At 40.0% G+C, this 60,948-nt stretch overlaps 5 non-coding genes and 3 pseudogenes across 5 annotated transcripts; all 8 read left to right on the forward strand.

Moving 5' to 3' along the window:
* Window positions 1-34,573: 34,573 nt before the first annotated feature.
* On the forward strand, window positions 34,574-34,692 carry LOC142171142 (5S ribosomal RNA). The gene has a single exon (XR_012700755.1). It is a non-coding gene; the product is annotated as a 5S ribosomal RNA (ribosomal RNA).
* Window positions 34,693-35,203: 511 nt separating this feature from the next.
* Window positions 35,204-35,321, forward strand: LOC142171285 (5S ribosomal RNA; annotated as a pseudogene).
* A 517-nt stretch (window positions 35,322-35,838) lies between these two features.
* LOC142171073 (5S ribosomal RNA) lies at window positions 35,839-35,957 on the forward strand. The gene has a single exon (XR_012700686.1). It is a non-coding gene; the product is annotated as a 5S ribosomal RNA (ribosomal RNA).
* Window positions 35,958-36,435: 478 nt separating this feature from the next.
* LOC142171245 (5S ribosomal RNA) lies at window positions 36,436-36,554 on the forward strand. Its single transcript, XR_012700858.1, has one exon. It is a non-coding gene; the product is annotated as a 5S ribosomal RNA (ribosomal RNA).
* A 509-nt stretch (window positions 36,555-37,063) lies between these two features.
* LOC142171261 (5S ribosomal RNA) lies at window positions 37,064-37,180 on the forward strand (annotated as a pseudogene).
* Window positions 37,181-37,695: 515 nt separating this feature from the next.
* Window positions 37,696-37,814, forward strand: LOC142171228 (5S ribosomal RNA). Its single transcript, XR_012700841.1, has one exon. It is a non-coding gene; the product is annotated as a 5S ribosomal RNA (ribosomal RNA).
* An 18,375-nt stretch (window positions 37,815-56,189) lies between these two features.
* LOC142171273 (5S ribosomal RNA) lies at window positions 56,190-56,308 on the forward strand (annotated as a pseudogene).
* Window positions 56,309-56,822: 514 nt separating this feature from the next.
* On the forward strand, window positions 56,823-56,941 carry LOC142171236 (5S ribosomal RNA). Its single transcript, XR_012700849.1, has one exon. It is a non-coding gene; the product is annotated as a 5S ribosomal RNA (ribosomal RNA).
* Window positions 56,942-60,948: the final 4,007 nt, after the last annotated feature.

The following is a 60,948-nucleotide window of genomic DNA, read 5'->3' on the forward strand; positions in this document are numbered from 1 at the left end:
TGGATTATGAAATTATCAAACATACTATACACCCATGGAACAAACATTATTCAGGAATATAACTCTCAGAACCGTTGCACCTAACAATATTCGCTATCCGCACACAGCAGTGATATTCCGCATATAACAATGTCCCGAGCAATCACAATGTCACGATCTGCTATCAGCTAAGAAAGCTCTACTACCATTTGCCATTTTATTTCTTGTATAAGGCTACCATTATGCCTTTCGAGACTAAACGATGTCTCCATCTGCATTTTGCATTGCATAAGGCTACCATTCTGCCTTCCGAGACTAAACATTGTCTCCATCTACATTTTTGCATTGCATAAGGCTACCATTCTGCCTTCCGAGACTAAACATTGTCTCCATCTACATTTTTGCATTGCATAAGGCTACCGTTCTGCCTTTCGAGGTTAAACTCTACCTCCATCTACATTTGCATTACATAAGGCTACCATTTTGTGTTCCGAGGTTAAGTACTACCTCCATCTGCCTTCATCCTTGAATAAGGCTAAGCACTACCTCATACTGCATCTGCATGGCTGAAAGATTGCCTCATACTTCAAATTACGGCTGAAAGATCGCCTCATACTGCATCTTACGACTCAAAGATCGCCTCATACTACATATGCATGGCTGAAAGATCGCCTCATACTGCATCTTACGGTTGAAAGATCGCCTCATACTACATCTGCATGGCTAAAAGATCGCCTTATACTACATCTACATAGCTGAAAGATCGCCTTATCCTACATTTGCATTGTACTACATCTGCATGGCTGAAAGATCGCCTCATACTACATCTGCATGATTGAAAGATCGCCTCATACTACATCTGAATGGCTGAAAAATTGCCACATACTACGTCTCATGGCTGAAAGATCGCCTCAATACTACATCTGTATGGCTGGAAGGTCTCCACATACTGCATCTGCATGGCTAAAAGATCGCCACATACTACATTTGCATGGCTGAAAAATCGCCACATACTGCATCTCATGGGCTGAAAGATCGCCACATACTGCATCTCATGGGCTGAAAGATCGCCAGATTATCCAAAGGCGTCATCATTCGAAGGCACCATCTTCATAGCCCGAGAACACCATGTCATGGCCTGAGGATCCCTTTTAATCTTTTGCATAGCATTATTCAAAGGCATCATTCTTCGGAGGCACCATCCTCATAGCCCGAGAGAATTATTTCATGGCCTGCGAATCATTTATTGTACGATTCATGGCCCAGGACGTCATGGTCAAAGGACGTCAACCTAACCGTCCGAAGACAACATTCATGGTCCGATGTGAATCTGCATCATGTTTAAATTTATGCATGGTATACACTTGTGTTGTTTCTAATTGTAGGTACATAGGCGAGCAACAACGATCCTGGCAGGAGCAAGCGTGCTCCAGTTCCCGCAGCCATATCAAACCTTAAACATTCTCATAAGCCGCCCACTCACCCCGCCTTGGATATTGCGTCCATTCTTGGAAATTCTCCATCGGCATACTCCGCCGACGGATTCTGAACTACATATGGCCTGATTCCTGTAAAACCAGGGATATGTAGGTAGCTCAGAAGCCAGGGCGCAGCCTAACTTCTTTGAACCGTTTCGTTCGGTCAAAATTGGTCATCATATCTTTACCCGACATCTCTTTCATCATTCCCACGTAAAGAGGTGCAGTTGTTGATACCCAATTTTTTTCCTATATTTTCAATATGAGAAATACCCTTCAAAACGGCATATATATGCATATGTAAGCATATCCAAATGTTTTATTATTTTTTCATAATTTTTAAAGGTTTTAAAATCAATTTATTTTCCTTTTTTATCATTAAAACCCCAATAATTATTTCCAAAATTATTATTTTGGTAATTCCTTTATTTGACTTTTATACTTATGTTAAAATATAGCTAAGGTAATTTTTTGCATAATTTCACAAAAGTATTTAGTATTTTAAGCTAAATTGCATATAATTGTAATATTAGCCTCTTTTAGGATTTAATCACGTTTATATTCATGAAAATTAAGTCCAATATTTTTTAATTGATAATATATGTCATAAATCATTTTAGTACTTTTAATTTATATTTAGAAATTAATTTACTATTTTTATAATTTTAAATGGTGACAATGGCTATTTAAATGATAACCCAATTTCATTTCAATTATAGCCTAGTTTGACCCCAATTTGAGCACAATTTTCCCGGACCAATTCCCACTTAAACCCGACCCCTAACCCAACTAAACCTACCCAAACCCGATCTCCCACCCCACCCCTTTAATCCTTGCCGTTGATCATTTAAATCAACGGACACCATTCTCCTTTCCCCTTTTAACCCTAAACGACCCCAAAACCTATCTCATTTCTCACCTACCGCCGCCCTTGAATCCCCCTTCCCTCTCAACTCTCTCTGAAACTCTCATAAACCCTAGCCGCCGCCCTCTCACCCCAACCGAATACATTCCTAATCCATGGCTCCTTGCGGTCATTTGAGACATGTATCAGCCTCCTATGGCTCTTGGGTGTTGGTCTCTGTGGTTTCATGGCTAGTCCTCGAAGGAATCCGGTCCAGTCCTTGCTCGACTTTTGTTCATGGCTTTTCTTCAGCCATCCACGACCTTTTCTCCGGCCATTCATGGACTTTCAAGGCAGATACTTGACTTTCCTGGTTAGATCGGAAACTTTTAAGGTCTTTCTCACAATTTCTAGATTTTTTGAAACCCTAATCTTTAAGATCTTTTAATATTTTTTTCAGATCTGCTTTAGATCTGTACTTGCTATGAGTGTTTTAGGTGTTTTCTCAAAAGTTTTTCAACTTTCTTTCAAAACGACCCTTCATCTTCTCCTATTAGGGTTTTCCTTTAGGTTTTGCCTTTCAAAGATCTCTGATTTTAACGTGTTTGTGATTTTGCTAAGTTTTGCTCATGTCGTTCTTCTATCTGTTTCAGCATGTTAAAACTTTAGTTCCTTTTGTAGTCTCATTCGAGTTCTGAAACGGTTTGTTAGATGTGTACTTGTTTGATTTAGTTCCTCGTTCTTATTTGACTAATTTGTTTTATCGTCTTTTAAAATAGATTATTGTTGAAAAACCCTAGGTCTTCTTGGTCTGAAGCTGTTTGTTTGAGTATGCACTTGATTCGATTAAAGTTCTTTGTTTCTGACTCTCTCTTCTTTACGTGACTTATCTGATTTCGAGTTTTACTATCTCTTCAACTCAACCCTTGTTGAAACCCTGATTTCTCAAAAGGGTTTCATCACTTGTTACTGTGAGACCTTTATTTATTGTGACTCTCTTCTCCACTTTGGCTATATGTATGTGCTCTGACTATGTAACTTTGTTCACTACTGAATCCTATGCTTATTTCTGTTACTATTGTATGATATTTCTTTTGCCAAACTGCTTGGCCTCGCATGTCTGATGTTTTTGTTCACTCTATTTATATACTGAAGTACAAAAGCATGTTTCTTCCTTGATTGACCTTGATTTTGTGACTGATTTCAAAAGCTTTTCTTATGTGAGCCCTGATTTCACTCGCCTGTTTAAAATTAATTGATTCCTTTCCCTTTGCTGTGATACTTTTTTTTTGCTGAATCCTTTCTAATATAAGCATATTTTTGTACTCAGACGTGATTGTTCACTACATGCTTTTACTATCCCTTTTATGGCAATAATCAAACTGATTCTTTCATTATTTGAACTTGTTACTACCCGTTAATCAATGATCCCTTAATTAAAGGGAATCACTTGTGTAATTAATTCTGACTTGTCATTGTTTCTATATTTGTGTTAAGTCTTTACTTATTATCTTATTCTTAACCTGTTTTCAGAACTATAAATACCCGCTTTCTTTTATTTCAAAAGCATGAACGAACCATCTGAGTTCAGAACACACACTTTACTCAAAACTCTCTCTCTTTTCTCTGTTATTACTTGTGCTACTGCCTTGTCTAGCCGGCTGAAAGTCAAGGCTAGGCTGTGGAAATTTGCTTACTTTTCCTTTCTGCACTTTGCTTCTTACTGGTATGTCCTAGTTAATCTTCAAGCATCAACAACAACATGTTTCTTTACTTTTTCCTTCACTCTTGCCTGTTTCTGCTTATGTCTATGCAATCAAGTTTCATTACTAAGCATGCTGTAAATTAATGTGTTCCCTTATGTATAAACTCTTTCAGTCACTTGATTATGTGATTTGTTGACTTATGAATCCCAAACCCCATATTCCCTTATGTGTTTGTGTTCTCTGGCTGGTTTGTGGGCATACTAGCATCATCTATTGCTGTACATGTCCAAACCTGACCCCCTACTATGGTCATATGCTTCAAGCAATGTATTCCCAAACCCTGGCCCCTTTGTGCAACTGTTGATTCTGTGTAGTTTAAGCTTTATTGCTACTGTTTTCAAATTACCCCTACCCCTTAATATTCTCAACCGAGTTTTAAATAAATCTCTGTTTCTGCACTTCCACTATACTCTTAGAACTTAGGATCTGTCCCTCTTTTGTGAGCCTTGCCTTGGGACCCATGAGCTCCCTCTGAACTGGGACACATAAGGGTTGTCCCTTCCACACTGCACTAATCTCTATCTAGTTATGCAAACCTGGGTGTAAGCATTGCCCGGAGTCCTTTGAGACCCTTAGGGAACTTTGACACACCCAGGTCTGAGAAAGGCTTTGAAACAAGTGGTGCTTGAGGTGGTTTATTCTATAACTCAGAAAGGAAGTCAAGAATCAGGCTTCTTCTAGTTTTAACTTCTTCTTTTACACTTTTTCTAATGTAATTCAGTATTTGGTCTGCAATATATTTGTAATAAACATTGGGGTTGACTAGTGAAAAGGGGATGAGTAATTATGCATGTTTAGCAATTAAAAGGGTAGAGAGCATGTCTATAGGATCTATTTCTTTAAATTCTGCATGTTTAACTCTACATTTAGATAACATGCCTATAGGACCTATTTTAAATTATGCATGTTTTAATTCTACATTTAGATAACATGCCTATAGAACCTATTTTAAATTCTACATATTTATTACCATACCTAGACACCATGCCTATAGGATCTAAGCGGCTATAATCAGACATCATGTTCATAAGGTTAAAAATCAGTATTTCTCTTAGACACCATGCCTATAGGAATTTCAAGTAAATCATGCCTGCTTCGTTTGACGTTCAACTAGATATCATGTCTATAGGAATAAAAAAAATTAGCCATAATAGATATCATGCCTATAGGATCTGAAACCAGTCTAGTTTAGAATCAACTTAACTCATACTGTTCTGAACTAGTTTTAAACAACCTGCTCTCTTTTTATTAATACTATTTAGAAATCATGCCTATAGAATCTCAAATCATTCGTTTTAAAACTGTTACTACTTTGCTAGGTTCTAAATCAGTAATAGACATCATGCTTATAGGATATCACCAACACACTTAGGCAAGCCTTAGGTGACAACAATAAAAACTGAATCCGCCTTTGCTAATTAGTAACTGCTACAACCAGTAGGCAGGCCTGATTCGGACTTTTTATCTGAGTTATATAATAAACCAGTTTGCTTCAACAATTAAAATTCCCCTTGCCTTAGTACTTTAAATTCAGACCTTAAATGTGTTTGAGCCGTGCTATTTATGTGCTTTACTTGAGGAGGTATATATGAGCCTCTTAGTTGCTTACATGTTTCCCCTAATATGCAGTCCTACTTATTTTGAATGTCGCCTCAGTTTTTTAACACTTTAAAAACCTAAGAGTAAGCTTTAAATCCTCCCCCTTATAGGAATAGTAGTCCTAAATTCTCCGGGACTGATAGGAATGAGACGAGTAATAGCATGCAATAGAGGTCGAGACCAATCCACGCTTTAATACCCTAACGGGGTGGGAAGGGTAGATATGGATATGATGACCGGTGCTCTAATACCACATGTATCCCCTCTTCTGAGGAGTGTCATACCGGGTATCGCATTGATGTGATCCATATTATAAATAAACCTAGGACTCCTCTCTCCTTTTATATTTTCAAGTATTTGTAAAAATGTAGCTCCCTTTCAAAATTCACCTTTTGATTGTTTTCAGACCCTTATGTGTTTAAACCTAAATCCCTTACTACTTGAGTCTATGCTCGTCTATTTGCTAATTCTACAAATTCACAAAATTGTTTGGCCGGGAATCACACTAGTGGATCCTGAGGGGTGCCTAACACCTTCCCCTTAGGATAATTTCAAGCCCTTACCCTATCTTTTGTTATCAAACAAACTTAGAAATGAACTTTATAGGTGTCCTAATGCACCTTGACTCATTAGGTGGCGACTCTTCAAATGCAAAACCCAGTTCCCAAAAGGAATGAGTTGTCCTACACCCCAAAAATGTCATAAACCATATTTTCCGATGCAAAGAGGGAAAATGGGGGCGCGACACCAACCAGTCCCAAAACACACTACAGACTTGATCGAGGCCTCAAACCATATCCAACAACGCTAAAATCATGAATCGACCTCCAATCCAAGCTTAATGAACTTTAGAATTTCAAACTTCAACATTCGATGCCGAAACTTATCAAATCACATCCGATTGACCTTAAACTTTGCGCACAAGTCATATTTGATGTTATGGACCTACTCCTACTTCCATAATCATATTCCGACCCCGATATCAAAAAGTCCACTTCCGGTCAAACTTCTCAAAAACCTTCAAAATTCTATCTTTAGACAAATGACTCCAAAATGGCCCACGGACCTCAGAATTCACTTCCGATCGCGCTCCCAACACCAGAATCACAATACGAAGCTATTCCTAGACTCTGAATCCCAAACGGACATTGATAACACTGAAATGCACTTCAACCCAAACTTATGAAATTCTTCCAAAATGCTAACTTCCACAATAGGTGCCGAAACATTTCCGGGTCTTCCAAAACCCGGTCCGGACATACGCCCAAGTTCGAAATCATCATACGAATCCTATGGAACCTTCAAATCCCAATTCCGAGATCGTTTGCTCAAAAATCCAATCTTAGTTAATTCTTTCAACTTAAAAATTCCGAAATGAAAATTTTCTTTCCAAATCAACTCCGATTTCCCCGAAAATCAATTCCGATCATGCGTACAAGTCATAATACCTGAAGTGAAACTGCTCATAGCCTCAAGCTGCTGAACAATGTGCTAGAGTTCAAAACGACCGATTGGGTTGATGTAGCATAACCCATCATGTAGAAATATTAAGCGTTCACCATTTGATATCCCTATTTACAAGAGGTTCAACTTTAATTATTGGGATACCATTGTGCTTGGGGGTTGAGAAATATATAGCTCTAGCTTTGAATTATTAGTTTTTCAAGTAATTTACTAGAATTCTTTTTAGATATCGTTAAGTGTTCATAGCTAAACCATTAGTTTGTTCATATATGTAGATTTCTTACCAAGGGCTCTTTTTCATATACGTTGAAGCACGGGTTCTGCTGAACCCACGACCCCATTGCTGGATCCGTCCCTAGTGTTTTTGTGTATGTATTTAAGTATTTTCTTTTGATATTTTAGATAACCAATTAGCTGAGATTTACTACATTGATTTGTTCCCTTTTATCCTTGTAGTAGATGACACTCAAAGGATCAGTATGCAGTTTTGATAAAAGGAGTAATAGATTATAATGATTCTATTAAAACTAAGCTCAACGGTTGTAGCAATTAAAAGAAGGTTCTTTTTTATGATACTCCCTCCGTTTCAATTTATGTGAACTCATTTGACTGGGCACGGAGTTTAAGAAAAGAGAGAAGACTTTTGAACTTGTGGTATAAAATAAGATACATATATTTTGTGTGGCTATAAATCATTGCATAAAGGTAAATTGTTTCCAAATAAGGAAAGGGGTCATTCTTTTTGGCACGGACCAAAAAGGAAATAGGTTCACGTAAATTGAAACGGAGAGAGTACTTGATTTGTAAAAGGAAAAAAAAAGATACAGATTTTTTTTCCATATTTGGTTGATAAAGTTTCTATAGATATTATTCATCCATTTAATTTTATATATTGAGCTACTAGATAGTCTCCTAGATTGATCAATCAAGAATTGTTTTTTATTATTCCTATATCACCTTCAAGCATTCTTATTTCAGGGAAGTGGGTAGTGCAAAAACACAATAGTAGGTCCAAAATATTGTCTTTACTAGCTTTTTGTGCCACGATCCTTTATCAATACTTGCACCACTTTACATAGGGTTGTTGACTCAGAGAAGGTAAGTCTTGCTCTTAGCATTCACGGCAGAATCTTTCTTGTTAAGTATCGTTGAAAGAATTTTGGCAAAAGTTTCTTTAATAGCTGTACATGAGATCAGTCTAGCTAGGAATGTTAAGACAGAGCTAAAAAACTCCAAAGCACTTTATATTCCATCAAACCTCTGGTGTTAGTATTGAAACTGGTTGAAGTAGCATTTGACTTTCGTTGCACCCCTTGTAATCTAGCCTCATCAACTCATTGACTTTTCATGTTCAGGCACAACAATCTCTTATTATCGAAGTTCATTTCTCATTGCTGGCTAATCCTTGATATATCGTAAGTTGTCTCATCAGTTTGGTGTTTCATGTTTGTTTCTTGTGTATTACCTTGTTCTATTTATGTTTTATAAATTTAGCTCTTCTTATTACTTAGGCGTGGCTTTCTAGTGGCTTGATGTTGTATGGCTCTCTTCTGTTATGTAGATCTTCTATGCATATCTCAAACTTGAAATTTCTGTCAATTTGAATAGCTATAACTATAAATATTTTTTTAGATAACAATCAAGTTTGTTTCATATATTGTAGTTAGCATCTTCATCGAATATTCTATTGCATAATTGCTTAAATAGCTAGATTTGAAACATTTAAAAATAAAATTACTTTGACAAATTATAATCCTAACTTATGAATTTGATTCTAGCAAGTTGTTTGAGGGATTTCACCTGTGTGTTGTTCTTTATAGTATTTCTCAAGTGTAGTTTATTTTCTTATGGTATTTCTCACAAGCATGGTTGAGTTACTTTTAATGTCTAAACTGATAATTAGTTGTTAATGTCAACTTTAACTTTGGGTCTTCTCTTGAAATGCAACCAAATCTGCACTTCGTATCACCTCTATTCATGAGTTTCAAATTCGCTAGGTAACTGATGATTGTATTTCCAACTAGGACTTGACTGTTAATAATTTTTATTTATCATCTTTTGTAGGCGGAGCAAATGAATAAAGGGTAGATGAAACCAGTATAAACTTTACATGCGAGTATTGGTTGATTGTTGCTGAAATTTAAAATGTTCTAGAAATCTTTTATTTTCATATATATTATACAAAGTTATGTGCTAAATCTTGAATCGGAGAACAATATTGTATATTTTGATTTAATGGTACTATAATTTTGATATTTTGGATCATTATTTTGTTTATGAATAATTCTCTTTTGAGATTTATAATGATTTTCTTGTATTACGCTTTATTATATAATATAACAAGTATTTTTAGCCAAATAAAAGGGTGTATTGTTGCAATATGTTCCATGAATCGTTGCAAAAGCATTTTGGACTGTTGCTACAGCCTAATAAAACCGTTGCAATAGAAACAAAACTGTTACTATAGCATCCTAAAACCGTTGCAATAGCCATACTAACTGTTGTATCAAATGCTATTTCAACGGTTAATAACCGTCCCATTTGGCTAAAATAAGCATTACAATAGATAAGTGGAAAATCGTTACAATAGACCTATCTAATGCAACAATTGTGTGACCGTTGCAAATAACCGTTGCAGTAGTTCTATTGGCACAAGAGCGGATGTGACGGTCACTGTATCGTTGCAATAGAGCAATGGCAACGGTTTCCTTATCTATTGGAACGGGGTACAATCACTATGACATTTGCAACCTATCTTGAGGTCATGGTCATTCGCCAACTGCACTAGTCCGTTCTCTTCCTATGGACATCCACTAAGTACACGACATTATCTTCTAATTCAAAGTCATGTTGTATCCTTCTTCACATCAAGCAACTCCTTTCCGTTGTATCAAATTTCATGCCGTATAATGGCAGATATTTCAAGTCAAGTCCAAAAACCCAGTCACTCTCCACCCTGAATCCCAATTCACTTCAGACTTTTTGTAATGACCCAAAAGGTCATCATTTGTTTTAAAAGTAAATTTTACGTTCCAAGGCTTTAAAAACCTCTTTCAACATCACCTCAATTTGCGTGCGCAGTCCGGGCACGTAATGGAAAGCCATTTTGTGAAAATCTGTGAAAAATGATGAATTTTCCATTTAAAATGAGTTTGAGTTGACTTCGGTCAACATTTTGGGTAAACGGATTCGGACCCGTGATTTGACGGTCCCATAGGGTCCATAAAATAATATGAGACTTGGATGTATGCCTGGAATCAAATTTCGAGGTCCCAATCTCAAGAAATAAATTTTAAAAGAAAGTGTTTTTTCGGGAATATTTATGAGTGTTTGAAAATGAAACATGTGTAAAACATGATGGTATCGGGCCCGTATTTTGGTTCTGTGGCTCGGTACAAGTCTTATATATAATTTAAGATAAGTCTGTGAAATTTGGTAAGAAACGAACTTGAAACGACGTGAATCAGACCGTTTTTGAGAAAATTGGAAAAAATTGAAGTTCTTAAGAAATTTCATGATTTTGATGCTAAATTCATAGTTGTTGTTATTTTAGTGATTTGAATGCACGAGGGAGTCCGCATGATTTTTTAGGTTGGTGTGCATATTTGGTTTGAAGACTGGAGGACTCGGGTGAGTTTTGGATAGACCACGGGGTGGATTTTGGACTTGAGGAATTGCAGAATTTCAGTTGTTGCATTGCAGGACTGCAAGCTTTGCATTTGCGAAGCCTGGCTCGCAAATGCGAGTTCGCTAATGCGAAGGCTATGTCACAAATGCGAACAATAGCCCAGGCCAGCTTGCCTAGCAAATGCGAGGGGTTGATCGCAAATGCGACCCCCCCCAGTTTTAGCCAGACGTCGCAAATGCGACACATTGTTCGCAATTCCCACTTTCCAAATGCGAAAACTGCTTCGCAAATGCGAACTTAGCAGAAGTCTGGGATTCACAATTGCGAACCCTGATCGCAATTGCGACGTCTACAAGTTTACAACTTACCCAAAAATTATTCATTTTTCACACTCTTTCAAAACCAAAACACTCTTGGGCAATTTTTCAAAGACAACTCTTCTTTCAAATCGATTGTAAGTCATTTTAACTTGTTTCCTTCAATCATTAACATCTTTTCGCATGATTTTAACTCAAAATCAATGATTTTCATAGGGGAAATTGGGTGTTTTGGGTAGAACCTAGGTTTTTTCAAAAATTGAGGATTTGGACCTTGATTTGGGATCCGATTTCAAAAAAAAAATTATATATTTGAGTTCATGGGGAATGGGTGATCGGGTTTGGGTTCGAACCTCCGGTTTTGACCATGTGGGCCCGGGAACGATTTTTGACTTTCTGGGTAAAACTTTAGAAAACTCATTTTCATGCATTAGAATTGATTCATTTAGCATTTATTGATGTAATTAAGTAACTTGTGGCTAGATACAAGCGAATTGGTGGTGAAATCAAGAGGTAAAGCGATAGTAGAGGCTTGAATTGTGTTCGTGACATCGAGGTAAGTGTTTGGTGTAACCTTAGCTTGAGGGATTAGGAGTCGAGTCCTATTTGCTATGTGGTAATTGTCGAGTACGACATATGGGCATGGTGATGAGTACTATATGTTGGTGTCAAGCAAGCATGCCCGTGAGTCTTATACTATGATTATTATGACTTCGTTGTATTATTCATCCCTTGATGATGCTTTCTATTGTTGGCAAAGTTTGTGGAAGTAATTGTGACATTTGAACATTGAGGAGCATTGGCTCAAATTATACAATGATATGTAAAAGTATACGTGGTAATTCTTTTGGAGCATTGGCTCAAGTTGTGAAGTAAAAGTGAGAAAAAGAAGAGAATTATTACGTGGCCTCCCTTACCAGGATTTTGTTGCTTTTGATGTTATCTCCCTCGCCGTGATGTTTATGTTTCTTTTGATGTTGATCCCTTGCCGAGACTTGATTGTTGAACTATTGTTTCCTTGCTGGGATTCTTATTATAATTTCATTTATTTCCTTGCCCTATTGTTTGTGATTGTTGTTTGAGTGAGGAAGAGTGTTAAAGCACGAAGGGTGATATCGTGTATTGTTTTGGTGAGAGTGTTAAAGCACGAAGGGTGATGCCACGTATGATTTGTGAGGAAAGAGTGTAAAGCACGAAGGGTGATGTTGTTCCGCATGATGTACCATTCCGTGCCGATTATATTGATTATATGGTGAGGAAGAGAGTAAAAGCAAGAAGGGTGATTCCCTACACATTTTCATTACTTGATTGCTTTGGTGAGGACGAGAGTAAAAGCACGAAGGGTGATGCCGTGCACTGGTTGATTTTTGATTCCTTGTTGATATTTGAGAGATGTTGTTTCTTTCAGTTACCTATTGTCTTTCTATTCTAAATTGATAGTTCCCCCGCAGCATGTTACCCCTCCCATACTTGACTGTATATTACTGTTCTTCTTTTCCGCTGTATATAGTTAAATTGCACAGATTTATTTGGTAGTCTGGTCCTAGCATCGTCACTACATCGCCGAGGTTAGGCTAGGCACTTACCAGCACATGGGATCAGTTGTGCTGATACTACACCCTACACGGTGTGCATATCCCGGAGCAGCAGCTTTTGGACCGTAGATTGGGTGGCTGCCTTCAGTCCACGCAGAGATCCAAGGTAGTCCTACGGTCATCCGCAAGCCCGGGAGTCTCCCTCTATCCTTTTACTCCTGTTTCATTTACTTAGTTCATAAATAATGTATCATCTAATTTTAGACTTTGTATGTAGTATTCTTAGATCGTCTGTGAAGCTGTGACTCCAGTTCTGGGCAGTCTTATTTAAACAGTTGTATTGGTTATACTTAGTAATTTTATTATTTTTCTTCCGCTTGATATAAATTTCGTTGTCTTTAAGTTGTTGATAATAATTTCTTGTAAAGCATTTAAATGGGAAAAAGGTAATTTGTTCAAATAGCCGACTTGCCTAGCTCACACTAGTAGGCGCCATCATGACTCCCGAGGGTGGGAAATCCAGGTCGTGATAAGTTGGTATCAGAGCTCTAAGTTACATGGGTGTCACAGTTCATTGACAAGCTTAGTAAGTCTGAGGGATCGGTACAGAGACGTCTGTATTTATCCCAGAGGCTACATGGTTAGGAAAAACTTCACATTTAATCTTTTCTTTCGTACGGTTTGGTTTCTCAATGCTAATTGAATTTCTAGTCTGTTCTTTTGTAGATGGCAAGAACACGTGCTTCCTCATCCACTGACCAGCAGCCTGAGCCCCTAGTAGCAGCTCCCACAAGGGGCAGAGGCAGAGGCCGAGGTCTTGCTAGAGGCCGAGGTAGGGGTAGAGCTCAGCCCAGAGAAGCAGCACTAGCGGTACAGCCTCAGGTTGACTTTGATGATGAGGTTCTGGCCCAACAGTTCTGGTGGGGCCAGCTCAGGGCCAAGAGGAGTTTATTGCTATCCTAATACTCCAGGATGCTCTGGTCCGTCTAGTGGGCCTTATGGAGAGTGTCACCCGAGTAGGCTTTCTTACTGTAGCCCCAACCGTCTCTTAGGCTAGAGAAGGAGCTCAGCCTCCTGCTACTCGCACTCTGGAGCAGGTAGCTCCCTAGTTCCAAACTCTAGCAGTTCAGCCAGCTGGAGCAGTTCAGTCGAATATAGTAGCTCAGACCGGTGATGAGCATCTATGTCTGTCGATGCTTTGTGGAGGTTGGACAGGTTCACCAAGCTCTTCACTACTACTTTCAGCGGTGCATCTTGTGACGATCCCCAGGATTTTCTAGACAGTTGTCATGAGGTTCTCAGAAACATGGGGATAGTGGAGATCAATGCGGTCAATTTAGCTACTTTTTGCTTGTATGGAACTGCCAAGACTTGGTGGAGATATTATTTCTTGGCTAGACTAGCCGGATCACTAGCTTTTACTTGGGAGCAGTTTACTCAGCTATTTCTGGAGAAGTTTCTCTCTATTACTCAGAGAGGGATCTATAGGAGGCAGTTTGAGTGTCTCCGACAGGGTTCTATGACTGTTACTCAGAATGAGACTAAATTCATCGACTTGGCTCGTCATGCTCTTCTCATACTTCCCACCGAGAGAGAGAGAGAGAGAGAGAGAGAGGGGGTAAGGAGGTTCATTGAGGGACTTATTCAGCCGATTTGACTTCAGATTGCCAAGGAGACAAGGAGTGAGATTTCTTTCTAGGAGACGACCAATATGGCCAGGAGAGTTAAGATGGTTCTATCGCAGGAAGTTGGCCAGGGGTCTGACAAGAGGCCTCATAATTTAGGCCGATTTAGTGGTACCTCATTTGGAGGCATAGATTCATATGGTAGAGGCCATACTCCCAGGCCTTTTCAGTCGGCACTCCAGGTTTCTCACGGTGCTTCAGGTGGTCGTTGTTCCTATATGCAGTATTCTGATTAGCAGTCCTACAGTGCACCACCAGCTCATATCAGTGCACTGCCGCTTCAGAGTTTTCGAGGTGGTCATTCAGGTCGTCAAGGTCAGCAGCCGAGGGCTTGTTACACTTGTGGTGATATGGGACACATTGCTAGGTTTTGCCCTCGAGCACCGAGTAGCTCTCAGCATCAGGGTTCCCGTGCCATGGTTCTGGCACCGAGTGTTCCACATCCCGCCCATCCAGTTAGAGGTGGGGGTAGAGGTGCTAGAGGTGGAGGTAAAGGTATTAGAGGTGGAGCTCAGGCTGCTAGAGGTGGAGGCCAACGAGCATCAGGCCGTCTTAAAGATGTAGTTTAGGGTGGTGGGGCCCAGCCCAATGTTATGCTCTTCCAGCCAAGCCCGGGGCTAAGGTTTCCGATGCAGTTATCACAGGTACTGTTCTGGTTTGTAGCAAAGCTACTTCAGTTTTATTTGATCCAGGATCTACGAACTCCTATGTGTCATCTTATTTTGCACCGTATCTGGTCATGCCTAGTAATTCTTTGAGTGCTCCTCTTTTTGTGTCTATACCCATGGGTAATTCTATTGTGGTAGATCAAGTCCATCGTTCATGTATAGTTGTGATTGGAGGTCTTAATACTCGTGTAGATTTGCTTCTTCTGGACATGGTTGATTTTGATGTCATATTAGGGATGGACTGGTTATCACCTTATCACGCTACCTTGGACTGTCATGCCAAGACATGACCTTAGCCTTGGCGGTTTACCCCGTTTAGAGTGGAGAGGGACTACTAGTCAATCTACCCGTAGTGTTATCTCTTATATGTAGGCTCGGAGTATGGTCGAGAAGGGGTATTTGGCCTATGTTCGTGATCCTAGTGCTGAGGTTTCTTCTATTGATTCTGTGCCTGTTGTTCGTGAGTTTCCTGAGGTATTTCCTGCAAACCTGCTGGGTATGCCACCCGATAGGGATATTGACTTTTTCAATGATTTGGCTTCAGGCACTCAGCCCATTTTTATCCCACCGTATCGTATAGTCCCGCCTGAGTTGAAAGAGTTGAAGGAGCAGTTACAAGACTTTCTTGGAAAAGGTTTCATTACACCTGGTGTTTCGCCTTGGGGTGCGCTAGTGTTGTTTGTTATGAAGAAGGACGGATCGATGAGAATGTGAATTGATTACCAGTAGTTGAACAAGGTTACAATCAAGAATAAGTATCCACTGCGGGGAATTGATGATTTGTTTGATCAGCTTTAGGGTTCCAAGGTATTTTCGAAGATTAGCTTGAGATCTGGCTACCATCAGTTGAGGATTAGGGCATTCGATGTCCCTAAGACAGCTTTCCGCACTCGATACGAGCATTATGAGTTCTTGGTGATGTCATTCGGGTTGACAAATGCCCCAATAACTTTTATAATTTGATGAATTGAGTGTTTAGGCCTTACTTGGATTTTTTTGTGATAGTCTTCATTGATGATATTTTGATCTATTTCCGTAGCCGGGAGGAGCACGAACAACATCTTAGAGTGGTTCTTCAGACTTTGAGGGATAGTCGGTTGTATGCTAAGTTTTTGAAGTGCGAGTTCTGGTTGAGTTCAGTTGCATTCCTGGGTCATGTTGTGTCAGCATAGGGTATTCAAGTCGATCCGAAGAAGATTGATGCAGTCAAGAACTGGCCCAGACCAGCAGCAGCTACAGAGACCCGGAGTTTCTTGGGATTGACAGGATATTATCGTTGGTTTGTGGAGGGGTTTTCATCTTTTGTAGCCCCGATGGCCAGATTGACCCAGAAGGGTGCCCAGTTCAGATGGTCAGACGAGTGTGAGGCGAGCTTTCAGAAGCTCAAGAGAGCTCTGACTACGACACCGGTGTTGGTTTTGCCCATAGGTTTAGGGCCTTATACAGTTTATTGTGATGCATCTTGTATTGGTCTATGCTTCACGACAGTTGAAGATTTATGAGAAGAACTATCCGGTTCATGATTTGGAGTTGGCAGCCATTGTTCACGCGTTGAAGATTTGGAGGCATTATCTGTATGGTGTGGCATGTGAGGTGTTCACGGATCACAAGAGTCTACAGTATTTGTTCAAGCAGAAGGAGCTAAATTTGAGGCAGAGAAGGTAGTTAGATCTATTAAAGGACTATGATATCACCATCATATATCATACGGGAAAGGCCAATGTGGTGGCCGACGCTTTGAGTAGGAAGTCAGCCAGTATGGGTAGTCTTGCTTATATTCTGGTCGGTGAGAGACCGCTTACTTTGGATGTTCAGGCTTTGGCCAATCAGTTCGTGAGGTTGGATGTTTCTGAGCCCAACCATGTGTTAGCTTGCACAATCGCTCATTCTTCTTTATTGGAGCGTATCCGAGATCAGTAGTATGATGATTACTCATTTGTGTGTCCTTAGATACGTAGTGCAGCACAGAGGTGCCAAGCAGGTTACCTTAGGAGATGATGGAGTTTTGAGATTGTAGGGTTGAGTTTGTGTGCCTAATGTGGATGGGCTTCGAGAGTTGATTTTAGAGGAGGCCCATAGTTCCCGGTACTCTATTCATCCGGGCGCCACGAAGATGTATCAGGATTTGTAGCAGCATTATTGGTGGAGGAGAATGAAGAAGGATATCGTTGCATATGTGGCTTGGTGTTTGAATTGTCACCAGGTTAAGTACGAGCATCAGAGACTTGGTGGTTTGTTCCAGAAGATTGAGATTCCTGAGTGGAAGTGGGAGCGTATCACTATGGACTTCATTGTTGGACTCCCACAGACTCAGATGAAGTTCGATGCAGTGTGGGTTATTGTTGACAGGCTAACCAAGTCAGCACATTTCATTCTTGTGGCAGTCTCCTACTCTTCCGAGAGGTTAGCTGAGATCTATATCCGGGAGATTGTTTGTCTTTATAGTGTGCCCAAGTGTATCTTTTTGGATCGAGGTACATAGTTTACCTCCCATTTTTGGAGAGCAGTTCAGCGAGAGTTCGACACACGAGTTGAGTTGAGCATAGCATATCATCCTTAGATGGACGGGAAGTCCGAGCGAACTATTCAGATTTTGGAGGATATGCTCCGAGCATGTGTCATTTACTTTGGAGGCTTGTGAGATCAGTTTTTGCCTTTAGTAGAGTTTGCTTATTACAACAACTACCAGTCGAGTATCTAGATGGCTCCGTATGAGGCTTTGTATGGTAGGCGGTGTCGGTCGCCGGTTTGATGGTTTGAGCTGGGGGAGGCTCGGTTGTTGGGTACGAATTTGGTTTAGGATGCCTTAGACAAGGTCAGGATCATCCACGATAGGCTTGGTACATCTCAGTCCAGGCAAAAAAGTTATGTCGACCGTAAGGTTCGTGATTTGGCATTCATGGTCAGTGAGCAGGTATTGCATCGAGTGTCGCCTATGAAGGGCGTGAAGAGATTTTGGAAGAAGGGCAAGCTTAGCCCTAGGTTCATTGGCCCGTTTGAGATTCTTGATCGAGTGGGAGAGGTGGATTACAGACTTGTGTTGCCACCGAGCTTATCAGCCGTGCATCCAGTGTTTCATGTGTCCATGCTTCAAAAATATGACGGCGATCCATCCCACGTGTTAGATTTCAGCACTGTCCAGTTGGACAAGGACTTGCCTTATGAGGAGGAACCGGTAGCTATTCTAGACCGGTAGGTTCGTCAGTTGACATCGATGACCTTTCCTTCTGTTCGTATTAAGTGGAGAGGTCAGCCCGTTGAGGCATCGGCCTGGGAGTCCATGTCCGATATGCGGAGCCGTTATCCCCATCTTTTCCCCGACTCAGGTACTTCCTTCTTCTGTCTGTTCGAGGACGAACGGTTATTTTAGAGGTGGAGGATGTGATGACCCAAAAGGTCATCACTTGTTTTAAAAGTAAATTCTGTATTTAGAGGCCTTAAAATCCTCTTTCAGCATCACCTCAATTTGTGTGCGCAGTCCGGGCGCTTAGCCGGAGAGCCATTTTGTGAAAATATGTGAAAAATGATGAATTTTGCATTTAAAATGAGTTTGAGTTGATTTTGGTCAACATTTTGGGTAAACGGACCAGGAACCGTGATTTGACGATCCCCGAGGGTCCGTAGGAAAATATGGGACTTCGGCATATGCCTAGAATCGAATTCCGAGGTCCCAAGCCCGAGAAATGAATTTTTAAAGAAAATTATTTTCTGGAATATTTATGAATTTTTGAAAATAAAATGTGGGTAAAACTCGATGGTATCGGGCCCGTATTTTGATTCCGGAGCCCAGTACAGGTCTTAAGATAAGTCTGTAAAATTTTGTAAGAAACGGACTTGAAACGACGTGAATCTGATCGTTTTTGAGAAAATTGGAAAAATTTGAAGTTCTTAAGAAATTTGATGCTAAATTCATAGTTATTGATGTTATTTTAGTGATTTGAATGCACGGGCAAGTCCGTATGATGTTTTCAGGTTGGTTTGCATATTTTGTTTGGAGCCCCGAGGGCTTAGGTGAGTTTTGGATAGGCCAGAGGTGGATTTTGGACTTGAGGAATTGCAGATTTCAGCTGTTGCATGGTAGGCCTGCAAGCTTCGCATTGCGAGTTCGCAAATGCGAAGGCTATGTCACAAATGCGAACAATAGCCCAGGCCAACTTACTTCGCAAATGCGAGGGATCGATCACAAATGCGATCCCCCAGTTTTAGCCAGATGTCGCAAATGCGATACATTGTTCGCAATTCCCATTTCGCAAATGCAAAAACTGCTTCACAAATGTGAACTTAGCAGAATTCTGGGTTCGCAATTGCGACATCTACAAGCTGCAATTTTACAACTTAGCCGAAAATCTTTCATTTTTCACACTCTTTCAAAACCAAAACACTCTTGGGCGATTTTTCAAAGGCAACTCTTCTTCCAAATCAATTGTAAGTCAATTTTAACTCGTTTCCTTCAATCATTAACATCTTTTCACATGATTTCAACTCAAAATTAATGATTTTCATGGGGGAAATTCGGTGTTTTGAGTAGAACCTAGGTTTTTTAAAAATTGGGGATTTGGACCTCGATTTGGGGTCCGATTTCAAAACAAATTATATATTTGAGTTCATGGGGGAATGTGTGATCGGGTTTTGGTTCGAACCTCGGGTTTTGACCATGTGGGCCCGGGAGAGATTTTTGACTTTTTGGGTAAAACTTTAGAAAACTCATTTTCATGCATTAGAATTGATTCATTTAGCATTTATTGATGTAATTAAGTAACTTGTGGCTAGATACGAGCGAATTAGTGGTGGAATCAAGAGTTAAAGCGATAGTAGAGGCTTGAATTGTGTTCGTGGCATCGAGGTAAGTGTTTGGTCTAACTTTATCTTTAGGGATTAGGAGTCGAGTCCTATTTGCTATGTGGTAATTGTTGAGTACGACTTATAGGCATTGTGACGAGTATCTATACGTTTGTGCCAAGCATGCCCGTGAGTCTTATATTGTGATTATTATGACTTCGTTGTATTATTCATGCCTTGAGGATGATTTCTATTGTTGGGAAAGTTTGTGATAGTAATTGTGATATTTGAACATTGAGGAGCGTTGGCTCAAATTGTACAATGAAATGTGAAAGTATACATGGTAATTAAATCTTCTGATGCATTGGATCAAGTTGTGAAGTGATTTGTGAAGTAAAAGTGAGAAAAATAAGAGATTTATTACGTGGCCTCCCTTGCCGAGATATTGTTGCTTTTGATGTTATCTCCCTTGCCGGGATGTTGATGTTTCTTTTGATGTTGTTCCCTTGCCGGGACTTGATTGTTGAACTATTGTTCCCTTGCTGGGATTCTTATTGTAATTTCATTTATTTCCTTGCCCTATTGTTTGTGATTGTTGTTTGGGCAAGGAAGAGTGTTAAAGCACGAAGGGTGATGCCGTGTATTGTTTTGGTGAGAGAGTGTTAAAGCACGAAGGGTAATGCCAGGTATGATTTGTGAGGAAAGAGTGTAAAGCACGAAGGGTGATGTTGTGCCACATGATGTACCATTCCGTGCCAATTATATTGATTATATGGTGAGGACGAGAGTAAAATCACGAAGGGTGATGTCGTGCACATTTTCATTACTTGATTGCTTTGGTGAGGACGAGAGTAAAAGCATGAAGGGTGATGTCGTGCACTGGTTGATTTCTGATTCCTTGTTGATATCTGAGAAATGTTGTTTCTTTCAGTTACCTGTTGTCTTTCTATTCTAAATTGATAGTTCTCCCACAGCATGTTACCCATCCCATACTTAACTGTATATTATTATTCTTCTTTTCCGTTGTATATAGTTAAATTGCACAGGTTTATTTGGTAGTCTGGTCCTAGCCTCGTCACTACTTCGCCAAGGTTAGGCTAGGCACTTACCATCACATGGGGTCGGTTGTGCTGATACTACACTCTGTACTATGTGCAGATCCTGGAGCAGCAGCTTTTGGACTGTAGATTGGAAGGCTACCTTCAGGCGTCCGGAGGCCCTGGCTTCTCTCTCTATCCCTTTACTCCTGTTTCATTTACTTAGTTCAGAAACAATGTATCTTGTATTTTTCAGACTTTGTATGTAGTATTCTTAGATCGTCTGTGAAGCTGTGACTCCAGTTCTGGGTAGTCTTATTTAAATAGTTGTATTGGTTATACTCAGTAATTTTATTATTTTTCTTCCGCTTGATATAAATTCCATTGTCTTTAAGTTATTGCTCATAATTTCTTGTAAAGGATTAAAATGGGAAAAAGGTAATTTGTTCAAATAGTCGGCTTGCCTAGCTCACACTAGTAGGTGCCATCACGACTCCCGAGGGTGGGAAATCCGGGCCGTTACACTTTTTCTCTGGGTGTGGTTATCCTGCCACTGATCCCATACGCTACTTTGCCACACTCCCACTTTGGTCAAACTCACTCCTCTATGCAACAGCTCGGCTCTTGTCGTCCACACTAGGCTTTCTAGGAGTTTAATCACCACAAGACACTTCCCACATGTCTTTCCTCGTCCTCTATCGCCCAGTTGTTCCCTTAAATCAACATTTATCTCGGTAGCACTTGCACGAACATATCACTTCTACTCTAAACCTTTCCGAAGATCATCTTTCTTAAGCCGTCAACATTAGAAATACCGATTAGATCCTGAACCTCCGCACACCGCGATCTTTGACAGCTGTTCCATGACACCATCTCACAATACACGACCTAAAGGCGAATTGAAGAATATCATAGCACTGGCAAACTTAACACATTCAATCAAGGACGACGACACTGTGTCGTAGATGAAAATTCTACCACACTTGATAATACCAAGGCTCGTTATTCTATCAACCCAAACCTGATCAGTTTTAGTCCGATTTCCTTTCCTTCGTTGGAAATAAATACCGAATCTTTGAATCATGCACTGAGTAGACCTCCTTTCAAGTCGTTCCCTGCCCTAACACATAGTCAAGTGTAACGACCCGATCGGTCATTTTGAGCTTCTGAACCTTGATTGCCAGTTCTCAGGCATTACTAGCCCCGTGTGACGTGTTATGACTTATGTAAATCGTCGGTTTTGGTTTTCAGGGTAATCGGAATGAATTTTGAAGAACAGTTCTCATTTTGAAGCTCAAAATTTGAAAGGTTTGACCAAATTTTAACTTGTTAGTATATGATCCTGTATTGTAATTTTTATAATTTTGTTAGTTTTGTTGAGTGAATTGGGACTTAGGAGAGTGATCGTAATGTATTTTAAAGGTTCGGAGTAGATTTAGGCTTGAATTGGCGAAATTGGAATTTTTGGCATTTTTCTTTTGATAGGCGAGATTTTATTATGGTGGACGGAATGGAATTTCAGAAATTGGAGTAGGTCCATTGTGACATTTGTGACATGTGTTGAAAATTTCAAGTTATTCGGATGAGGTTTGATAGTCTTTTTGAACGAAAGAGGAATTTGGAAGTCTTTGAATCCTTAGGCTTGAATTTAATGTGATTTTGGTGGTTTGATGTTGTTTTGAGTGTTCCGAAGGTTGGAACAAGTTTGAATGATGTTATGAGGTATGTTGGCATATTTGGTTGAGTCCCGAGGGCCTCGAGTGAGTTTCGGGTGGTTAAACGGATCAAATTGCATGTTAAAAAGTTGCAGGTTTTAGCTCCAGTTCTGTTGCAGGGTTTTTCTTCATTGCGATCGCGTGAGGAGGCTCGCGATCGTGTATACCTATCTCACGGGAATCATTTGGAGGTAATATTATTGACTTCATAACTCGTTTATATGTGATTAAAGGTCTAATTAGTGGTGAGAATTTGGAGAAATCAGTGCAATAATGGGTAATTACGGCTTGAGATTAAGAGACCTTAAAATGGTAATTTGAGGGGTCATTTGGACTCCGATTTCAGTATTCTTTGTATGTATTGACTCGTGGGAGGATTAGGATCCTTATGGTGTAAATTTTATCGGATCCCGAGACATGGGCCCGGGGGCGGGTTTGGCCAATTTCGGGATTTTTGAGTTAATTCGATTATTTTCGCTTGGGCTTTGTTCCTTTAGCGGTATTAATGATGTGGAACTAATTTTGGTTAGATTTGGAGCAATTGGAGACTGATTCGAGAGGCAAAGGAACCACAGGCTAGAGTTGGGACCGGATAGAGACAAGTAATGATTGTAAATGTTGTCCTGAGGGTTTGAAACCCCAGATTTCACATCGTTGTGCTATTTTGAGGTGACGCACATGCTAGATGACGAGCGTGGGGTCGTACAACATTGGGGATTGTGACTTAGTCCGTCCTGTATGACTGTTTAACTGCCTATTTGAATGAAAACTTTTTGTTATCATCATGTTTTGGGCTAAATACTATGTTTGGGCCTCGTGCCAACCGCCTTGGACTCTTATGGAACTTTTATTACTTTTCCTTACTGTTTTGACTTAATAATTGTACTCAGTCATGCTGCATTTTTAAAATTTTCTGACTCAGCCTTATTTACTAAATTTTGGCAGTATAAATGATATTTGAGCTGAACGCCCTATTTTACTGATAGTCCAAGTGAATTGTGAGGTTGATGGCTGAGAGAGGCCGAAGGCCTGATTGTGAGATTGATGACTGAGAAAGACCGAGGGTCTAATTGTGAGGTTAATGACTGAGAGAGATGAGAGATCGAGGGCCTGGTTGTAAGGAATATATATTTATGGATCGAGCTGCACGTCGCAGCAATATGTGTGTGTGTGTGTGTGTATATATATATTTATATGTATGTATGTATGTATGTATGTATGTATGTATATATGTATATGGATCGGGCTGCACGCCACAACGATATGTTGGATCGGACACCCCCGTGAGCGTAGTCGACTATATATATGGATCGGGCTGCACGCCGCAAAGGTTATTATATGGTACCTATTGAGTGTTAGTGCTAAGTGTGAGCGCTGATTGATAAGAGTTGAGTCATGAGTGACTGAGAGGCTTGTCCGAGGGGCTATATATACATGTATACGAGTGATGCTTTGCCTGAGGGGCCTGTTTATGAACATACTGGTTCCACTCCTCCTTAAAGTGAGTTTCTATTGAATGTGTTGATTTAATTACTACTTTCACTCATCTTTAGATCGAGCCTCTATTGAAAATGTTAAACAAAATGTTTTTAAGCAACCTTCCTTTAAACTGAAGTTTTTACAAGGCATTCGGAATTTAGTCACTGATTTTGCTTTTTTACTTCCACTGAGATTTTTAAGTTACGAAAAGGTTATGAATTTCTATTTGCCCAAGGGTTGTATGCAAATTATGTTATGGCTGAGGGGGCGATTAAGATTTTCATCACTTTCACTATAAATTTCACTAAACTTCTACTGAAAACTGTTAGAAAGGCATTTTTAAAGGATTATTCCGAAATGGGAGTTGAACGAGATGATTTGATTTGTATCTTGTTTTGGAAACGTCCGGTATCCTCTGTGGTGCCATGATGTGGTTTACGTGATTTCTTGCTGCTCAAACCTTATTTATTTTTATTACTTATTGAGTTGGAGTACTCACATTACTCCTACACCTCCTGTGCAAATTCAGGTATTTCTGAACCCGGTAGCGAGTATTGATCACTCAGAGGCAGAGTCATCGGAGTTTAGCAAGGTAGCTGTCCGGCGTTCGCATCATAGCTTTTCTCCCCCTTGTTTTTATTAGATTGTATTTAGTACATTTTTTAACTTTTCATTGTATTCGGATTTTTTGTAGATGCTCATGACAAGTGATACCCCGATGTCTGGCTTGTGTAATTATTTCGCGCTATTCGTTTAAATTTACATCATGAGATTACTAATAAATAAATGGTATAAAAATGACTTTTATTGAATAATGGTTGATTCGGGAGTTGTGCCGGCTGGCCTAGTTTTACGATAGGCGCCATCAGTACCGGGTCAGTTATTGGGTCGTGACAAGTTAGTATCAGAGCCTAGGTTATATAGGTGTCACGAGTCATGAGCAGGTTTAGTAGAGTCTCGCAGATCGGTACGAAGATGTTTGTACTTATCCTCGGGAGGTTACAGAACCTTTAGGAAAAACTTTAGATTCTTGAACTCTTATCGTGCATCCGTGATTCATCTTGAAATGTAACACTTTGAATTCCTTTCACGCATTTGTATGCGCACATGAGTGCTTAGTATCAGATGTGCATTAACGGTTTGTGACTCCCTGATCGAGGGGCGATATGTGATCTCTGTGTGTTGATGTTGGGTCGGTCTAGAAGACTTGAGGCCGGATTTTTGCCTATAGCTTAAGCACTGAGGGGGTGATTGTGTGAGCACATGCTTTTGAATTTGTATGTCCGATAGTGTCCCTATTAGTGGGAGTGATGACTGGATAGCTATGTGATGAGAATGATGTGACTATGAGATGTGTGCGTATGATTTGAATGAGACAAGAAGGGTCTACTTGGGGGTAGGAAGAACTATCTGGTGCTTGATTTCCATCATGATTTGATGTATTGCCCGAGTCGTAGGCGGGTTGAAGGACCTTCTCATGTTGCCTAGGTGGGAAGTGAAGTAAATTTCACGTTGTGATATGAGTTCAGATTCAGGAAGATTAAGTGTCTGTGTAATGTTTCTGTCGGTGGAAAGGTATGAAGAGATGCTAGTTTTAGGCGAAGCAGGTGGATTATCTCCTGCGGATTATTCTGAAGTTTGCGTGATCCTTATGTCGTTTATTGGAAAATCTCTGTTACTAGTAAAAGATATATGTTACAATTTGAATTTGAGTTGTTTAAGAGAGTGGGCTTGACTGTTATGAGGGTGAATGCGAGTTTTGCAGAAGATTTAAAGTACTAAATGGTCTGTATTTCACGAGCTTATGAAGGATTGAGTTTAATCTCACTATGGTATTTGGTAGTAATAGAGTATATGCATTAGGAGTTATTATGTGTTTTGATTTATGGATTTAAGCCAAGTGGGGGAGTCTACTATTGATTAATTAGTTGCACGGTTATGTGCTATGCTAGTTCCAGTTTGAGGCATATGGGTGAACCAGTTATGACTTACGGAGGTTGAGGCCGAGGATGGTTCGAGTGAAGAAAATTTCAATAAATGTTATGTTATGCTTTATGGGTGTATGAGAATCATGGAATGACTTGAATTGTTATTGGCAATGATGTATGCTGCCTAGAGCCGAAAGTTGCTTGGTTGTATTAAGGTGAGGTTACATTCTGCTGTGTCAGAGTGCTAAAGGAGCACAAGTCATCTGGTTCATTCAATCGGTCTAATTGCAGTTTGGGTAGAGTGGATGACTCTCTAGAATGGTCCTAATGGGTTGTAGATGTTACATGTAACAATTGGAGACTTTCAAGTTATATATTTAGCTAGATCTGAGGTTCGCATTGGAGGGTGTCAAGACTCGTGGTATTTCTATATTATTATGGATTCTATTCATTAGTATCAGGAAGGTGAAGGTAATTCGGAAGGAACTCAGAGAATTAGGACAGGCTGGTAGTAGGTTGGATCGGCAAGGTAACGAATATGATCGGTTTTTGGGTGCTTATGATGCACCGGATTTCTACAGGTGTTTCGTGTCAATGCTCTTTGGTTTTTATGGCATGCGTAGCTGGGTTAAGTTAGAGGAATTTAGTTCTGATAGTTTGGTCTTATGCGAATAGAATTCGGAGAGTTCTTAATGGTTTCTACCATGGTTATAGATGTGTATTTTCTACTGGCGTGAGGAGCATGGGATGTATAATGATTTTCCCCTAGATGGGATCAAATGGAAAATTTCTTGGCTGGCTGAGTACATAGTTTCTTGTAGCTTGGAGTGGATTATAAAGTTTTTATATTTATCGTAGGATGATATGGTATATGCGGTATGTTGTGTGGGGTTGAGATTTGCATGTGTAAGGTCACAGTTCAGTTTTGAAAGGAAGTCAAAAATTCTTAGGCAGCATGGACAGCTTAAGATGACTAGATAAATGAAATCACTGATTGGTATGGCTTGATGAAGGTATACATTTCAGAAAGGGCGATGTGTTTGAGTTATGGATGCTTTATTGGTATTGTGACACTATCTTGTCTAATCAACTATTGATATTCAAGGTTTGCTTGGTGGCACAGGAGAATTTTTAGAAATACCCCTTGTGGGTGATCGAGTAGTAGGGATGTGTCAGATATTCGGGCGGTGGAGTTGGGATCAGATATGGTGATTCGTGTGCTTTATGGATTTGGAGACTGGGAGTTCTTATGAACAGGTTATTTTGTGGTTGTGGACTGTGAAGGATGTGGGTAAGATAGTCAGATGATAGTATGTGCTATGATTCAGTCATTGTGAACCTTCAGGGGGTTATTTATCTATTGTGGGTGACCAGAGTTGATGTGTGGTTCATTGGTATGCCCAATAGGGATGTGTGTTCTGCACCGGGTCGAAATTGTTGACTCCGAACTGTTATTGTTGAGAGATGTGTCATTCCATTATTGTTGAGCTTATTTGTGTTCTAGAACAATCTATGAGTTACTCTTCTGTGTTACGAGGAGTTGTGGTTTGTTGGTTATATGCGCATATGGTGCGATTCAATTTGAGCTTTATAGCAGAATTTGAGCGAGACGGGTAATTGGGCATTGCATGATTTGTCACGCATTGGGTATGTTCTTTCGGACTGATATGGCATTACATCATTTGCTTCTCCATGGTTATGGTGATTTACTTTTGGGTGCTAGGCACCAAATTGCACGTGGTTGTTGATTTTGAGCATAGTGACTTGAGGCTTAAAAATTTACTATGGTTCTTGCCAAAGGAGAGGGAGCTTCATGAATGGTTGATCTAAGAAATGGTTATGAATCTATGTGTTTCTTTTATCATTGGCAGTATACAGAAGTGTTGGAATGAGGCTTTGTTTGATCAGAGGCTTATTATCGAAATTCGCATGTTCTGAGCAACAGTTGTGATCAAAAGTTATCACTACGAGAGTTTGAGCTATGTGGTATATCATGTAATTGCATCTGAGGTTGGTAGGTATGGCTTGTCATAGCTTGTTTGGTCTTGTTCAAAGTATAGATGTGAGATTCTTATCTTGTGGATGATTTCAGAAGTGAAAATATGGTTCTAAGGTTTATGAGCTAGGTTGGATTGTGAAATTTCAGTTACATTGTTTTATCAAATCTATATGAGATAGGGTGACATGGGATCACCCCCGGGTATGTGCATGTAAGGTTACACAACGATTTTATGATTTTCGGAACAACTCTGGACACGTTCGAGGACAAACGTATGTTTAAGTGGCGGAGGATGTAACGACCCGACCGGTCGTTTTGAGCTATTACTCTTCGCTCGCCAGTTCTCGGGCATGACTAGCCCCGTGTGATGTTGTATGACTTATTTAAATCGCCGGTTGTGTTTTTTAGGGTAATTGGAATGAATTTTGAAGAACAGTTCTCAGTTTGAAGCTTAAAATTTACAAGGTTTGACCAAGGTTTTACTTGTTAGTATATGATCCCGTATTGGAATTTTTCTGATTTGATTAGCTCCGTTAGGTGATTTGGGACTTAGGAGCATGATCAAAATGTGTTTTGGATGTCTGGAGTAGATTTAGGCTTTAATTGGCGAAATTGGAAATTTTGGCATTTTCTGCTTGATAGGCGAGATATTTATATGGGGATCGGAATGGAATTCCGGAAGTTGGATTAGGTCCGTTGTGTCATTTTTGACGTGTGTGCAAAATTTCAGGTTATTCGGACGAGGTTTGATAGACTTTTTGATCGAAAGCGGAATTTGGAAGTCTTTGGAATCATTAGGCTTGAATCCGATGTGATTTTGGTGTTTTGATATTGTTTTGAGCATTTTGAAGGTTGGAACAAGTTTGAATGATGTTATGGGGTATATTGGCATATTTGGTTGAGGTCTCGAGGGCCTCGGGTGAGTTTTGGGTGGTTAAACGAATCAAATTGCATGTTAAAAAGTTGCAGGTTTTAGCTTATGTTCTGTTGCAGGTATTTTCTTCATCGCGATCCCGTGAGGAGGCTCGGATCGCACAGAGCTGTCTCAGGGGAATCATTTGGAGGTAATATTCTTGACTTCATACCTCGTTTATATGTAATTAAAGGTCTAATTAGTGGTAAGAATTTGGAGAAATCAGTGCAATAATGGGTAGTTAGGGCTTGAGATTAAGAGACCTTAAAATTAGAATTTGAGGGGTCATTTGAACTACGATATCAGTATTCTTGGTATGTACAGACTCGTGGGAGGATGAGTATCCTTATGGTGTAAATTTTATCAGATTTCGAGATGTGGGCTCGGGGGCCGGGTTTTGCTAATTTCAGGATTTTTGAGTTAATTCGATTATTTTCGCTTGGGCTTTGTTCCTTTAGCGTGTATTAATCATGTGGAACTGATTTTGGTTAGATTTGGAGCAATTGGAGAGTGATTCGAGAGGCAAAGGCACCGCAGGCTAGAGTTGGGACCAGATAGAGGTAAGTAATGATTGGGACCGGATTTCACATTGTTGTGTTATTTTGAGGTGATGCACACGCCAGATGACAAGCCTGTGGTCGTACAGCATTGGTGATTATGACTTAGTCCGTACCGTATGACTGTTTAACTGCGTATTTGAATGAAAATATTTTGTATCATCATGTTTTGGGCTAAATGCTATGTGTGGGCCTATGCCAACTATTTTTGATCCTTATGGGACTTTTACTACTTTTCCTCACTATTTTGACTTAATAATTATACTCAGTCATGTTGTATTTTTTTAAAATTTCCTAACTCAGCCTTATTTACTAAATCTTGGCACTATAAATGATATTTGAGCTGAACGCCCTATTTTACTGATAGTCCGAGTGACTTGTGAGGTTGATGGCTGAGAGAGGCCGAAGGCCTGATTGTGAGATTGATGACTGAGATAGACCGAGGGTCTGATTGTGAGGTTAATGACTAAGAGAGGCCGAGGGCTTGGTTGTGACGATTATATATTTATGGATCGGACTGCATGCCCAGCAATATATATATATATATATATATATATATATATATATATATATATATATGGATCGGGTTGCACGCCGCAACAATATAGCGCTTGGGCTGAAGGAGCCCCTCCGGAGTCTGCACACCCCCAGTGAGCGCAGTCGACTATATATATGGATCGGGCTGCACACCGCAGCGATATATGGATAAGCTGCACGCCGCATCGATATATGGATAAAGTTGCATGCCGCAACGGTTATTATATGGTACCTATTGAGCATCATTGCTGAGTGTGAGAGTTGATTGATATGAGTTGAGTCATGAGTGACTGAGAGGCTTGCCCGAGGGGCTATATATACATGTATACGAGTGATGCTTTGCCTAAGGGGCATGTTTATGAACTTAATGGTTCCACTCCTCCTTAAAGTGAGTTTCTATTGAATGTGTTGATTTAATTACTGCTTTCACTCATCTTTAGACCGAGCCTCTATTGAAAATGTTCAACAAAATAATTTTAAGCAACCTTCCTTTAAACTGAAGTTTTTACAAAGAATTCGGAATTTAGTCACTGATTTGGCTTTGTTACTTCCACTAAGATTTTTAAGTTACGAAACGGTTATGAATTTCTGTTTTCCCTGAGGGGCTGTATACAAATTATGTTATGGCCGAGGGGCAGATTATGATTTTCATCACTTTCACTATAAATTTCACTAAACTTCTACTGAAAATTGTTAGAAAGTCATTTTTAAAGGATTTTTCCGAAATGGGAGTTGAACGAGATGATTTGTTTTGTATCTTGTTTTGAAAACGTGCAATATTCTCAGCGGTGCCATGATGTGGTTTGTGTGATTTCCTGCTGCTCAGACCTTATTTACTTTTATTACTTACTGAGTTGGAGTACTCACATTACTCCCTACACCTTAATAAATCGTATAAAAATCACTTTTATTAAATAATGGTTGATTCGGGATTTGTGTCGGCTGGCCTAGTTTCACGATAGGCGCCATCACGACCAAGTTGGTTTTTGGGTCGTGACAACAAATATCCTACCATCACATCAATAATGCGCGATAACCGTTCATGAGCATCATAGCAACATGTGCATAGCCTCAAAGCTCTCAGAAGTGCAGCTACCGAGCTATAGTGACCAAATATCCTTCCACAAGGCGACGACAATAGCTCAAACAACCAATTAGGGAGAAACATCCTGCACCACATTCGTAGTACAATAACAATTACTCATCGTCGATTCACGACCACGCTTCGCGTCGCATAAGATCAAATGGAAGGGAAATGAAGGCATATGACTCAAAGGGAATCAAATCGCACGATGAGGAAATCAAGAAGGGAAGTGCTTCTAATAGCCATGTAGCCTCTCGAAGATAAGTACAGACGTCTCCATACTAATTCGCGAGACTCTACCAGACTTGCTCGTGACTCATGAGACCTAAGGGAACCTAGTGCTCTGATACCACATTGCCACGACCCAAAATTCATCAAAAGTCGTGACATTGAGTAATTAATTAAACTCTCATTTTAATATTTTAGGAACCATAATTTTCTTTAATTTAACTAGTAAAAATGTATTCATCATCGAATAAATAAAAATGTTTATAACGTTTAATACTAAATATCCCATAATCATCCCAGAACCCTGTGTCACAAGTGCATGAGCAATCCCTAGGAAATCAAATGAAGTACAATAATTGTCCGGAATACAGATTTGGATAGAAAGTAAATACAATACACTGAAAGAGACTATGCTGGCTGCGGGTTGCCTCGAGAGATGCAGCTCGCCTAAGTCTCCGTATCATCCATGCTGCTATACCCATTAGGCCGTTAGAGGTACATGTGCCTGTGCAACAAAAATGCACAGCAAGTGTAGCATGAGTACAAAAACAATGTGTACTCAGTAAGTATCCCGTCTAATCTCGAAGAAGCAGAGATGAGAGGTCGACATTGACACTTACTATTGGTCCAATGATAGTATACCAAATATTTAATAAATCGAGGATTTTCATAAAAATGACGGTAACTCAATTAGCATGAGGCAAGTAAAAAAATTCTTTCGTTTATAGGAAATTCCCAAATCCATTTTCATCATTTATACATTTATCTCAGGCTAGGGAGAAACAAATATCAACATCTATGAATTTTAAGGCAAGCACTACAAACATGCGAAAATCATTTCGAGGTCGTACGACCCGATCCAATAAATATTTAAACTGTACACTGCCAGAGGGTCGAATGATGCGAGCCATAGATGCATCTATTTAATCTATTAAGGCGTTCGGCCCGTTTCACAATATATAAACACATTCAAACAGTCAAATCAAGAATTCATCAAGGAGAAATTATCCTAAAAAAGGCAAGTTTCTCTTTTAAAAGTCAAGAAATGATGTCTAGCCTTTTAGAAATTTATTTATACGTTCGATATGTTTTAAGCATTTTTAAGTTGACAACAAGATTTCAAATATTACAAGTAAAGCATGCTTTTAGGCCCTAAACTAGCCGGACTTAAGCATAATAGTAGCTATGCACGGACTCTCGTCACCTCGTGTGTACGTAACCCCCACAAATAGGAGCACATATCTAATTAATTCACCTATGGGGACAATTCCCTCTTACAAGGTTAGAAAGGAGACTCACCTTGCTCCAAAGTTCTATAACCGGCATTCCACGCCATTCTGAAGACTCAAATTGATGCACAACGTTCTAAATCTAGCCAATAATTATGTAAACACATCAATACATGTTCAATTACTCATAATAATCTGATTTATAACAATCCCTACCCCGATTGAAAAGTTGACGAAAATGCCCTCAGGCCCACGTGCCCGAATTCAGAATTTTTTTGAAGATAAAGTTTACCCATAACCTCACGAACTCAAATATGTAATTTAATCTTAAATTGATGTCCAAAATCGTGGTGAATATCCGAAAATACCAACCTTCTAGGTTTTCCCCTCAACCCCAAGTTTGTACCAATTTTCATGCTAAAATCTATACAAAATCAATGTATTTAACACAAAACTAACATAAACCACTTACCTCATGCTTGATGGTGAAAATGGCACCTCAAAGTTGCTCTAAAATCGTCTCTAATGGAAGAAATAGAGTTGAAATGAACCCAACCCTCGATTTAAGAGAACCTCATTGCCTCCAGCATTTCCGCACCTGCGGTCACTTGACCGCTTATGTGGTTCCGCAGGTGCTACCCACAATCCACTTCAGTGGTCCTCCTCCAGGCCCTTAACTTCCACATCAGCGGCAAGATGACTGCATTTGTAGTCCCATCCTATTCCAGCCACTCCCGCTTCTGCGGCTCCGCACCTGCGGCCAAGACCTTGCAGGTGTAGTTACATAGATGACATCAGGTTTCAGCGCTTCCTTCCAACTCCAATTCGATCTGTTAACCATCGGAATCCACCCAAGTCCCCCAAGACCCCGTCCAATCACACCAACCAGTCCTATGACATAATGCGGACCTGCTCGAGGCCTCAAATCACATTAAACAACGCCGAAATCATGAATCACACCCCAATTCGAGCTTTGTGAACTATAGAACTTATAACTTCTACATCCACCGTCGGATCCTATCAAATCACGTCCGATTGACCTCAAATTTTGCACACAAGTCATATTTGACATTACGGACCTACTCCAACTTCCGAAATCGGAATCTGACCCTGATTCAAAAAGTCCACTTCCGGTTAAATTTCCCAAAACCTTCAAATTTCTAACTTTGGCCAAATGACCTACGGACCTCCAAATCCACTTCCGATTGCGCTTCCAATACTTGATTCACCATACAGAGCTATTCCCAGACTTGAAATCCCAAACGGACATAGATAACACTGAAATGCACTTCAACCCAAACTTATGAAATTCTTCCAAAATGTTAACTTCCACATTAGGTGCCAAAATGCTCCCGGGCCGTCCAACTCCCGATCTGGACATACGCCCAAGTCCAAAATCACCATACAAATCTGCGGGAATGTGCAAATCCCGATTCCGAGATCGTTTACTCAAAAATCAAATCTTAGTCTATTCTTACAACATAAAGCTTCCGAAATGAGAATTCTCTTTCCAAATCAACTCCGAACGTCCCATAATTCAATTCCGACCATGCGTACAATTCATACTACATAAAGTGAAGCTTCTCTTGGACTCAAACTACCGAACGACACACTAGAGCTCAAAATGATCGGTCGGGTCATTAAATTTTAATATATCAACGGTAGATATAATAATTCATCAATGAGTTTTAAGTAATATAAACAATGTTTTTTTACATGAAATAGTAATTTTTTTAAAAGAAACTAATTAGGGAAAAAAATGAGGAAAATATTTAAAGGTAGATATTGTAAATCACGACCTTACGGGCTTAACATCGTTGCACTTGACATATCACTACGCCTTGGCCTCGAAGGCAGCATCCATATGACGTCTAGTTGCGATGTCATCATTCCATGCGGCCTAGTGTGATAGGCATGTTGGACCCTCTAATTGTGATATTATCATCGAGCGCGGCTTGTTGTTATTTGTCAGCGCTTTTGTCTGCAAAAAATACGTAAGTTTGAAAGAGGAATCGCGCAAAACGGATAAATGAGCGTAAATGTACGACGTTTTAAGGTTTTACACTATGGGACCTAAAGCTGGAGGAGGAAAGGTAATAAAGGAATTTAGAGTGCAAGGAATGTTGGATGCGATCATATCAACACTAACGCACCGGATCCCATCAGAACTCCGAAGTGAATGGTGCTTGGGCGAGAGTAGTACTAGGATGGGTGACCCTCTAGGAATTCCTCGTGTTGCATCCCTCTTTTTGGCAAAATTTATATCTTTCATCTTTTAATATATCGGCGGTAGATATAATAAATTCATAAATGAGTTTTAAGCAATGTAAACGATGTTTTTTTACATGAAATAATAATTTTTTAAAAAGAAAATAATTAGGGGAAAAAATAAGGAAAATACTTAAAAGTTAGGTATTGTAACTCATGACCTTACGGGCTTAACAATGTTGCACTTGACATGTCACTACGCCTTGGCCTTGAAGGCGGCATCCGTAAGATGTCTAGTTGCGATATCGTCATTCCATGCGGCCTAGTGTGATTGGCATGCCATGCCCTCTAATTGTGATCTTATCGTCGAGCGCGGCTTGTTGTTATTCGTCAACGCTTTTGCCCGCAAAAACTACATAAGATCAAAAGAGGAATCTCGTAAAACAGATAAATGAGCGTAAATGTACGTCGTTTTAAGGTTTTATACTTTGGGACCTAAAACGGAAGGAGGAAAGGTAATAAGGAAATTTTGAGTGCAACGAATGTCGGATGCGATCATACCAATAAAACTCACCAGATCCCATCAGAACTCTCAAGTTAAACGCGCTTGGATGAGAGTAGTACTAGTATGGGTGACACCCTGGGAAGTCCTCGTGTTGCATCCCTCTTTTGGCAAAATTTATATCTTACTTCTTTTAATATATCGACGGTAGATATAATAAATTCATAAATTACTTTTAAGCAATGTAAACGATGTCTTTTTTTTTAAATCAAATAATATGTTTTTTAAAAGAGAATAATTACGGAAAAATAAAAATAAGGAAAACATTTAAAAGGTAGATATTGTAAATCACGACCTTACATGCTTAACAACGTTGCACTTTACATGTAATTACGCCTTGGCCTCGAAGGCCGCATCCGTAAGACGTCTAGTTGCGATGTCGTCGTTCCATGCGACCTAGTGTGATAGGCATACCGGGCCCTCTAATTATGATATTATCGTCGAGCACGGTTTTTGTTATTGGTCAATGCTTTTGCCCATGAAAAATACATAAGATCAAAAGAGGAATCGCGTAAAACAGATAAATGAGCGTAAACGTACGCTGTTTTAATGTTTTAAACTTTGGGACCTAAAGCGGAAGGAGGAAAGATAATAAGGGAATTTAGAGTGCAAGGAATGTAGGATGCGATCATACTAGCACTAACGCACCGGATCCCATCAGAACTCTGAAGTGAAGCGTGCTTGGATGAGAGTAGTACTAGGATGGGTGACCCCCTGGGAAGTCCTCGTGTTGCATCCCTCTCTTTGGAAAAATTTATATATTACTTCTTTTAATATATCGATGGTAGATATAATAAATTTATAAATGAGTTTTAAGCAATGTAAACAATGTCTTCTTTTACATGAAATAATAATTTTTTTTAAAAGAAAATAATTAGGGAGAAATAAAGATAAGGAAAATATTCAAAAAGTAGATATTGTAATTCACGAAATTACGGGCTTAACACCATTGCACTTGACATGTCACTACGCCTTGGCCTCGAAGGCAGCATCCATAAGATGTCTAGTTGTGATGTCTTCGTTCCATGCGTCCTAGTGTGATAGGCATGCCGTGCCCTCTAATTTTGATATTATCATCGGGTAATACATAAGATCAAAAGAGGGATCGCGTAAAATTGATAAATGAGTGCAAATGTACGTCATTTAAGGTTTTACACTTTGGGACCTAAAACGAAAGGAGGAAAGGTAATAAGGGAATTTAGAGTGCAAGGAATGTCGGATGTGATCATACCAACACTAACGCACTGAATCACATCAGAACTCCAAAGGTAAGAGTTCTTGGTCGAGAGTAGTACTAGGATGGGTGACCCCATGAGAAGTCCCCGTGTTGCATCCCTCTTTTGGCAAAATTTATTTTACTTCTTTTAATATATTAACGATAGATATAATAAATTCATAAATGAGTATAAGCAATGAAAATGATATTTTTTTAAATGAAATAATAATTATTTTAAAATAAAATAATTATGTTAAAATAAAAATAAGGTAAATATTTAAAAATAGATATTGTAAATCATGACCTTACGGGCTTAGCACCGTTTCACTCGATATGTCACTATGCCTTGTCCTCGAAGGCGGCATCCGTAAGACATCTAGTTGCGATGTCGTCATTCCATGCGGCCTAGTGTGATAGGCATGACAGGCCCTCTTATTGTGATATTATCGTCAAGTGCGGTTTGTTGTTATTGGTCAGTGCTTTTGTCCGTAAAAAAACGTAAGTTTAAAAGAGGAATCGCGTAAAACGGATAAATGAGCGTAAATGTACGTTGTTTTAAGGTTTTATACTTTGGGACCTAAAGCGGAAGGAGGAAAGGTAATAAGGGAATTTAGAGTGCAAGGAATGTCAAATGCGATCATACAAGCACTAACGCACCGGATCTCATCAGAACTCCGAAGTTAAGCGTGCTTGGTCGAGAGTAGTACTAAGATGGTGAACCTTGGGAAGTCCTCGTGTTGCATCCCTCTTTTTGGCAAAATTTATAACTTACTTCTTTTAATATATCGACGATAGATATAATAAATTCATAAATGAGTTTTTTGCAATGTAAACGATGTTTTTTTACATGAAATAATAAATTTTTTTAAAAGAAAATAATTAGGGAAAAATAAAAATTAGGAAACTATTTAAAAGGTAGATATTGTAAATCACGACCATACGGGCTTAACTCTGTTGCACTTGAGATGTCACTACGCCTTGGCCTCGAACGCGGCATCTGTAAGATGTCTAGTTGCGATGATGTCGTTCCATGCGGCCTAGTGTGATAGGCATGCCGGCTCTCTAATTATGATATTATCATCGGACGCGGTTTGTTGTTATTGGTCAACACTATTGCCCGAAAAAACTACATAAGATTAAAAGAGGAATCGTGTAAAACGGATAAATGAGCGTAAATGTACGTCGTTTTAAGGTTTTACACATTGGGACATAAAGCAGGAGGAGGAAAGGTAATAAGGGAATTAAAAGTGCAAGGAATGTCGGATGCGACCATACGGGCACTAACGCACCGAATCCTATTATAACTCCGAAGTTAAGCGTGTTTGGGCGAGAATAGTACTAGGATGGGTGACCCCCTGGGAAGTCCTCGTGTTGCATCCCTCTTTTTGGAAAAATTTATATCTTACTTATTTTAATATATCGACGGTATATATAATAAATTCATAAATGAGTTTTAAGCAATGTAAACGTGTGATGACCAAAAAGGTCATCTCTTATTTTAGAAATCAAATCTGTGTTCCGAGGCCTTAAAAATCTCGTTTTGTCTCACCTCAATTTACGTGCGGAGTCCAGGCGCATTTCTGGAAAACTTTTATGTGAAATTTAAAAGAAATATTGAATTTACCCTTTAAAATTGATTAAAGTTGACTTCGGTCAATATTTTTGTTAAACGGACCCGGACCCGGACCCGGACCCCTGATGTAACGGTCCCGTAGGGTCCGTAGGAAATATGGAACTTGGGCGTATGCCCGAAATCAAATTCCGAGGTCCCTAACCCGAGAAATATTTTTTTAAAGAGAATTATTTGCTTGAAAATATAAAGACTTTTGGAAGTGAAATGGTGTGTTATCTTGATGGTACCAGGATGGTATTTTGGTTCCGGGGCCCGGTACGAGTTTTAAATAATATTTATGTTGAATCTGTGAAATTTGGTAAGACTCAGAGTTGATTTGATATAAATCGGACCTTAGGTTGAGAAAATGGAAAATTTGAACTATCTTATGAATTTGAGGTCAAATTCGTAGTTGTTGATATTATTTTGATGATTGATTGCACGAGCAAGTTCGTATGATAATTTTAGACTTGCGTGCATGTTTGGTTTAGAGCACCGTAGGCTCGAGTGAGTTTTGGATAGGCCACAGAGTGATTAGTACTTAGGAAACTCAGTTGTGCATAAGGTATTTTTGCATAGGCGTCTGACCTCGCAATTGCGAGATCAGGCTTCGCAATTGCGATGTGAGCAGGCCTAGGAAATGCGACAATTATGTCGAAAATGCGAACCAGGCCTGGGCAGGCCACCATCGTAAATACGAACATCTGGCCGGAAGGCCCTTCTGTCACAAATGCGAAATTTTCATAGCAAAGGCTAAGACAACAATATTTTAAAGAGTTCGCAATTGTAGACCCCTGATCGCAATTGCGATAACTGCGACCTATTAAGTGGGATTTCAGACGGGATTTTCATCATTTTGCAATTTTCTCAAACCCTAAACATCCCTAGGGGATTTTTCAAAGATCCAAACTTCTCCAAATCATAGGTAAGTGATTTCTAACTCATCTTCTTCAATCTAATTCATCTTTTTACATTATTTCACTTCAAAATCAAGGATATTTTATGGAAAATTGGGTGTTTTTGGGTAGGAATTAGGATTTTCAATTTTTGGGGATTTGGACCTTTAATTTGAGGTCAGATTTCTAAACCAATTGAATATTTGAGTTTGTGGGTGATTGGGCAATTGGGTTTTGGTTCGAACTTCGAGTTTTGACCAAGCGGGCCCAGGGTCGATTTTTGACTTTTGGGAAAAACATAGAGAAATCTATATTCATGCATTAGAATTGGTTTATTTTGCATTTATTGATGTTATTAAGTAAATTATGACTAGATACAAGCAGATTAGAAGTGGAACTGAGAGGTAAAGCGGTAATTGAGGCTTGATTTTGTCCTTGGAATTGAGGTAAGTGTTTGGTCTAACCTTAGCTTGAGGGAATAGGAGTTGTGGTCTTATTTGCTACGTGTTAGTGTTGAGTACGACATATAGGTGTGGTGACGAGTATCTATACATTGGTGTCAAGCCTGCCCGTGAGTCTTATACCATGATTGTTGTGACTCTAATATGTACCGTCCATGCTTAAATTGATGATTATCAATGTTGAACAAGACTTATAAAAGTTTCTTGGTAATCGATCATTGTTGAGTATTGGCTCAAGTTGAGATTTATTTTGTGAAATAACTGTTGAAACCAGATTAGTTATAGCTTATTCCCTTGCCGGGATTGTGAGCACGTGATTTTTGCCTCACATGAATTACTCCTACATAATTTCAAAATTTAGGTTTTCCTTTTAATTATTTGTTATTTTAGGAATTATTGTAGAATTTTTCTAATTATTTTGCATTCTTTGCGTGCATGTTTAATTTTGTTTAATTCATAAAAAACACAAAAAATATAATACATTGCATTTGCATCTAGGATTTAATTTTATATTTTTATATCAATTAGTAAGTTACTGTTTTACAAAAAGGGAAAAATCACAAAAAATAACTTATTTTGGCATTTTGAATTTTTGAGCTTAGAATTTTGTTAGTTTTTCTTTTAATTTGGTTTTAAATAGTTGTGGTAATTACTATTTAGGGTTAACTAATTTAATTTGGCAGGTTATTTTGGTATAGGGATTAATTTAGGCTTTATTTTTAATTTTCAAAAAGAAAAAGAGGTTTGAAATTGGAAGAAAATGAAAGAAATGGAAAAGACTCGAATTTTTGGGCCAAATTCATAATTTTTCCCAAGCCCAATTGTTTCTATACCAATACCCGTCCAAAAACTAGCCCAGATCCACCCCCAGCCTGGTCCAGTCCCCATACAATCCCAAACGACACCGTTTTGATCCCCAAATCCCACCCTTTGATCTCCCCTAATTCATCCTTAACTTGAATTAGAGATAATAATATCTCCATTCCTTACATCACCAACCTGAATCGCACTCACCTTGAGTGACCCCATTCCACGAGACCACCCTGTCTCCAAACCTATGAATCATTTCACACACCCCTTGCACGCACATTTGCATCTTAAACTGATACACCCGTTCTGATAACTACCTTACAAATCCAAAGTTTTTTTCTCTTTTTCCTCCCAATACTACACTGCAAGTCAAAAACATCATAGAACATTCTCTTATCATAAGCTGCTACAAAAGCTTGATTCTTAACCATACTTATAGGCTCGAAATCATTAGGCACCACACTTTAACTTTTGAATCCACTAAGACCGTCTCGTGAAGACAAGGCCAACCGACACATCCCATATGTAATGATTAATAGTTAAACCATAAGAAATAAATCTAAAGCATGATAAGATAATCCAAAGTTAACAGATAATAGCATAATTCACGGAAAATAACCCAACACAACCCTATAACGGGGTGTCACTAGTCAGGAGCATCTAAACAATCTGAAATATTCCAACTTAGTCTATAGAGTTTAATACAGAAGACCAAGAACATGAAGAAGTAAGATAGGGAAGAGCTATTAGCTGCGATCGCCTACATCTACCTAGAGACTCCTCGGATCCGCCTGAGCCAGATTGATCAGCAATCGGGAGCGGGACCAGATACTCCTGAATCTGCACACAGGGTGCAAAGAGTAAAGTGAGTACTCCAACTCAGTGAGTAATAATCATAAATAAATACTGAAAGTAGGAAGCCACGTAAGGCACAAAAGCATGCTCTAATGAAGCAGTAAAACCATTAAAATAGTAAACTAGTGAAAGATAGGTAAAAGTCGTTTAACTCAAATTTAACTTTATGAAAAGCCTTTTTCAACAATTAAGCATGGTAATTGACAGAAAATTAAGAAAAAGATAAACACATAAAGGTTCGCCCCTCGGGCACCGTGTCAACAAATAAGCCCCTCGGGCAACATCTCAGAACAGTACTAGCCCCTCGGGCAACATCTCAGAACAATACCAGCCCCTTGGGATCAATCACACATCACAATGGGTACCCGCGCTCACTGGGGGTGTACAGACTTATGGAGGGGGGCCTTATAGCCCAAGCGCAATATCAAGCCATCTCGTGGCATCATCACTAGGCCCTCGGCCTCATATCAATCAAGCCACCTCGTGGCGTACATATCTCAGGCCCGCAACCTCATAATCAGTATCAAATGTTTCCTCAAAACATAGGCCCTCGGCCTTACTCAGTCAAAATCCTCACAAGCCCCTCGGGCAACAGTAAAACAGTGATTCTCACCCCAATTATCATTTAAAAGATCATTTAAGTATTTAAAACATAGTAAACATGGTTGAGTACGAAAATAGTGAAATATATGGCATTCAGCCCAAATCATGATGATAGCAAACAGATTTCAGTCAAATACGCGGTAAAATAGTGATCCGGGACAGACTAACTCACAATCCCCAACAGTGGACGACCTCACGCTCGTCATCAAGCATATGCATCACCTCAATATAGAACTACGATGTGCAGTCCGGGGTTTCAAACCCTCAAAGCATTATTTACAATCATTACTCACCTCGAACCGGTCAAATCTCTAGCTCGCGATGCCTTTGCCCCTCGAATCAGCCTCCATTCGCGTCGAATCTATCTAAAATCAGAACGAGGACGTCAAAATATGCTAAGGGAATGATGCCCAAGCGAAAATAATCAAAATATGACACAAATCCCGAAATTACCAAAACCCGACCCCGGGCTCATGTCTCGAAATTTGATAATTTTTACATCAATAAATTCCTTATCTCCCCACGAGTTCATACATATCAAAAGTTCTAAAATCCGACCTCAAATGGTCCTTCAAATCCTCAATCAAAAGTCTAAATTTCCAAGCCCTAGTTCTTCAATTTTTGGCTTAATTTCCGTGATTATTTAGGTGGAATTCACATTAGAATCGAGTTTTAAGTCCAAGAATCTTACCTCCAAGTGATTCCCCTTGAATCCCTATTCAATCCTCTTCAAAAAGCTCCTAAACGACCAACAATGGAAGAAATAATTCCCAAAATCGAGGACAAGATGACCTTTTAAACCTTTTGCCCAGGCCAGAAATCCTTCTTCGCGAACGCGGTCAACGCCTCGCGTTCGCGAAGCATAATAATGACTTTAACCAAAATCCTCTATGCGAACGCGACATGCCCATCGCGAATGCGATGGTTCATCATACTTACTCTTCGCAAATGCACTCCCTCTCTTGCGAACGCGATGAACAACTCGACCTCAAACCCAGCTGGCCAATTTCCTTTACGCGAACACGCTCCCCTTCTCGCGAACACAAAGCACAAACATCCAGCCCTTCGCAAATGCGTAGCCTTCCTCGCGAACGCGAAGGCTTAAATCCCAGCCTTCATCAACTGACACTTCTCGAACGTGAGGACCCACTCGCGAACGCGAAGGTCTAAATCTTCTGCAACACACAATAGTTTTCTGCAAATTTTAAACATCATGAAATGGTCGGATTGAACACCCGAAACTCACCCGAGTCCCTCGGGACCTCAACAAAACATGCTAACATATCCAATAACCTCATTCAAACTTGTTACAACCTTTGAAACGCTAAAAACAACACCGAAGCACCAAATTCGCATCGAATTCAAGCCTAAGAATTCCAAAATCTTCTAAATTATGCTTTTGAAAAAAACCCAACCAAACCACGTCCGAATGACCTAAAATTTTACACACACATCCCAAATTACACAATGGAACTACTGCAACTCTCAGAATTCTATTCTGACCCCTATATCAGCCTACCAACCAGAAATTTCCAAAATATCAACTTCGCCAGTTCAAGCCTAAATCTACTCCGAACCTCCAAAACTCATTCCGATCGCGCTCCTAAGTCCCAAATCAACTCCCAAAGCTATCCGAATCATCGAAATTCACATCCGACCCCTCTAAAACATAAGTCAACATCCGGTTGACTTTTCCAACTTAAGCTTCCTTAAAAGAGACTAAGTGTTTCAAACCCTCTCAAAACCTTCCAAACCCGAGCCAACCAACCCGATCACTCATAGAACCGATACACAAAGCAATAAGTAGCAGAAATGGGGGAAATGGAGCGGTAACTCATGAGATGACTGGCCGGGTCGTCACATCCTCCCCAACTTAAACAAACGTTCATCCTCGAACGAGTCAAGAAACATACCCGAAGCCTCAAACAGGTGAGGATATCTGCTTCGCATCTCCAGCTCGGCCTCCTACATGGGCTGACCTCTCCACTGCACTTTAACTAAAGCTATATCCTTTGACCTTAACTTTTGAACCTGACGACCCAAAATAGCTACTCGCTCCACGTCATAAGTCAAATCATCATCCAACTGAACCGTGCTGAAATCCAATATACTTCCGGAGCATAGAAACATGAAATACTCGATGCACACTCGATAAGATGGGTAGCAAAGCAAGCTCATAAGCCACCTCCCCAATCCTCCAAAGCACCTCAAAAGGCCTAACGAATCGAGGACTCAATTTCCCTTTCTTCCCAAATCTCATAAAACCCTTCATGGGAGAAACCTTCAACAAAACCTTCTCACCAACCATGTAGGACACATCCCGAACCTTCCTATCGGCATAACTCTTTTACCTCGACTGCGCGGTACGAAGCCTCTCCTGAATCACCTTCACCATTTCTAAAGCATCATGCACCAAGTCTGTCCCCAATAGCATAGCCTCACCGGGCTCGAATCAACCAACTGGAGACCTATAACGCCTCCCATACAAAGCCTTATATAGAGCCATCTGAATACTCGACTGGTAGTTGTTGTTATAAGCAAACTCTGCAAGCAGTAGAAATAGATCCCATGACCCTCCAAAATTAATGACACAAGCACGCAACATGTCCTCCAATATCTAAATAGTGCGCTCGGGCTGCCCGTCCGTCTGAGGGTGAAAAGTTGTGCTCAACTCAATCTGAGTACCCAACTCTCGCTGCACAGACCTCCAAAACTGCAATGTAAACTAAGTTCCCCTATCTGAAATTATAGAAACTTGGACACCATGCAAACGAACAATCTCCCAGATATAGATCTCTGCCAACCGCTCTGGAAAATAGGTAGTACACACAGGAATGAAGTGCGCGGACTTGGTCAGCCAATCCATAATCACCCAAATAGCATCGAACTTCCTCAAAGTCCGTGGAAGTCCAAATACAAAAACCATAGTGATCCTCTCCCACTTCCACTCTGGAATATGTATTCGCTAAAGCAAGACACCTGGTCTCTGATGCTCATATTTCACCTGCTGACAATTGAGATACCGAGCTACAAATCCCACAATGTCTTTACTCATTCTCCTCCACTAATATTGTTGTCTGAAATCCTGATACATCTTCGCAGAACCCAGATGAATAGAATATCGTGAGCTATAGGCCTCTACCAGAATCAACTCCCGAAGCCCATCCACATTGGGCACACAAATCCGGCCCAACATCCACAACACCCCATCATCACCAATGGTCACATCTCTGGCATCATCGTGCTGAACTCTATACTTAAGGACAAGCAAATGCGGATCATCATACTGGCGCTCTCTGATGCGATCATATAAAGAAGACCGAGAAACCACACAAGCCAATAACCGACTGGGCTCCGAAATGTCTAACCTCACGAACCGATTGGCCAAGGCCTGAACATCAACTGCAAGAGGTCTCTCCCCAACTGGAATATATGCCAAACTCCCCATACTCTCCGCCTTTCGGCTAAATGCATCGGCCACCACATTGGCCTTCCCCAGATGGTACAATATAGTAATATCATAATCCTTTAGGAACTCCAACCATCTCCATTGCCTTAAATTAAGATCTTTCTTCTTGAACAAGTGCTGGAGGCTATGATGATCAGTAAACACCTCACAAGACACACCATACAAGTAATGCCTCCAAATCTTCAACGCGTGAATTATGGCAGCCAACTCCAAATCATGAACGGGGTAGTTCTTCTCATGGGGCTTCAGTTGACGAGAATCATAAGCAATAACTCTACCCTCTTACATCAATACACAACCAATACCAACTCTCGAAGCATCACAATACACGGTATATGAACCTGAAGCTGATGGTAAAACTAATACTAGAGCTGTGATCAAAGCTATCTTGAGCTTCTAAAAGATCTTCTCACACTCGTCCGACCACACAAATGAAGCAACCTTCTGAGTTAACTTGGTCAAGGGCGATGAGATAGATGAGAATCCCTGAACAAACCGGTGATAATAACCCGCCAAACCAATAAAGCTACAAATCTCTATGGCTGAAGATGGTCTGGGCCAACTCTAAACTGCCTTTATCTTCTTCGGATCAACCTGTATATTCTCGTTGGACACCACATGCCCCAAGAAAGCCACTAAACTGAGCCAAAATTCACATTTGGAGAATTTTGTATAAAGCTTCTCTTTCTCAATCTCTGCAACACAACTCTCAAATGCTCTGCATGCTTTTCCTGACTACACGAATATACCAAAATATTATCAATGAAGACTATGACAAACGAGTCAAGATAAGGCCGGAACACACTGTTCATCAAATACATAAACGCTGATGGGGCATTGGCTAACCCAAAAGACATTACCAAGAACTCATAATGACCATACCGGGTCCTGAAAGCTCTCTTAAGAATATTCGAGTCCCTGATCTTTAACTTGTGATAACCTGAACGGAGATCAATCTTGGAGAACACTCTCGCTCCCTGAAGCTGGTCCAATAAATCATCAATGCGAGGCAAAGGATACTTGTTCTTAATTGTTACATTGTTCAATTGCCTATAATAAATGCACATCCTCATAGTTCCATTATTATTCTTCACAAATAGAACCGGTGCACCCCAAGGTGACACACTAGGCTGAATGAACCCTTTATCAAGGAGTTCCTAAAGCTGATCCTTTAATTCCTTCAACTTTACTGGTGCCATACGATATAGCTAAATAGAAATGGACTGAGTGCCCGACACCAGGTCAATACCAAAATCAATATCCCTATCTAGTGGCATGCCCGACAGGTCTGCAGGAAACATATTAGGAAAATTGCTCATAACTGAAACAGAATCAATACTGGGAGTCTTAGCACCGACATCTCTCACAAAGGATAGATACGAAGGAAAACCCTTACCAACCATATGTTGGGCTTTCAAGAATAAGATCACTCTACTAGGAACATAATCAGTCACACCTCGCCACTCGATCCGTGGAACACCCACTATAGCCAATGTAACTGTCTTAGCATGGCAGTCCAGAATAGCACGACACAGAGATAGCCAATCCATGCCCAAAATGACATCGAAATCCACCATACGCAATAATAAAAGATCCACATGGGTCTCCAAACCCCCCCAATAGTCACCACACACGCCGGTACACATGGTCTACAATAATAGTATCGCCCACTGGGGTAGATTCATGAACACGTAAAGCAAAAAACTCACGGGCCGTACCCAAATAACGAGCAAAGTATGATGACACATACGAAAAGGTGGAACCGGGATCAAATAATACAGAGGCATCTCTGTGGCAGACTAAAACAATACCTATAATAACAACATCTAAAGCAATGGCATCAGGTCTGCCTGGAAGTGCATAGATGACTGACCCCTCTGTTGAGATGAGCTCACAAGACGACGAGGGCACTACCTCCACATATGACCTATCTCACCATACTCATAACAAATCCCAGGTGTTGGAGAAGGGGACTAAAGGGAACCTCTCGCACTGGAGTGGCTAGCAGATGCACTCGGCATAGAAGAGCCCTGAACTGATGGAACACGGGACAAATTCTGAGCTGGAAGGGCACTAAGTGATGACTGGCCCTGATGAGAACTGTGAGAATCATGACCCAATGACGCCCCACAATAACCTGGGCGAGCTGGCTGAGCATGCCTGAATGGATAACTTGTGCCGTGCTGAAACTGACCTTTCAAAGTAGTACCACTGTAACTATTAGATCCTCGAGGCCTCTTGGCCTCCCTCTGCTCGCGCTCCTAGCGACGAACAGACTCAATCTCTCGAGCAATGTCTACAACCTCCTCAAAGGTAGTACCAATCACCCTCTCCCTGGTCATGAGAATACGAGGCTGATAAGTGAGGCCATCAACAAACCTCCTAATCCTCTATCTATCTATCGGAACCATCCAAATAGCATGACGAGCTAACTCGGAGAACCTCATCTCATATTGCATCAAGTCATCTCTCCTTGACGCAACCACTCAAACTTCTTATGCAGCCCGTCTCTGTGGGACTGTGGCACATACTTCTCCAAAAAAGAGAACGGAGAACTGCTGCCATATAAGGGGTGCTACACTAACAGACCTAGGCATCTACAAAAAATTGATAAGTAGTGAAAGCGACCTCGCTGGTCTCTAGAATACCCGTTGTATGAAGCATCCTTTGACACTTATCTAAGAAACCCTGGGCATCCTCGCCCTCTGCACCACTGAAGGTCGAAGGCTGCAGTCTACCAAACCTCTCCAACCTACGCTAGTCATCCTCCGGCATAGCGGGAACTACATAGTCCTAAGCAACTGCAATTGGCTGGGCTGGATGTGCTCCCGGTGTCTGAAGTCCTTGCACGACCTGCTCAGGTGTGTGAGCAATGGGAGTTTGATTGCCTCCCCCAGCCTGAGAAGTAGCTGCGGCTGTAGTGGCTGAAACTGCTTGAGCTAGGCCAGTGCAAACTTATAAGATCTGAGCCAAGGCCTTTTGAATACCCGAAATCACAATGGGCACAATTGGTGCCTGAGCTAGTGCTGCTGGAGCGTTCATATTGGGACCTGATCCTGAACTGGGGCAGCTGGTGGATCTGCAGGTGCCGCCCTAGCTTCTCTGCCCCTACCACGACCGCGTCCTCGGCTTCTGGTGGCCATAGTAGGTGCTTCTGGTGGTCGTCCATCCTAACCGGTAGTGTGTGTCCTCACCATCTGTGAGAGAATAGAACAACAAAGGTTTAGTACTCGGATAAACAAATTCGCACGAAAAGAATTTCAAGAATATGAAGTTGTTCCTAAAGGTTCTGCATCTTCTTGAGGATAAATACAGACATATCAGTACCGATCCGCAAGAGTCGACTAAACCTGCTCATGACTAATGAGACCTATGTAACCTAGGATCTGATACCAACTTGTCACGACCCTAAACCCAGACCCGGTCGTGATGGCGTCTCTCATGAAGACAATACCAGCTGACATTTCCCATATCCAATTATTAACAATTAAACCATAAGAAATAAATCTAAAGCATGATAAGGTAATCCAAAGTTAACAAATAATAGCATAATTCGCGAAAAATAACCCAACACAGCCCGATATCGGGGTGTCACTAGTCATGAGCATCTAAACAATCCGGAATACTCCAAATCAGACTACAGAGTTTAATATATAAAACCAAGAAAATGAAGAAGTAAGATAGGGAAGAGCACTGAGCTACAAACGCCAACAGCTACTAGAGACTCCTCGGATCCACCTGAGCCGAATGATCAGCACTCAAGAGCGGGACCAAATACGCCTGAATCTGCACACAGGGTGCAGAGTGTAAAGTGAGTACTCCAACTCATTGAGTAATAATCATAAATAAAGACTGAAAGCAGGAAGCCACGTAAGGCACAAAAGCATGCTATAATGAAGCAGTAAAACTATTAAAACAGTAAACCAGTTAAAGATAGGTAAAAATACTTTAACTCAAATTTAACTTTATGAAAAGCCTTTTTCAGCAATTAAGCATGGTAGTTGACAGGAAATTAAGAAAACGATAAGCACATAAAGGTTCACCCCTCGGGCACCGTGTCAACTAATCCGCCCCTCGGGCAATATCTCAGAACAGTACCAACCACTCGGGCAACATCTCAGAACAATACCCGCCCCTCGGGCTCAATCTCACATCATAATGGGTACCCGTGCTCACTGGGGGTGTACAGACTCCTGGAGGGGCCCCTTACGGCCCAAGCATAATATCAATCCATCTCGTGGCATCATCACTAGGCCCTTGGCCTCATATCAATCAAGCCACCTCGTGGCTTACATATCTCAGGCCCTCAGCCTCATAATCAGTATCAAATGTTTCCTCATAACATAGGCCCTCGGCCTTACTCAATGAAAATCCTCATAAGCCCCTCGAGCAACAGTAAAACGGTGATTCTTAGCCCAATTATCATTTAAAAGATCATTTAAGTATTTAATACATAGTAAACATGGCTGAGTACGAAAATAGTGAAATATATCATGACTGAGTTCAAGTATAAAGTTAAAACAGTGAGGTAATATCAATAAAATGCCAGAAGAGTTCAAATACTTGGCATAAGGCCCAAATATGGCATTCAACCCAAATCATGATGATAGCAAACCGATTTCAGTCAAATACGTGGTAAAATAGTCATTCGAGATGGACTAACTCACAATCCCCAACAGTGCACGACCTCACGCTCGTCATCAAGCGTGTGCATCACCTCAATATAGCACTACGATGTACAGTCCGGGGTTTCAAACCCTCAGAGCATCATTTATAATCATTACTCACCTCGAACCGGTACAATCTCTAGCTCGCAATGCCTTTGCCCCTCGAATCGGCCTCCACTCGCGTCGAATATATCCAAAATAAGAACGAGGATGTCAAAATCTGCTATGGGATTGAAGCCTAAGCGAAAAAATCAAAATACGACATAAATCCCGAAATTACAAAAACCCAACCCTCGGGCCCATGTCTCGAAATTTGATAATTTTTACATCAATAAATTCCTTATCTCCCCACGAGTTCATACATATCAAATGTTCTTAAATCCGACCTTAAATAGTCCTTCAAATCCTCAATCAAAGGTCTAAATTTCCAAGCCCTAGTTCTTCAATTTTTGGCTTAATTTCCGTGATTAGTTAGGTGGAATTCACATTAGAATCGAGTTTTAATTCCAATAATCTTACCTCCAAGTGATTCCCCTTGAATCCCTCTTCAATCCCTTTTATAAAGATCCAAAAACAACCAACACTGGAAGAAAAAAACCCCCAAAAATCGCGGACAAGATGACCTTTTAAACATTCTGCCCAAGCCTGAAATCCTTCTTCGCGAACGTGGTCAAGACTCGCGTTAGCGAAGCATAATAATGACTTTGATCAAAAATCCTCTACGCGAACACACTCCCTCTCTCGCGAATGCAATGAACAACTAATTCTCAAACCTAGCTGACCAATTTCCTCTACGCGAACGTGCTCCCCTTCTCGCGAACGCGAAGCAAAAACATCTAGCCCTTCGCGAATGCTTAGCCTTCCTCACGAACGCGAAGGTTTAAATCCCAGCCTTCATCAACTGACCCTTCGCGAAAGCGAGGACCCACTCGCGAACGTAAAGGTCTAAATCATCTGCAACACACAGCTGCTTTCTGCAAATTTTAAACATCATGAAATGGTCTGATTGACCACCCGAAACTCACCCGAGGCCCCTGGTACCTCAACCAAACATTCAAACATATCGCATAACCTCATTCAAACTTGTTCCAGCCTTCTAAACGCTCAAAACAATATTAAAACACTAAATTCGCATCAGATTCAATCCTAAGAATTCCAAAATTTTCTGAATTACACTTTTGATCAAAAACCCAACCAAACCACATCCGAATGACCTGAAATTTTGCACACACATCACAAATGATACAAAGGAACTACTGCAACTCTCAGAATTCCATTCCGACCCCTATATCAAAATCTCACATACCAACCAGAAATCACCAAAATATCAACTTCGCCAATTCCAGCCTAAATCTACTCCAAACCTTCAAAACTCATTACGATCGCGCTCCTAAGTACCAAATCACCTCCTGAAGCTAATCGAATCATCATAACTCACATCCGATCCCTCTAACACAAACGTCAACATCCGATTGACTTTTCCAACTTAAACTTCCTCAAAAGAGACTAAGTGTCTCAAACCCTCTCAAAACCTTTCCAAACCCTAGCCAACCAACCCGATTACTCGTAGAACTGATAGACAAAGTAATAAGAAGCGGAAATGGGGGAAATAGAGTGGTAACTCATGAGACGACGCTACGTGTCGTCACAATTAGACACCATACTTTAATCTTTGGATCCATTAGGACCGTTGTTGAGAGCCACCCACTCTGACTTGGTCCAGAATATAGTCGACTCCAAGAATCTTCTACCACATGAACACCCTCTCGTCGAAGCTCCCAACCGAATCACCTTCCTTGAAACCCGCATCTATACAAAGCATTAATCCTGAACCTTCCCCTAAGTCTGAACATGGGTCAATAAGGCCAACCACAACACACCTTTAACAATTTCTTTGCTCAAATTACCACTTATACTCTCTTCTCTTAGCTGAAATAGCCTACCAATATGCTAAAATTAAGAAATCTCGCCAATAGATGACTATGCAATCCAATCATAGGCGGTGGGACCCTCCCACTTAGCTTGAAGCAACTATTACACAAATCTAGAACCCACCAAGATTCTTTATCTCTTAATGACATGACCTTGTGCAATCAAACTGCCAGATTCCTTGAAATCCTCCCGTTAGCACTTCATGAACACTCTGAATCTCCATCAATATTCACATATTCGACCTCTTACCGGATGGCCACTAAACTCCTTCGCAGAAGTTTTTCCAACCACGCGACCGCTAACCTGCTCACAGGGGATAACCCACCTGTGGAAATTACCAATCGACATCTTCCAACATAGCCGCACGAGGTACAATCTCTATGACATCAATAACCCATCATGAGCCCGTGCGCATTCACCAGCTGCACATGTCCATTCACTCCTCGTGGACATCAATTAAATATGTGTCAATATCCTTCCATCCCAAGTCATATTTTATCATTCTTCATATCAAGCAACTCTCTTCTGTCATATCCAATCTCCCACCACATAATAGCCAATACTTCAAATTAAATCCGTAGACCTAGCCACTGTCTACTATCATTTCCAAATCATTCCAAACTTTCCTCAAGGGTGTGTAGTCATCCTACCACAAAACCCATATGCAACTCCGCCACTCTTCCACTTTGGCGAGACTCACTCCTTTAATCAGCTACTCGGCTGTCACTTCTTATACCTGGCCTTCTAGAAATTTAACCACCACCTGACACTTCCCACATGTCATTCCTCATCCTTTGCTGCTCAGTTGTTACTCTAATTCCATCTCTATCTCCGAAACATTTTGAACCAACAGATTGTCACTAACTTTAACTTTCCGAAGATCGACTTCCTCTAGCCGTCAGCATTAGAAATACCGATTCAATCCTGCACCACCGCACCCTGCGATCTCTTACAGTCGCTTCTCTAATACAATTTCACAATATCCTGCCCCAAAGGCGAATCGTAGAATATCATAACACCGACAACCTTAACATATTCCATTGAGGATGACGACACCGCATCGAAGATAAAAATTTCACCACACATGAAAACACCAAGTCTCGTTACACCATCGATCCAAATCCGGAGATACATAGGCCAATTGCTTTTCTCTGCCGAAAATGAAATACTGAATCTCAGAATCATGCACTGAGTAGACCTCCTTTCAAGTCGTACACTGCTTCCACGCATGGACAAACATCCCACTATCATATTAAATACCGCGCAATAACCATTCATGAGCATCATAGCAACCTATGAATAGCCTTAACACTCTTAGAAGTCCAGCTATGGAGCTGAAATGACAGAATATCCTTCTGCAAGGCGATGACAATAGCCCAAACAACCACGCGGGGAGAAACATCCCGCACCACATATGTAGTACCATTAAAATTCCTCAATTCATGATTTATAATAAGCCCTCCGCGTCGCATAAGATCGAGTAGAAAGGAATCAAAGGCATAAGCCTCAAAGGAATCAAATCGCACGATGAGGAAATCAAAAAGGGAAGTACTCCTAACAGCCCTATAGCCTCTCGAAGATAAGTACAGACTTCTTCGTACCGATCCGCAAGACTATACTAGACTCACTCATGACTGGTGAGACCTAAGGGAACCTAGTGCTCTGATACCATGTTGTCACGACCCAAAATCCACTAAGGGTTATGACGGTGTCGGACACCGCTGTCAGGCAAGCCAATCATAAATACTTAATTTAGGCCTTGTTTAAAAATGTTGAAAACTACGATTTTTCCTTCAATTGTACTAGTAAAAGAAAACCGTTTTAAATTAAATAAAAATGTTTGGAATTAATACAAATACCCCATAATCATCCCAAAACCTGGTGTCACAAGTGCATGAGCATTTACTAGGGAATGAAATAAATACAACAATTGTCCGGAATACAATTGGACAGGAATGAAATAATATAGTATAGAACTCCGAGGGAGACTCTGCTGGTTGCGGATCATCTCACAAGATGCAGCTCACCTAAGTCCCTGTATCAACCATGTCGCTATGCCACTACACCACTAGCCACACATGAACCTGTCAAACAAAAATTCACTGCGAGTGTAGTATGAGTACGAAAATAACGTGTACCCAGCAAGTATCCCGTCTAATCTTAAAGAAGTAGAGACAAGAGGTCGACTTCAATACTTACTAGTGGTCCAATAATAATATACCAATAATATAGTAAATCGTGAATTTTCATAAAGATGGATGTAACTCAATAGCATGAAGCAAGTAAGCAATTCTTTCATTAATAGGAGATTTCCAAATTCATTTTTCATCATTTATACATTTATCTCAAGTCAGGGAGAGCAAATATCAACATCCATAAAAGTCAAGGCAGCAATACAAGCATGCGCAAATCAGGTCGAGGACGTACGACCTGATCCAACAATATTTAAACTATGCACTTCCAAAGGGTCGAATGGCGCGAACCATAGATACATCTACTTAATCTACCAAGACGTCCGACCTATTTGGAAATTAAACACACACAGACAGTCAATCATGAAGTCAACAGGGAACAATAATCCAAAGAAAAGCCAATTCTCTTTTAACAATTTATGAAAATAAAGTTTAATCTTTTTAGAAATTCATTTACTGATTCGATGTGATTTAAGAAATTCAAACTGTCAATAAGATTACAAATATTCCAAGTATAGCATGCTTTTGGGTCCTAGACTACCCGGACATAAACATAATAGTAGCTACGCACGGACTCTCATCACCTTGTACATACGTAGCCCCCACAAATAGGAGCACAAATCCAATTAATTCACCTATGGGGACAATTCTCTCTTACAAGGTTAAAAAGGAGACTCACCTCGCTTCGAAGCCTATTTCCCAATTCAAAGAACGTGCTCAAACCTCCACATCGGAGCCGAACGATCCAAAGCTATTCAAATGCTGTAAGAACTAATCAATACGTGCTCAAAAGTTCATATTCTAATTATTAAACCAATTTCCCATCCCTAAATGCAAGGATTCATAAAATTCATCCCCTAGCCCACGTGCCTGGATTCCGAAAATTCTTGAAGAAAGTTGTTAGCCATAACCTAAAGATTAATAATATATGATTTCTACTAAAATCTGTAACAAATATCGTGGTTAAATCTTGTTTTCAAAACCCTTGATTTTCCCTAATTTTAACATGTTAATCTACCCATAATCTATGTATTTAACTCATGTTGTGTAGGAATTACTTACCTCACAGTGCTAGTGAGAGCCCTCTTCCAAAAGCTCCAAAATTGCCCAAGAGATGAAAGGAAATGAGCTAAATGGACTAAGTCTCGGAATTAATAGTTGTGCACAGGCCTCAAATGTCGCATTTGCGACACCTGGTTCGCAAATGCGACAAAACTATTGCAACTACGAACATGGGCCTCCCCTGCCAAGGTTGTAAATGCGGCCAATGAGTCGCAAATGTGACAAAAACATCGCAAATGCGAACTCTGTCTCAGGCCAGGCTCCATTGCAAATGCGAAGCTTCACTCGCAAATGCAAGTTTCCAAATGCAAACAATTTCTTGAATTACGAGACCAGCAACTACTGCTAAGAACACCAGAAAATCTTGTGTGTTTTCAACCCCTCCCGCACGTCCGAAACTCACCCGAGGCCCTTGGGACCTTAACCAATTATACCAACATGTCCCAAAACATGATAAGAACTCGCTCGAGACCTCAAATCACATCAAACAATGTCAAAATCATGAATCGCACTCCAATTCAAGCTTAATAAACTTTAAAATATCAAACTTCTACTTTCGTTGCTTAGACCTATCAAATCACGTCCGATTGACCTCAAATTTTGTGCACAAGTCATATTTGACATTACAGAACTACTTCAACTTTCGGAATCGAAATCCGATCCCGATATCAAAAAGTCTACTTCCGGTCAAACTTCTAAAAAGCGTTCAAATTTCTATCTTTAGCCAAATGACCCACGGACCTTTTAATTCACTTCCGATCGCTCTCCCAACACTAGAATCACCATACGGAGCTATTCCCAAACTCGGAATCCCAAATGAACATTGATAACACTGAAATGCACTTCATCCCAAACTTATGAAAATCTTCCAAAAATGCTAACTTCCACAATAGGTACTGAAACGCTCCCGGGCCATCCAAAACCCGATCCGAGCATACATCCGAATCCAAAATCATCATACGAACCTGTTGAACCTTCAAATCTCGATTCTGAGGTCATTTACTCGAAAATCGAATCTTAGTAAGATCTTCCAACTTAAAGCATTAGAAATGAAAATTCTCTTTCCAAATCAACTCCGAACTTCCCAAAATTCAATTCTGACCATGCGTACAGGTCATAATATCGGTCAGGGGATTACAGAGACCTAAAGAGGAAGGAGGAATGGTAATAAGGGAATTTAGAGAGCACGGAATGTCGGATGCGATCATACCTACACTAACACACTGAATCCCATCAGAACTCCAAAATTAAGCGTGCTTAGGCTAGAGTAGTACTAGGAGGGGTGACCCCCTTGGAAGTCCTCGAGTTGCATCCCTCTTTTTAGAAATATTTATATCTTACTTCTTTTAATATATCAAGGGTAGATATAATAAATTCATAAATTAGTTTTAAGTAATGTTAACGATGTTTTTTCACATGAACTCACAATTTTTTTAAAAGAAAATAATTAGGGAAACATAAAATAAGGAAAATATTTAAAAGGTAGATATTGTAAATCACGGCCTTATGGGCTTAACACTGTTGCACTTGACATGTCACTACACCTTGGCCTCGAAGGCGACATCCGTAAGACGTCTAATTGCGACGTCGTCGTTCCATGCAACCTAGTGTGATAGCCATGCTAGGCCCTCTAATTGTGATATTATCGTCGAGCGCAGCTTTTTTTTATTGGTCAATGCTTTTGCCCATGAAAAATACATAAGATCAAAAGAGGAATCGCATAAAATAGATAAATGAGCATAAATGTACGTCTTTTTAAGGTTTTACACTTTGGGACCTAAAGCGGAAGGAGGAAAGGTAATAAGGGAATTTAGAGTGCAAGGAATGTCAGATGCGATCATACCAGCTCTGACGCAACGGATCCCATCAAAACTCCGAAGTTAAGCGTGCTTGGGCGAGAGTAGTAGTAGGATGAGTGACCCCCTGGGAAGTCCTTGTGTTGCGTCCCTCTTTTTGGCAAAATTTATATCTTACTTCTTTTAATATATCGACGGTAGATATAATAAATTCATAAATTACTTTTAAGCAATGCAAACGATGTTTTATTTACATGAAATAATAATTTTTTTAAAAGAAAATAATTAGGGAGAAATAAAAATAAGGAAATTTTTTAAAAGGTAGATATTGTATATCACGGCTGTCGCGCCCTCTTTTTTCCCTCCGCGGGGAGAGAAGTCCAAGTTCCGACATTCATGGGGGTAATACCTCATTTTCTTTTGGGATTTGGGTATTTTGAAGAGTCGCCACCTAACGGATTATGGTGTGTTGGGGCACCTAGATCGATTAACTCTTAGACTACTTTGCATTACCAAATATTTATGGTAAGGGCTCGAAATAACCTTGAGGGGAAGTTGTTAGGCACCCCTTGCGGTCTACAACGGTGGGTCCTAGCCGGACTTATACTTATGAATTAGTTCTTATCACAAATAAATAGTTTAAACACATACTTGCAAATAAAGGCATTTTTTTGGACATTGTATGAATCAAGAAATGAGAGAAAAGGAAAAGACTTTGAACAAGTTTCACATATATAGAGAAAAGAAATGTTTAAACATCATGAATTGGGAAAAAGGGGTCCTAGGTTGGTTAGCCTACAGGATCATCCCACACAATTCCCGGTAAATACTCCTCAACGAGGGGCTACATGTGACATTAGTGCGTAGTCATCATATCCTTAATACATCAATTCCCTCTCCTTGGTCATAGCTTAAAGCGTTCTAACAACCTTGAAAATGTATTATGCGTGCACTACCCGTTCATTCCTTATGGCCCTAGAGGTATTTATGACCTCTAATTTAGGTAGTTATAGAACTTCCCAAGGTTTTAAAAGATGAAAGTCTAGGAGTCAATTTAAAACAATTAGGACTGCATTTAAAGAAAAAAATTATAGGCTCACAGTCACCTCCACAAATATCACAAGTAAGTGCACGTCTTCAAACAACAGTCAAGTATTTAAGAGAAAATCCTACATAGGTGATAAGGGATTATACATCATTAAGTGTTAAAGACCTATTAATTTGCCTACTGATTTTAGACTTGAGAATGTGAACAATTTGAAATAACAAAGTGCAGTTTTATAGTTGCAGAATTCTAATCGCCCTATAGGCTTGTCCAAACGCATAATAGTGACGTATGAAAAGCATGATATCTATTAGGAATGCAGTAAAATAATGATCAATTTTAAACGGACAACTTGAGATCCTATAGACATGCTTTCTAGCAGTACTAATTTAAGGCATTATTTGGAAACTTATTCAAAGAAGCAGACAGATTAATTAAATCAATTCAGAATGAACAAACATGAATTAAACTGATTTATTTAACTAAACTGGTTTTGAGTTCTATAGGAATGATTTTTACTAGAGCTAATTGTAATTCCTATAGGCATAACATCTAATTATTAAAGCTGACTTTGGAACTTATAGGCATGATTTCTAAGAAGACGAATGTGAATACATGCTATAACGAAAAACTGAACTTTAATTACTTTACACTCTATAAGCATGATATCTAATTATAAGGCTGATTTTAACCCTATAGGCATGATCTCTATTAAAGCCATTTAGATCTTATAGGCATGGTTTCTAATATTGTGGAAGTAAAGTAAACATAGCAAATATATTTGAATTAACACAACCCTATAGGCATGGTATCTACCCAATTTACCCAACATACATATAACTACCCACCCCTTTTTCACTAATTACACCAATGTAGTTTACAATAATTATTACGGACAAATGAATTAAATAAAAATACATAAATAAATAAGAGTTAATCTATAGGGAGCCTGCAGTAAGACCAAATGATTTTTCAAGCCTCCAATAGCCTCAAATGCCAAAGTTCCATAGCCAATTTCATGTCTAGGTGTGTTAGAGTTCCCTAAAGACCTCAAATAATAACTGATTTAGGTGCAGTGTGGAAAGGCCAGCTTTGACATGCCAGAATTTAGTGAGATCTCAAGGCAGTACACATGTCAGAGGTGGCAGAACCTAATATTCTAAGAGTAATGTGAGAGTGCATGATGACTTTGAAAGAGTTTAGTAAGCAGTAGAAAGAAGGTCTTAGCAATAAAAAGAATTTTATGAAAATCATAACATAGTTAGAGTAGGAATAGTTTGAGAAAACATGAAGAATATTTTTAAAAAAAATCAGAAAGCAAGTCAAAGAACACACAGTTTCAGAACAGACCTCACACAAAGGAAAGGGGTAGGGGGAAACCTAGAATGCACCTTAGTGATGGCAATCAAATACACAAATTGTAGTTGCAAAGTTAAGTTGAGAACACATAAATTTTAGACACAAGTAGGATCTCATTAGTGAAATAGAACAAACTGGACTTAGATGAAAAAACTAGACAAACACTTCATGAAACATTCAAGGTTTTAGAAATACTCGTCATATACAGAACATACAGAATTTGATCGTTCTGGGTGAAATCATAAACACACAATGCAGCTTGGGACATATTAGTGAACCAATTATTTAAAGTAGGATTGACAATGCTAAACAGTATAATAGCTATAAGCTTAAACATGCTATTGTGATATAGAAATCTAGGCATGTTGATTGCATATTAAGTAGAATAGCACATAGAACTGGAAATCACAAACTGATGAACTGCAGCAACAAAGAAAACACATAGTTTGGAATGTGAATTGAATCAGAACATACAGTTAAGGAGAGAATATAGAGTATAGATCAGAGATGGTGCAAGTGGCCAGCCTTGGCTTACAGCCGGCTGGACTAATAAGAATTGCAAGGAACAGAAGAGAATATAGGACTTTTGAGAGTGTGAGAGTGTAGATGAACTAGTGTTCGTTGTTTAGAACTAAAAATAAGAGGGGGTTTATATAGTAATAAAAAGCATAACAAATAAGGTAAGAGATCAACTAAGTAGCAAATCAGGGAAGTCACATATAAATTAGCAAGTCCTTCCCTAAATAAAGGAACAATCAAATCAACGGTAAAAGCATGTTAGGTATTTAAGGAAAAGGATCAAGTAAGGTTTGGGTATTGTGATGACCCGGTCGGTCGTCTTAAGAATTAACACCCCAGTCCCCTATTAACTGCTTTCCCCAAATTTATCTCATCTAATTTGTTTTGCCGGGATGTTCGGTTTTGAGTTTCGGAGAGTTTTGGGACACTTGGTTCCCAAATGAGAGCTTAAGTGTTGGAAAGTTGTCCGTAGTCAGAACAGTGTAAAGACGGCCTCAGAATGGAAATTTGATGGTTCCTCTAGCTCCGTTAGGTGATTTCAGGGTTCAGAGCGTGATCGAAATGTGTTTTGGAGGTCCGTAGCTAATTTAGGCTTGAAATGCCGAAAGTTGAATTTTGGGGTTTTCGGTCCGATAGTGAGATTTTTATCCGAGGGTCGGAATGGAATTTCGAGAGTTGTAGTAGTTCTATCATGTCATTTGGGATGTGTGTGCAAAATTTCAGGTTATTCAGAGATGGTTTGGTTAGGTTTTTGATCGAAAGCGTATTTTGAGAAAATTTGGAGTTCTTAGGCTTAAATCCTTGATTAATCCATGGTTTCGATGTCGTTTTAGGTATTTTAAGGATTGGTACAAGTTTGAATAAGGTTTTAGGATATTTTGATGCTTTTGGTTGAGGTCCCAGGGACCTCGGGATGAATTCGGATGGTTAACGGAGAAAATTTTGGAGTTGAAATTGTGCAGCAGTTGGTCTTCTGGTATTTTTGCATCTGCAGTTTGGGGACCGTAGATGCGGAGCCGCAGAAGTGGCAAGGCATGCACAAATGCTGTTTTGGAAAGAAATAGCAGGTTTCGCAGATGCAGGAATTTTACCGCAGAAGCGGTACCGCACCTACGGAAGAGTAACCGCAGATGCAAAAATTGGACTTTTAAGTGAGAGTCGCAGATGCGGCATTTGGTCTGTAGAAGCGGGACTGCAGATGCGGTCCCATGACCGTAGATGCGGAAGTCGCTGGGC

This window comes from Nicotiana tabacum, chromosome 16 (assembly GCF_000715075.1).
Source record: "Nicotiana tabacum cultivar K326 chromosome 16, ASM71507v2, whole genome shotgun sequence".
NCBI classification, from domain to species: Eukaryota; Viridiplantae; Streptophyta; class Magnoliopsida; order Solanales; family Solanaceae; genus Nicotiana; species Nicotiana tabacum.